Source organism: Adiantum capillus-veneris, chromosome 22, assembly GCF_014529385.1.
Source record: "Adiantum capillus-veneris isolate H3 chromosome 22, ASM1452938v2, whole genome shotgun sequence".
Taxonomy (NCBI): domain Eukaryota; kingdom Viridiplantae; phylum Streptophyta; class Polypodiopsida; order Polypodiales; family Pteridaceae; genus Adiantum; species Adiantum capillus-veneris.
In genome coordinates, this window is record NC_140952.1 from 84,036,036 (window position 1) to 84,108,124 (window position 72,089).

The window sequence follows — 72,089 nt, forward strand, 5'->3', positions numbered from 1 at the left end:
GGTGAGTGGGGGGTTGGTCAAATCATTCCCCTAGCTTTGGGGCTCGCCCCCTCCTTTGTAGGGCACTTTTTGACTCAAGCTCCTCAAGCACCTCCCGCCCCCAAGCATGGGAAGCTTCTCAAGCACCTTAGTCATCAAGTACAAGCTTAGCAAGAGTATGGGGTCTCTCTCACTCATGCCCCTAGCTTCAAGGGCTCGCCCCCCTCCTTGTAGGGATTGATTTGACTTTTCAAGCTCATGCCTAGATTAAGCATGCACCTTAGCTATCAAGCATCTCGTGCATTTTTAATCATCAAGCACCTGAGAGATAGGCCTAGCTTTAACCTAAGGTCTAAGAATTTTACACTAACCATTGGCGGTCTTTAATGAAGCTAACCCTAAGGTATTTAAGCTCCATTACTAGCCTTGCTCTTTGACCGACCATCTCTCATTTGGACCCCTTTAATCTTGGCCCCGTGTTGAGATAGATCCATAAGCACATGTCTATATTCTAACCCTTGTTCCCGTTTATTCTCCCACATTAAATGATCAATTGAATATGAGAAGATCATTTGGGTTGGTTAGAGATTAGATTTTATGACACATTGACTCGCATTCCGGCCCCTGTTCACACACACCCGACGAGAGAGAGAGAGAGAGAGAGAGAGAGAGAGATTACCACACACACTGTGTGTGGGCTTCTTCGTCATCGAGCATTCTGACACCAACACGCATAGTGTGTGCATGCATCCGGTCTTTTCGGCGTCAATGACTACTCTTGGTGTTCATCCCGACACCGCACATTTATGCGTGGATTTTCGACATCCGACCATGACATCGGCGATTTTCTCAAGCATTTTCACCCGACATCGGCGTTCCTATGAACGATCGATTTCCCGTGGATGACATCGCTCATGCTATCCTAAAGAAGTGACACCCGACATCGGCATTGAGCACAGCAATTACGCTTTACGGCATAGCTTCGGCTTTGAGCATTTTGGCGACTATTCGACTAGCGCATTTCCGTTTGACGGTAAAAATCAGCATCGACTTCCATACTCTGCATCGACATGCATGATTGCAAAGGGGTTTTTGAGCCCACATACACTCTATCTTTTTAGGTTTTCAGACACGCATAGGTACACTATTAGGAAATAAGACGTAGCTAAATAGATATTTGAGTAGATTACTTAATGGAGAGAGATAGATTTCACACACAAGAGATTATAGAGTAGATGGAGAGAGAGAGAGTACACACGATATACGTGGTTCACCCAATGTGGGCTACGTCCACGGGAAAGCAGCCACTCAATGGCTTTAGTACTTCAAAACAAGGAGTAGTTTACAAAGGGATTATACCCTTAATGGAGCTCCCGCCTTGCTTCACTCTCACCACCTCACACTCACCTTGTTGCATCAACTTCACACACTATGAAATGTATGTAGAAATGGCCTCCTTTTATAGGCCAAAAGGGCTGCCCTCTCTCATGAGAGGCAGCCATGTGTAGCCGCCCCTGTGTAGATAAGTCCAAATCGGACCCTCCAATCCGCCCATGTGTGGCCGCCCTTGAGAAGACAAGTCCGCTTTTGAATTCGGCCACCGGCCATTGACTTCCGACCACCGGCCACCGGCCAACTGACGGTTGTTTTCCGACCACTTTCCGGCCGCCGCCGGCCATAATATTCCGGCGAAAAGGAATATCGGGGGCTTCCGCCCCCAAGGCCCCCAAAGTTGCCCCTGATTTTTGGCCGTGAAAATTTTGGTTTCCGGCGAGTGATTTTCCTTCACGCACGATGGCTTCTCCTCATAATGGGGGCCTTACAAATGTGCGCTTTTACCACAGAAAATTACAAGGGTAAATCAGGCTCCATACTTAACAATCTCCCACTTGGAGACTGATCTCCAAACCAAACCTGTGAGATTGCTTTCCATTCTGGCTTCTTATCCTTGAATGCCGATTGAAGATGAGCAAAAGCTCAACTTCTCCTTGTTGACCACCTTTGTAAACATGTTTGCAAGATTTTCACTTGTATGCACCTTTCCTAGCTTTAGTTGTCCCTCTTCCAAAAGAGTGCGTATGAAGTGATATCTCACCTGAATGTGCTTTGTCCTTGAATGAAAGGCTGAGTTCTTCGCAAGATGGATAGCGCTTTGGCTATCACTGTACAAGACACAATTGTCTTGTTTGAATCCAAGCTCTTCTAAGAATCTGTGAAGCCATAGAATTTCTTTGCTTGCCTCCGTCATTGCTACGTACTCTGCTTCCATGGTAGAAAGTGAAACCACTTTCTGCAGCTTTGAAGCCCAGCTTACTGCTGTGCCTCCAATCATGAACACATAGCCAATAGTGCTCCTTCAAGTATCTTTGTCACCTGCCATATCTGCATCAGCATACCCTTCTAGAAAAATATCAGTTCCTCCAAAATACAAAGCATTTATCCCTTTTAGATACCTAAGTATCCACTTCACAGCTTGCCAATGCTCTTTACTTGGGTTGTCCATGAACCTACTCACAACTCCCACTGCATGTGCAATGTCTGGCCTTGTCCAGACCATAGCATACATTAGAGAACCTACCGCTACAGCATATGGAACTTTAGACATATAAGCTATCTAGGCTCTTGTGTCTTTGGACACATATCCTTCGTTAGTTTAAAATGACCAGCCAAAGGTGTAGAAATTGGTTTTTCATTTTGCATTGCAAACCTTTCTAGTACCTTCTTGATGTAATCTTCTTGAGATAGCTTTATTGTCTTCTTCGTCCTGTCCCTTGATATTTTCATACCAAGTATCCTCTTTGCAGCACCTAAATCTTTCATTGAAAAAGATTTAGACAGCTCCTCTTTTAGGTCTTTGATGTCCTGCATGTTAGCACTTGCAATGTCATCAACATACAACATTAGGATGATGAATTTCCCATCTCCCAAATTCTTCATGTAGACGCAGTGATCCGAGTTGCATCTTGTGAATCCATGATCCAACATCAATCGATCAAACTTCAAGTACCATTGTCTTGATGCTTGCTTTAAACCATACAAGCTCTTCTTTAATCTGCAAACCATTTTCTCCTTACCTTTTACTTCATACCCCTTTGGTTGAAGCATGTAGATTTCCTCCTCTAAGTCACCGTGAGGGAATGCCGTATTTACATCCATTTGCTCGAGATTTAGATCATGAGCAGCCACAAGGCTTAAGACAAGCCTAATTGAGTTCATTTTTACAACAGGAGAAAATATTTCATTGAAGTCGATACCTTTCTTTTGAGAAAACCCTTTTACCACAAGCCTAGACTTGTACCTTTTCTTCCCACCTTCTTCTTCCTTCAACTTGTACACCCATTTGTTTTGAAGTGCCCGCTTACCTTTAGGCAACTCAACCAACTCCCATGTTTGGTTGCGATGTAGTGAGTCCATCTCCACTTGCATGCTCTCCGTCCATTCTTCTTTGGATTCATGTTGCATAGCTTCTTCGTATGATTCTGGCTCTCCAGAATCTGAGATCAAGAGATGGTTGAAGGAAGGAACAAACCTTTCTGGAGGTCTACTTGCTCTTGTAGATCTTCGAGGAATAGGTTGAGGCTCCTCATTTGGTTGACGTTGTTGCACATTGTCACCGTTTGCAGTCCTTGAGTCTTCACCGTCCTCAAGCTCTATGTACTCATCACCTGTTTCTTTTGTTTGTTTTCTTTCCAAGTAATCTTTGTACATATTTTGTTCGTTAAAAATTACATCCCTACTCCTTAAGATTTCACCATCTTCAGGATTCCATAGGCGATACCCAAAGTCACCTTCTCCATAGCCAATGAAGAAACACTTTTTGGACTTTGCATCTAGCTTTGATCTTAGGCTTCTATCTATGTGCATGAAAGCCTCACACCCAAACACTTTGAGAAATGCATAATTCACCGGTTTACCTGTCCATGCCTCTTCTGGAACTCCCCCATCCAATGCCGTTGAGGGTGACCAATTGATTAAGTACACAGACGTACTTACAACTTCCTCCCAAAGCTCAAGTGGTAGGCCTGCATGTAGCCGAATGCTTCGTGCTCGCTCCACGATTGTCCTGTTCATCCTTTCTGAAATCCCATTTTGTTGAGGTGTCCTTGGGGTTGTCCTTTGCCTCCGAATGCCATTGCTAGCACAAAAGCTTTCAAAAGCTTGGCTGCAATATTCACCTCCATTGTCGCATCTGAGGCATTTAACCTTGGTACCTGTTTCATTCTCCACAAAGGCTTTCCACCTTTGAAATATGGAAAATACATCGGATTTATTCTTCATGACATAAACCCATGTTTTTCTAGTCGCATCGTCTATGAATGTTACATAGTACAATGAGCCACCAAGTGATGGTATACTTGCAAGACCCTAAACATCAGAATGAACCAACTCAAGTTTTTATTTTTTCTTTCATTTCCTGATTTTTGAAATTTTACCCTCTTTTGTTTACCATAAACACAATCTTCACAAAACTTCTTTCAAACCTGGTAGAAGCTTCTTTGTTTGAAGGATTTGCATTCCTTTGGCACTCATATGCCCAAGCCGATAGTGCCACACCTCACTGTCAACTTCTGTAGTTGCTGCACAAGCTGAAGGTTGTGTACTCATAGTACACAAGTAAAGTGTACCGATCTTTTCTCCCTTGGCAACCACCAAAGATCCCTTTGAGATCTTCCACCGTTTGTTTCCGAATGCAATGTTGTGACCTTCATCATCCAATTGTCCTGTAGAGATCAAATTTTTCCAAAGAGAAGGAACATGCCTAACATCTTTAAGCTTCCATTCATTTCCGTTAGCAGTTTTGACAGAAACTGTACCTTTGCCGACAATCTCACAAGCTTCATCATCTCCCAAGTATACATACCCAAAATTACCTTTGGTGTAGTCTTGGAAATGTTGCTTGTGTGGTGTCGCATGGAATGAAGCCCCAGAATCTACTATCCAGGAATTAGACACATTGTCTAATGAGAGAATTAGAGCATCTTGCTCTACTTTACCTGCCACATTGGCCTCCGATGTTGGCTTGTTGTCTTGAGACTCTGTCTCTTTCTTCTTCTTGGACCAGCGATCCTTCTTGATGTGGCCCTTCTTGCCGCAGTTCCAACATTCAAGAACTGACTTTGTGCATGACTTGCTCCGTCTTGAGCGATCACAACCCTTTTGGGTTTTGAATCTCTCCTTAGGCCTTCCTCTTGTTTCCACTGACAGTGCAGCACTTGATGATTCTCCTGTGCTTCTCCTTCGCATTTCCCCGCTTAGGAGAACACCCACAACATCATCAAACTTAAGAGTATTTGTACCAGAGATAGAATTACTTACAGCCATCACAAGGCTGTCCCAACTATCCGGTAGAGATGATAGTATAAGGAGAGCTCGCACTTCGTCATCGAAATTGATTTTCACCGATCGAAGTTGACTTATGTTTGTGTTAAAGTCATTTAGGTGTTCTGCAGCTGAACCATTCTCTGCCATCTTTAGATTGAACAAGCACTTCATAAGAAATACCTTATTGGATGCCGACGGTTTCTCGTAGAAATCATCAAGTGACTTCATCAAGTCCTCCGTGGTCTTCATCTCCGAAACATTGAAGGCCACTATTGATGCCAAGCTTAACCGGATTGTTCCTAGTGCCTTTCGATCAAGGACAATCCATGCTTCATTTGCCATTGTTGCGGGCTTCTTCGCAAGACCACCTAGTGCCAAATAGAGGTCCTTCTGGTAGAGATAGTCTTCAATATGCATCTTCCAATGTTGGTAGTTTTTGCCGTTGAACTTCTCAATCTTGAGCTTCCCTTCCTCCGCCATAACTCCCACTCAATTCAAGGAATCCTTTCCTTGAGATAATTTAGCTACGAGCAAACCTTGCTCTGATACCAGTTGTTAGGAAATAAGACGTAGCTAAATAGATATTTGAGTAGATTACTTAATGGAGAGAGATAGATTTCACACACAAGAGATTATAGAGTAGAGGGAGAGAGAGAGAGAGAGAGAGTACACACGATATACGTGGTTCACCCAATGTGGGCTACGTCCACGGGAAAGCAGCCACTCAATGGCTTTAGTACTTCAAAACAAGGAGTAGTTTACAAAGGGATTATACCCTTAATGGAGCTCCCGCCTTGCTTCACTCTCACCACCTCACACTCACCTTGTTGCATCAACTTCACACACTATGAAATGTGTGTAGAAATGGCCTCCTTTTATAGGCCAAAAGGGCTGCCCTCTCTCATGAGAGGCAGCCATGTGTAGCCGCCCTTGTGTAGATAAGTCCAAATCAGACCCTCCAATCCGCCCATGTGTGGCCGCCCTTGAGAAGACAAGTCCGCTTTTGAATTCGACCACCGGCCATTGACTTCCGACCACCGGCCACCGGTCAACTGACGGTTGTTTTCCGACCACTTTCGGGCCGCCGTCTGGCCATAATATTCTGACGAAAAGGAATATTCCGGCGAGGAAAAAAAAGTCTCGAGGGCTTCTGCCCCCAAGGCCCCTAAAGTTGCCCCTGATTTTTGGCCGTGAAAATTTTGGTTTCCGGCGAGTGATTTTCCTTCACGCAAGATGGCTTCTCCTCATAATGGGGGCCTTACAAATGTGCACTTTTACCATAGAAGATTACAAGGGTAAATCAGGCTCCATACTTAACATACACTACCTTCACAGGCACTCTTAGCAGCCATTCGGGCGGCAATTTCTCTGCAAATGGTCATGCTTTGACACATGTATACTTTTCTTGAGCTCACACAGTACCATTGAGCTCAGATATCCCTACAAGGATTTGTCTATTGCATGAAACAGTTTTTTGGCGTCTGTTTGTGCGCGATTTTTCATGTACGTTGAGTTGCGGCTACTACCTATTGTACTTCTAGTGGAGCCATTTTTGGCGATTTTGGTAGTTTTTCTCGATCGGTTTTGAGCCTCAAATTGGAAGAGCCTTCTGAGACCGTGGCTAGTTTTGAGTTTGCTTTAGCCTTTGAAGGGTCGTGTGTGTGAGGTTTTCTTGATCTGGGGTATTCTTGAATGTTGAGACGTTGTTAGTGATGCAGGTTGCTGGAATACCCCTCTTTCGATATCCTCGTCATAGGCCATGTATCTGGACGGACACTTTTGCTTTTGACGTTGAGTTGTTGGTCACATGATAGCTTATTACGTCAGTTTTATGCGCAGTGGTTACTTTGGTCAGTTAATGCGTTGAATTTGTACTTTTGGGTTTGAGATTTTGCTCCTCGTATAGTGGAGAAACTGCCAAATTTTTCCCACAAGTGAAACACATGTGTTCTTGGCACACTTGTGTGCCTATATAACTAGGGATTGTACTGTATTTTGCCTTGAGTTTTTGAAGATCCACTATGTGGTGAGTGCAAGAGAGGGAAGGAGAGAAGGGGAAGGGGATGCAGGAAACACACATCTTTTGGGTGGAGCATTAGAGAGTGGACTCTCTTCTCCTTATTCTTCATTATAACCAAACAATAGAAGTAAAGATGGGTGGTCGGCCATTGCCTGGCAGCCACTTGGCCTAAAACCCAACGATCTCCCGCTTGAAGGCCAACGTGGCCCAAGTGGCTAAAGAATGTAGGGGCTGTTATGTACAAATGTACGAAACGTGAAGCATGAGTGTAGCTTCACCCTATGCCCATAATCTCTATGCAATGTGCAAACCGCTCTAAGGCTAAGCTCTTTGTTAGAACATCCACTGGGTTTTCATCCGTGTGAACTTTGACTAACTCAATGCATTTGCTAGAAAAATATCCCGTACCACATGATACCTGACCTCTATGTGTTTTGACTTGGAGTGAAACACGAGGTTCTTTGCTAACGCAATCGCACTCTGGCTGTCACAATGTAGCACTGGAGTCTAGTGTATACCAAGGTCTCCCACTAGACAAGGCAACATACTCTGCCTCAGTGGTGGAAGACAAAGTGCAATTCTGGATACATGATCTCCAAGAAACTGCCGCTCCAACAAACAAGAAAACATAACCAGATGTGGATCGTCTAATGTCCACACAGCTCGCATAATCCAAATCAATGTATCCAGGAATGGATGCATCACTATTCCCAAAGCGTAAGCACTTGCCAGTTGAGCCCTTGATGTATCTAAAGATGTGCTTCACTACTTCCCAATGCTTTTTGCTTGGATTTTTCGTAAACCTGTTGACCACTCCCACTGCATATGTAATGTCTGGCCATGTGCTAACCATGGCGAACATAAGACTGCCAACTACCAAAGAATACGACACCTTTGCCATCTTTGCCTTTTCAGCATCTGAATTGGGATAATCATGCTTACTAAGTTTTTTGTGTGCATCCATTGGGGTACTCAATGCTTTCCCTCCTTGCATATTAAAACGTTGCAAAACCTTGTAAATATATTTTTCCTACGAAAGTTCAAGTATACCACATTTGTGATCTCTCTTGATACGCATACCAAGAAAATGATGTGCATCACCCAAATCTTTCATAACAAACTGCTTGCTTAAGGCATCCTTGAGAAGTGCAATCTCATCTTTTGACTTCCCGGCTATGAGCATATCATCCACGTACAAAATCAGAATGATGAGGGAACCATCATTCAACCACTTTGTGTACAAGCAGTGATCCTCTTGGCTTCGTACATAACCCTGAAATTGAATGTACATATCATACTTGATGTACCATTGCCGTGAGCCTTGCTTTAATCCATACAAAGATTTCTTGAGTCTACACACTAGTTCTACCCATGTTGGCTTCTCAAGATTTATTGCAAAACCTTCTGGTTGTTTCATGTAGACATCCTCTTCAAGATCCCCATGAAGAAATGTTGTCTTCACATCCATTTGGACCAATTATAAGTCCTTGATGGCTACTAGACCAAGCACAAGATGCAATGTAGTCATCTTGACCACTAGAGAAAAAATTTCATCGAAATCCATGTCTTTCATTTGCTTGAGCCCTTTAGCAACCAACCTAACCATATATTTATGCTCGGGATCTTCTATGATATACTTCTTTTTATACACCCATTTGCATGGCAATGCCTATTTACCCGCAAGTAACTCTGTCGGTTCCCAACTTTCATTTGCTAAGATCGAGTTATATTCAGATTGCATAGCCTCCTCCCACTTCACTCTATCATCCATTTGAGTGGCCTCTTTGTAGCAGGTGGGTTCACCGCAATCAGTGACAAGCAAGTAGTCCAATCCTGGGTCAAAACGCTCATGTACATGAGATGTACGAGTAGATCTTCAAAGTGCCTGACTGCAGGATTCCTCTCTCTCTGGAGCAACATGCGTGTGTGTACTAGTGGAAGGTGCAACACTAGCACGTCCAACATTTTGTGTAACTGGCGGTGAGGAAACATCCTCAAACCATACTTTGCAATACTCAATGTCTTTCACTAGATTTCTATGCATCTTAGACTCGTTGACTATCACTCGTGAGTTGTATATGATCTTCTTAGATTCCGGGTGCCAAAGACGATATCCCATCTCTCCGTCCACACCATCCAATGAAGATGCACTTGTGTGATTTGGGATCGAATTTTTGTCTAAGCGCTTTTGGCACATGTGAGAATGCCTCACACCCAAATATACGTAACCTATCATGATTGGGCTCTTTGCCCATCCACATCTCTTGCGGAACGTTGTACTTTAGTGGTATACTACGTGATCGATTGATCAAATAAGCAGCCATCTTGTAATAGCTTCTCTCCAAAATTCTTGAGGTAAGTTTTCCGTAGACAACATAGAAGTGACTCGTTCCTGAATGGTTCTATTCATTCTCTCAACCACACCATTTTGGGTGGGTGTGTAAGGCGTGGTAAATTATCTTATAATGCCTCTTTTACTGCAAAAGTCCTTGAACTTAGTGGAGATGTACTCGCCTCCATTGTCATTGTGCAAAGCTTTAAGCTTTCTACCCAATTTGTTCTCTACCTATGCTAAGAACTTCTAAAAGACATTAAAGACATTGCTCTTTTGCTTCAAGAGATAAACCCATACCTTTCTAGTAGAGTCATCTATGAATGTCAGGAAGTATAATGCTCCCCCTAGAGACTTGATTGGCATAGGTCCACACAAGTCACTATGAACAAGATTTAAAGGTCTCCCTAACTCCTTGTCCAAAGACACTGATGTCAACCTACTTTGTTTTCCATAGATGCAATGCTCGCATAAAGAGAAGTTAGAGTAATCTAACATAGGGATATAACCAGAACACTGCAAGACTTTCATTCCCTTTTGACTCATATGTCCTAGCCGGTTATGCCACAACTTTATAGACGGCAGCTCGGCTACACAAATGGAATTCTCTTTCATAGAAGATACATAAAGTGAGTACAATGAGCCAGATTTCTAGCTTTTAAGCACAACAAGGTTTTCCTTCTTGATAACCCAAGAACCATGAACAAATATGGTAGTGTAACCCAAATTATCCAAATGTCCACAAACTCTTTGTCAATTTGGGTACATGTGTGACATTGTGCAGCATAAACTCAGTGCCATTACACATAGAAAACTTGATGATGTCCACACCGCATATATCAAGCTCATAAGAATCACCTGGCTTCACCATGCCATGTGTGGCAGTGTATGTAGAAAACCACTCCTTGTGAGGAGTCACGTGAAAGCTAGCACTTGAGTCCACAATCCAATTCGGTGTATAACACTCGTCGAGAGCTAACAATGCATCAGGACTCAAATCTGATGTGAAAATTGACACATCATTTGGTACGTCGAAAACTGTCTCAATGGCTGGAGACTCGACCACATTAAGTTCTTCAACTTTTATGTTGCTTTTGGGTTTGTCAGACTTCGCTTTCTATTTGCCCTTATCACATTGCATTGTCTGGAAATCTTTCTTCAAGTGTCCCTTTTTATGGCAATAGTAACACTGAATTTTGCATGTCTTTGCCGTGACTCTTGCTACGACCTTACCTGCGATCCTGTGGATGACCGCAGCTACAACCACACTACCTTTGCTTGTCACGATTGCCACTAGCCACATATGCATCACCATGCCCACTCGCATCAAGAGATTGACGTCGAATCTCCTCTGTGAGCAATGCACCATCAACATCGTTGAAAACTAGCTTGCCGTTGGGTGCATAATTGCTTATGGCTGTGTTGAAAGTATCCCATGACGCTGGTAGCGAGCATAGCAAGAAAATGGCCTTCATTTCATCATCAAAATTGAGACCTTTTGAAGTAAGCTGTGAATATAGGTCGTTGAACCGTTCAAGTGAGAACTAACATTACTGCCTTCTTTCATGGTCATGCACATCAATTTCTTCATCAAGAAAACCTTGTTCGAGGCATTGTTGCCATCCCAAGCCTGACATAGAGCATCCCATAAATCTTTGGCATTGGTCTTATCCATTATGGTAAAGTAGACGGATTCACCAAGGTGTAGGCAAATGGTCACCATAGCACGCTCATTCAAGTCATCTCACTCATCATTAGTGTACACATTCTCTCTTTTGGCACGCAAGGGTGCTATCAAACCTTTGTTGATCAAAACATCTTGCATACGCTATCGCCAAATGACAAAGTTTGAGCCATAAAACTTCTTGATATAGTATTCTTCTCTTTCGAAAGCACTAATCACAACCATGACTCAAGAGAATGTAGCCAAAAACTTTATGGCAAATTACGTGGGATAATTTTGGCATACTTTTCCCTAGAATCGGAGCGGAAACTCAAACAAAAGTAGTGAAATCACTGTGTAAGAACAGCTAGAAGTGCCAAGAACACATAAAACGCATAGTCTCCTTTGTATGAGGAGTCAAAACTCAATTCAAAAAACACATAAACTGCTCCAAAGAACCACTGGATATCAACTGCTTAAAACCACTGCGTGTGATCGCCAACTCGGCGTTAAAAGCACAAAAAACCGCATAAAGATACATATCCTAAGGCGAGGGTATCGTAAGAAGGAAACTCTAGCTACCTGTATCATTGAAGATATCTCAACATTCAAGAATACTCCAGCTCAAAGAACCCTCATGCTATTGACCCTCCAAAGGCTAAAGTAGACACAAATGGCTAGCCACATTCTCAAAAGGGCTCTTATGGCCTGCGTCGCAAAAACGACCGGGGAAACTACCAAAATAGAACAAAATGGCTCCACACGTAGTACAATGGGTAGTGTTTGCAACTCAACGCACATGAATGACTGCGCTCAAACAGGTGCCAATAATTGTTGAACATGCAGTAAAAGTGATCCCTGCGGGAATATCTGCTCTCAAAAGAGCTCAATAGCACTATGGTGTGCTAAAGCAAACATACATCTGTCAAAGCATCTAACCATAGAGAAAACCATTGTCGAAAGAACTGCCAAAATTATTGGAAAAACACTGTGTCTGTATATGTCTAGGAACCTGGAGAAACTGGTGTAGGTGGGCTCGAAAACCCCCCTGTGTACATACATGTAGCTGTAGATATGTGCCGATTTTTGCCGCCATGCAAAAATGCATTAGTTGAATAACCATCAAAGGTTCTCTAAGTCAAAAAAGTATTGTAGAGCATGATCGGTGCGCTCGATGCCAATGTTGGGTGTCACTCCTTTGTGGTAGAGGCACCTCACCCGTGCGCATTGCAAGCACAACCGTCCACGAGAAGATAGTCGTCCATGAGAACACTGGCGTCAGGGTCGAATGTCTAAAATCCGCAATGTAAGTGCAAGAATGGTGTCATGGTCATCGAGGGAGTCTTCTTCGTGAAAGGACCATCGATGCCAAACTGATGCAAATCTGCGCAAAACTTTGAATTCGATGTCAAAACGGCTCTAATCGTCGATGTCGAGAAGTCAATGTTGAGGTTGCCAAAAACCTACTCGCTCTCTCTCTCTCTCTCTCTCTCTCTCTCTCTCTCTCTCTCTCTCTCTCTCTCTCTCTCTCTCTCTCTCTCTCTCTCTCTCTCTCTCTCTCTCGCTCTCTTCTTTCTTTCAAGATTTCTATCTCTCAAGTTCTCAAGCACACACTCTCTCTTAGTTGCTGTATCTCAAGCTCGGGGTGTGTGAGAGCGGGGTCGAGGGTATGGTGGGGGGTGGGGGGGTTTCTCAAGGGCTTGGTAGGAGTCGGGGGCCAGAGGTCAAAGTCATCGGTGGGAGCGGTACCTTGCACACAAAGTGTGAAAGGCATAGTTTAATTTTAAAAAAAAACTTTCGATGCTCTCTATCGAAAGCCTGTAGGATCTGACGAGCAACTGAAAATGGGTGTGTGTGTGTGCATGCTTGATGCCTTGGTCCAAGGTTTGCTCCATCTACTAGCCTTGCTCACGGTGCTCCATTACGCCCCAAATCTGCCACCACTATACGGCCTAATTTGTTTCAATTCAAGCTCATCTGCTGCCTGTCCCTACCATCTCGCTGTCAAATGGTTTTGCTACCTGCTCTCGGTGCCTGCACTGTCAATTTCTGCTCTGATTTGTTGCCTTCCAAGGCTTTCCTTGCTCACTAGCGATTCCAAACTCGTCTTTGCTTTGTTGCCCTCCCACTCTCCCCCTAATTTTGCTCTCCTGCCCGAGCCAGAGTCCAACACTCTCCTCGATTATGCAATGCTTGCCTGCTGCTTTGATTCTTGCAGATTAGAAGTTTAAAAAAAGTCTTTCTTCACCTATTGCACCCTATCTGCTCGAATCCTTGTAGAGCTTCAAGCTCCCAATCCCTTGCTCGACTGGGGTCGCTCCGCACGTTGGTAGCCGGTGCTCGGGAGCTGTGCTCTTGGGCTCTGATACCCTTGAAGATCTGATGTGCGGTGAGTGCCAGAGAGGGAAGGAGAGAAGGGGAAGGGGATGCAGGAGACACACAGCTTTTGGGTGGAGCATTAGAGAGTGGACTCTTTTCTCCTTATTCTTCATTACAACCAAACAATAGAAGTAAAGATGGGGTGCCTGGTGGCCACTTGGCCTAAAACCCAACAATTTTTGCTCCTATCTTAGAGAAAAGTCAAAATTCTCCCAACACTTTTTGCCATAAACGTTTTGTTATTTTTCCTTCAGTTATGGCTGCTAGTAGTGCTTTCAAAAAGGGAAGACTACTACATAAAGAAGTTCGACGGCACCAATTTCACGATTTGGAAGCAACGTATGCTTGATGTCTTGGTCAATAAAGGCCTAGCAATGCCATTGAAAGAGCATAAAGAGAATGCTTGACTAATGATCAGTGGGAAGAGCTAGATGCCTGTGCTATGGCCACAATTAGATCTTGACGAGACCATATTCTTCGCTATTATGGAGAAGACTACAACACGAGATCTTTGGGAGTCTTTATGTGCAGCTTGGGATGGAAAGAGTGCTTCTAACAAAGTTTTCTTGATGAAGAAACTTATGCGTTTGAATATGAAGGAAGGTAGCAGTGTTAGTGCACACTTGAATGAGTTCAATAGCACATGTTCTCAGCTGATAGTAAAAGGGTTGGGTTTTGATGATGAAATGAAGGCCATTTTCTTGTTATGCTCTTTGCCTTCTTCTTGGGATACATTCAATATTGCGATTAGTAACTCCGCACCAAGTGGTAAACTAAAGTTCAGTGATGTTACTCGTGCATTGCTCATTGAAGAGATTGGGTGTCAATCTCAAGGTAGTGGAGATGCATATATGACATGTGGCCATAATTTCCATAGGCAAAGAGGTGGATGTAGTTGCAGCGACGATTGTTCACAGTATCGTAAGGACCGTCACAATCATAGCAAGAGTTGAGGCTGTGACTTGACAAATGTAGAATGCTATCATTGTAGTAAGAAAGGCCATTTAAAGAAAGATTTTCGTCTTTTTTAGCAAAAAAAGGGCAAAGCAATTGTGAAGTCTGATGCTCCAAAGAGTAGTGTAAGGATAAAGGAGATCGGTGTTGTTGAATCTCCACCTTCAAAGGTTGTTCTTGACGTGCAACAGTGATCAGATGTACTTGTTTTTACTTCCAGTTTGACTCCAGATGTGTTACTGGCTCTTGACGAGTGTTATGCGCAAAATTGGATCATCGATTCAGGTGTAATTTTTACTTTCTACAGGGAATGGTTCTCCACATATATTGTTATGCATGGTTCAATCAAGCTTGGAGATTCCTATCAGCTTGATATATGAGGTATGGGAGATGTCAAGTTATGCATGACCAATGGCACTGGATTTATGCTTCGTGGAGTCAGATATGTTCCTAAACTGACTAAGAGTTTGATGTTAGTTGGTCAGCTTGATGCTCTAGGCTATACTATTATTTTTGGAAATGGTTCTTGGATGGTGTGTAAGGCAAATTCAATTGTCATAAGAGGTCACAAATCTAGATCATTGTACTCTTTATATGTCTCTTCAGTCAAAGAGATTTCTACTATGTAGCCGAGCAGCCTTCTACTGAGTTGTGGCATAGTCGATTAGGCCATATGAGCCAGAAAGTAATGAAAATCCTTCAATTTTTGGGCTACTTATTTGTGTTAAACTATTCTAATTTCAGTTTATGTGAGCATTGTATCTATGGCAAGCAAACTAGGAAAACTTCCTCGCCATTACATCGAAAGTTGGGAAACCCTTTGGACTTGGTTCATAGCGATTTATGTGGGCCTATGCCGCACAAATCTCTAGGGAGAGCACTGTATTTCCTGACACTCATGGACAACTATATTCAAAAGGTGTACCTCTTGAAGGGGAAAGACGAAGTGTTTGTGCTACATTTCTGATATTCTTAGAATGGTCGAGAAGAAAGCTCAAAGCTTTTCGAACGGACAATGGTGAAGAGTATGTCTCCACAAAGTTCAAGAATTTTTGTAGTAAACAAAGGATTCGACGATAGCTTACTACACCGTACACACCTCCTCAAAAGCATATGAATGGCACGATTCAAGAAAAACTCACAACCATGTTATCTATGGAGAGTTTACCTCTTGACTTTTGGGGAGAGGCTGTTATGAAGCTATACACATCATCAAGTGATCGCCTAGTACTCTATTGAATTTCAAGATTTCGCAGGAGATGTGGACTGGCAAGAAGCCAGCTTATGATAGATTACGTGTGTTTGGGTGTGAAGCATTCTCACAAGATCCCAAATCACACAAGTGCATCTTCATTGGTTATGATGCAGATGGAGAGAGGGGATATAGTCTTTGGCACCCGGAATCTAGAAAGGTTATTCGCATCTCACAAGTGATATTCAATGAGTCTAACATGTATAGACAACATGTTAAAGAGGCTGAATATCAAAAAAGTCATATTTGAGTATGTAGCCTCCACAAATTTGGGAAAATCAACTCAGTCTGCTGGTGAAGTTCCTACCACTAGTAGTGCTCCAAAGAGATCAGAATTCAGCAGTCAAGCCGTGAGGAGATCTATGCGTGTATTTCGTGCACCTGAGCGTTTTGAGCTAGGATTGGACTACATGCTAGTTACTAATTGCAATGAGCCCACTTGTTACAATGAAGCTATTCAAAAGGATGATAGTGTGAAGTGGGAGCAAGCTATGCAATCTGAGTATAACTCGATTGTGAACAATGACACATGGGACTTGGTTGAATTGCCAGAAGGCAAGCATGCCTTACCTTGCAGATGGATTTACAAGAAGAAGGAAGAAGTTTACATCTGATGATCCTAAGCCTAAGTACAAGGCTAGATTGGTTCCTAAGGGATTCAAGTAGCAAAAGGGAGTTAATTTTGATGAAATCTTCTCGCCAATGGTCAAGATGACTACATTGCGTAGAGTGCTTGGCTTACTAGCCATAGAGGACGTGGAGCTTGTCCAAATAGATATGAAGATAACTTTTCTTCACGGGGATCTAGAAGAGGATGTTACATGAAGCAACCGGAAGGTTTTGAATAGCCTAACAAGGAGGAGCTTGTATGCAAACTCAAGAAAGCACTTTATGGCTTAAAATAGGGTTCTATGCAGTGGTTTCAAAAATTTGATGCGTTTATGCGGTCCTAGGGTTTTAGAAGGAGTCAAGAGGATCACTGCTTGTATACAAAGAAACCCAATAATGGTTTTTTGGTCATTCTCATTTTATATATAGATGACATGCTCATTGCAGGAAAGTCCACTAAGGAGATTGCAAAATTGAAGCAAATGTTGAGCAAAAACTTTGCTATGAAAGATTTGGGCGAAGCAAATTATTTTCTTGGTATGCGTAGAAAAAGAGGCATTCTTGAGTTATCCCAGGAATTCTATATCGACAAAGTCTCGTAGTGTTTCAATATGCAGGGGGGGAAGGAAGTGAGTACCCCACTAACGTCATATTTGAAAGTTAGCAAGGAAGATTCTCCTAAGTCAGATGTTGAGAGAGAAAAAATGGCAAATGTGCCATACTCTTCGGCTATAGGCAGTCTTATGTATGCTATGGTAGCTACGAGGCTTAGACATTGCATTTGCAGTGGGAGTGGTTAGTTGGTATATGGCTAATCTTGGCAAGCAGTATTGGATAGTGGCGGTGAAACATATCCTAAGATACTTGAAGGGTACAATAAGCAATTGTTTACGCTTCAGCAATAATGATGCATCTATTGTTGGTTACACAGATGCAAATTATGCAGGTTGCAGAGATAGTAGGAGATCTACGTTTGGCTACATTTTCATCTTTGCAGGAAGAGCCATTTCTTGGAGATCATCTCTCCAAGATTGTACGTCTTCTTCCACTACAAAGGCTAAGTATGGTGCATAGATCCCAACAAGGAAGCTATATGGTTGGCACGTTCAGTGGGAGATCTAGACCTCCATTAGGCTCCACTTTTGCATTGTGTAGTTAGAGTGCCATTGCTTTGGCAAGTAATCCCGTGTTTCATTCCAAGTCAAAACACATTGAGGTGAGGTATCATCTCATTCAGGACGCATTGGCGGATAAGTGCTCGAAGCTTGTCAAGGTCCACACTGATGACAATCCAGCAAATGCTCCTATAAAGCGGTTTGCACATTGCATTGAGTTAATGGGTGTAGGTTGAGAAGTTTTGTACAAGGATGAAGCTGTCGTGCTTTACGGTTGTACATACTAGATATAGTCGCCACTTACGGCCACATTGGCCTTTAAGTGAGAGATTGTTGGGTAAAGGCCATACGGCCGGGGGGCCATGTGAACCTATACTAACCCTTTTATTTGATATATACACAAATAATAAAGAGACACAAGCTCTATGACTTGAGCTGTGTGTTTCCCTCAAACTCTCTTCCTCTTCTTCTCCTTTCCTCTTCCTTGCCCGCACGCGCATGGGGCTATCAAGCCCTTCACATATAATATGAGGTTGCATGTGCCCGAAGTCTCCACGTGTCGCGTGCTTTCTTGTAGGGGGCTATCAAAATCAACGTTCCCCATCACAACATGCAACTTCATGCGAGCCTTAACTTAAGGCCTCAACCCTATAAACAAGAGCGAAGATCTTGGCAGTCCACATGGACGGACCACATAGAAGTATCCCCAAGCACACTCCCCTCTAAGATCAGTTATTAGCAAGCCAAGAACTATCTTCAAAGAAGAAAAAAGTAGAGGTGATGCTAAGGCTTCTTCTCTTGTGTTGGAAAAAACATGAAGGCCACTAAGTATCGAGGTGACTACATTAACAATGTTCACCAAAAATATACTCACAAGCTCGTGAGAGAAAACTAATTCTTAGGGGTTTTCTCAATTTTGGTGTCAAAGGGTTTGCCAATTGTTAAAGTGAAGTTAACTGTTTTTTTAAAGCTAAGTGCTAAGCTTGAAATTCAACACAGATTTTAAAATTTAAGTTGACATTAACAACAGAACGTATCGGGTTTTTCTGAATGATCATCGATCGATGGTAAGACTTGCTTGTGGGTAGACCTAAGGCAAGCTTGCCCTTGGGCACACACATCATACTTGCATTTTCACTAAGGTGGGTGATAAGTAGGTGACCACGCCAATGGGGTAACGACATACCAAGGTGGAGGGCAATGAGGAAGCCCAACCAATAGAAACTGGAGTTTGCATGGTTTTGCAATGCCAAAATTTGCAGTCTTATTAGCAACATTGGCATTGTCGTCCCCTCTCGCTGCAGGCTCGCTTCAAAGCAGTCTCACGCCTCTCTTTCACACACACCCTCGTCGCACACAGACACACGTACACGAAGCTTGCTAGGGTTTCGGCAGGATCCGTTTCCATGGCTTCCTCTCTTTGCAACATGCACGTTGCTGTAGCTGCAGGCTCCTCCTCTCGCAAGCTCGGCAATGCTGCCTTTGCTTCCACATCACCTCAGCTCCGAGCCTCAGTCCGCTTTGGAAGTCCCTCCTTCTTTGGCTCGGATCTCTCCAAGCTCCTCAGCTGCGGCTCAAAGACCCTTCACACCACTTCTATCAGACAAACTGCTGTCCTGCCCTCTGCATCCGCAAATGGGACAGCAAACACCCAGGGCCTCGCCATTGATCTCAGAGGTAGGCTCCTCTTAATCCTTTAAATTTTGCTTCATCACTTCACGCCATGCAGTCACCTCGGCAAAATTTTGTGCTTACGGCAGTCCAGCAGTCAAATATTAGCTTTTAGCAAGCGTTATTTGTTTCATGCCAAAGATATCAAGTTGAAGTTAGCCGTGTCAGATTAGAAATATTGTCATACTGAAACGAATCGTGGGACTCTTCAGGCCAAGTTGTTGGCTAGAGGATGTGCTAGGGAATGGAATTATGACAAACTGCAAAAATGGTTTTGCAAAGTAAAGTTTTTTACACGAAAACCCTGTCGTTCTGAGTCGTGGTTGTGCATTTAATTTTTTTGCAGTTCTCCTCATTCACATCAATCTGATCTTAAGCAGCAAGTTTTTACCTACCCTAATCCCCCCCCCCAAACAAAAAAACCCCAGACCCCAATCCCATCTCTCTTCCCTTTTTTCAGTGGGACAGTCAGGAAAAGGGTGACAGAGATCGCTTTTAGCCTTCTTCTTTAGCATTTGACAAATGTGTCGATGTACACTCACTAGATTCTCAATTGTATGTTTTGTGGGTGTTAAGTCTGTCAAGTGTCGATGTTAAGCACAGCCTGGCAAGGGTGAATTGTCATCAGTGCTAAAGTTTTGGTTACACGTCTAATTGTATCTTTAGCTGCTTTTTCATGCAGGCAAGAGAGCCTTTATTGCTGGAGTAGCAGATGATCAAGGTTATGGTTGGGCAATAGCTAAACAATTAGCTGCTGCTGGGGCTGAGATTCTTGTGGGAACTTGGGTTCCTGTAAGTATCTGTCCACAATTCTCGATATGAGGCATAATGTCAATTTTCTTAACAATGATTTTTTGGCATCTACAGGCCCTAAATATTTTTGAAACAAGCCTTAGAAGGGGAAAATTTGATGCATCCCGAAAGTAAGGGCAATCAAGATTACCACATGCTATGGGACATCGAGGAATAATGCGTTTAACGCGTGACTTACTTTTATTTTTGCAGGCTTCCAAATGGATCTCTCATGGAGATTGCCAAGGTTTATCCACTTGATGCTGTATTTGACAATTTAGATGATGCCCCTGAAGATGTAAGTTTCACAAGGTTCATGTATTGTCATGTTACACGTGAATGTCATGTATGATATGTTTCTTTTACTGGTTTTGTTCAGATTAAAACAAATAAGAGATATGCTGGACACACTAAATGGACTGTGGAGGTATGATCTAGGTCTGCTTGGGTCCCATATCTGCGCTCTGCAAAATGAGATTGTTTGGTAATAAGACTATATATGGGCTCCTGTTTTCTCTGAAGGAAGTAGCTGAAAGTGTAAAGCAAGATTACGGCAGCATAGATATTTTGGTTCATTCTTTGGCGAATGGACCTGAGGTAAAATTGCTTATAAGTCTATATCTCGAGCTATATCTTTCGTTTATATATTGCTGGCAGGAAATCAGTGGACGACTTTAACTTCCATGCTTTGCCAGAGGGCTGATAGTTTGTTTTTATCTTGATACTGTTTTGCCTATGTTTTTGCATCTCAGGTGACCAAACCTCTACTAGAAACTTCAAGGCGTGGCTATCTCGCTGCTATTTCAGCATCAAGCTACTCTTATGTGTCCCTATTGAAGAATTTTGCACCTTTGATGAATGCTGGTATGCTTCAAAAGTTTAGAATTAAGGACCCTAAGTTAATAATTTTTACTAGCATCATGATCATTGGTCTTTGTTGCAGGGGGATCATGTCTTTCACTTACATATATTGCTTCAGAGAAGATTATTCCGGGGTAAGCTCTCAATTTTTTTCTCTGCATTGATAGTATTCTTCCAATAATAGTTTGCACCCACATACTCTCAGTGTTGCTTTGAGAAGCATTCTCTGTGTTGTAAATGATTTGCATTGTGAAGACCATGCGGTTCATCAAAGGGGGCTCAATCAAACTTGGAGGCTGGTGATGAATCATGGATGTTGTGATGATCTCATTTGAAGTTGCGACATTTCTAGATGGCTTTGTTGGACATATCAAAGTGATTACCTATCAGCCAGCAAGGGAGTCAGAAAGGGTGGGCTCCTTATAAGGGGCGCTGGAGTGTTTTCATTATCGCTTTCTAGGAGAATGAGATAGTATTGCATAAATCTGTCCGGGAGAATCCGAGGCTCTAAGCATTGCAATGCCCATAAACATGGTACCGGGCAGCTTGTGACAACATCCTCTCGGGCACTCTCCGGACTGACTAGTGGACATTGAGATAGCATAGCTGGAGCGAGTCCTCCATCCCCCACCCAAAAAGAGCGGTTTGTATTGACTAATCTCAAATACTCCAAGTGATAAACATGTCTTGTGTTTGGAGTATGATCTACATCCAATGTATAAGATCTCTTCGTGGAATCCCAAAATAGGAAGCAGTGTTGCAAAACCAGACCGATAAAGTCTCTAAAGTAGGCATACCCTCCTCTTGTACAAACACGAAGGAAAAGTACCGCGATGACCGTATCTCTCAGACCCCTTGGTATCCTCAATCTTGCCTATCACCAAACTGCGAAGATAATCATACTACTACATAGTCCATGACACCCTGAGTTGTCTCTCATGTTTGAACATCCAATAGTCAAAGCATCGATAATGGAAGAGCCAAATTTGATAATGTAGTGTCTTGGAATCTTTAATGTCTCATAGGTGACCACTCTGGCCATGAAAGATAGGATCATGTCTCTTTGAATATAGCATGGGGAACACTTCAATGCACAATGGTATACATTGTGATTGGACGGAACCTCAAGGCCAAGGTACTTAAAGCTCTCAACAACTTCAAGTGTCTCATTGTTGTACACAGTGCATGGCTTCTCCTTATGGTTGGTTTTCACAAGCATAACCTTTGTTTTGGATTCATTCACAATGAGCCCACTACGCAAGCAAAAGTTCTCAAGGACAACCATAAGCTTTTGTGCATCTTCTAAAGTGTGTGCTAGAAGCACTACACTATGATTATCGCATTGCAAATAGCGATCTCTTCAATGCCTTCTTCTTGCATAAAGTCAAGTACCATTTGTTCCAATTGATCGATGCATAGACCAAAGAGAGTTGGTGACAACGGACATCCTTGTTTAATCCCAATAGTGCTTACAATTTTTTTTGAAATTCCTCTTCCCATGCGCGATTGACACATCACCTTCTTATAGATTCGAGAAACCGCAAGCATAAACTCACTTGGCACTTTGAGTTCTTCCATCCTTCTCCATAAATTGTTACGTGGAATCATATCAAAGGCTTTCTTAACGTCCACAAAACAACAATACAATCACTTGCCTTTCAACCGACTTTCCTCCATGAGAAGAGAGAGAGAGAGAGAGAGAGAGAGAGAGAGAGGATGTTACAACCTTAGCTCGCTCACCTTGCTCCTTGCCTGCCGCCCAACCCATGCCGCTCCTGCGTGCCCTTCACCCATCCTTCCTGGCGACACCTTGCGCGTTGTAGGCTGCCCGTGTAGTTCCAACATTCGCTTGTCTGTTGCCCTCGCCATCGCCGTAGCCTCTCGTACCCCTGTCTACTACCCGCCGCCCCTGTCTAGAGCCTTGCCTTGACTCTCTTGCCCCCTTATCCTAGCCTCAACCCTCGACCTTGACTTGTTGCGGCTTGCCCTTAGCGTTGCTTGTTCCTTGTTGTGTGTGTTTGCGTGGGCTTGGGAGTCTTTGTGTGCGTGCGCGCTTTCGTGTTGTGCATGCACGTGTTTTTCTTTTCTGTTTGGTTCTAGTTCAGGTTTCGTGCATGGGTTTTTGTATGTGTTTGCTTGTGTCGGTGTCTTTGAGTTTGTGTTGAGAATGTATGTTTGTGTGTGTGTGTGTGTGTTTACGTGCTATGTTTGTGTTGTGCTTGCATGCATGACTTCGTTGTGCGCTCTTGCTTCTTCTACAAGTTGAGAATCCCCAAGCTATTCATTCCTCCAACAATATGAGTGATTGGTAGAGTGCTTATAGGACTTGGCCTCCCCGACATTGTCGCCTGTTCCTCCAACTCGTTACTAGTTGTTTGATAGCAGCCCTTGCCAAGCAATTTGCATTCTTCTCTATACCTTGACCTATCTTCGACGTGTGGTATTGTAGCAACTCTCTCAGATGTCTACCGCCGATGCTTCTCCCCACCCATCCTCCTTCCTGCGGGTTCAGTATAGCTGCCCCCTTATCACCCACTTGGAGGACTCTTCGCTCGATAGCTACGAGGTGCCTATCTTCCAGAGGCATCTGTGGATACCTTCTTCTCCCCGCTCTCCACCTAGTTCCTAGGACACTCTCACCCTCACTAGGAGGGGTTTTTCCCTTGGTTTGTTTTCAGTTAAATTGTTGTTCTAGCCTACGGGTGTTATGTTTCAATTTTTCAGTTCTTGATGGGCCTCAACTATTTATAGGTTCTATGTCTTCTGGCAACATTGTTCTTTGCCTTCGGGCGGTTGTTTCAAGTTTACTTCCCTATAGCTAGGCACTTTTGGGCGTCTACAGGAGGTGTTATAATCAAAGGTATGGTCGAAGGTTCCTCTCACTATGGATGGCACACCACAAGGGTAGCAAATTGCAGAGTCTTCCTTACTGGAGGAAGGCTTTAAGTATTTTGTTTTTGTTTTTTTCTTAAAGAAGCACATCGCTAATTATCTATTACTTTGAACTTAAGAGAGTTGGACTCTGCCATGAACCCTTGATTGCTTCTAAGGTTGTTGGTCCAAGTCTAACGCCTTTAATCCCATTGTATGGGCTTTTTCCCGTTTGGAGGTCTATCAAGAGAATGCTCCTCCATGGACTACTCTCTTTATCCCTTCTCTAAGGAAGGGGCTTGTCTTTGTCCACCTTGTTGTGTATTGGCCACCACTCCTAGATTTCTACTGAAAGTGTTTAAAGATTTAGCAGTACTCCGTACAAACACAAGGGTCACTTTACTTCACTTGCAAGAGAAACTGAACTGAACTGAATGAAAGAGAGACGCAAAGAGAGAGAGAGAAAGAGACGACACCGCATGCTGAGTCCCAACCACCCTCAAGGGCCCCCTTGCTCTGTTGCTAGAGCAAGTACTTGCTTTATTTCTTGAACAATACTGATACAATGATGCTAAATGCGGAGATGCTAATATTGATGAGGTACTGGCTAGGGATGCTGAGGGGTACTGCGGTACGTGCTAGGTACTTGAGAGGCTAAGTGCTGGGGATTGATGCTAATGCTAATGGGTTGTGCAATCAGAGGGTATGCAACCACTCTTAAGTGCCTGGACATGCACGTCCTGAGTACAGGCTCACAAGGTTGCCATAACACTTCTTAGGCTGTCCTAAATCCTAGAAATAGGAGTTACAGCTTGTCCATATGCACATAGGGTTATATGTGCACGTGACATCCCCCTCTTTTCAAGGTGAGGTACCGAGCTGCATGGCTTCCATATAGTCTGCCAACAACTCTTGGGAGTTTGCGAAGAACTCTTTACCGGCCCACTCAGCAGAGTGGGTCCCGCGATACTTGAACTTCAAGAAGGTCTGTAATACTTGCTTCTTTGGGCCGCGTCGAAAGCGATGCAGAATAATCTGCTTCGGCTCCATGTCTTCAACTTCGTCTACGATCTCGGGTTCATCTTCTTCAAGAATCTCCTTTGGGGGATTTCCTTGAAACCACTTCGAACACAATATTAGAGACACATCTGTAACTGGTCGAGTGATTGGAAAAAGACTATGCTTCCTAAATGACTGCGGATGGAATGCAGATGAAAAATGTGACGGAGTACCAAACCTCTCACCAAGTACATACCAAGAATGCGATCCAAACTTGACTTTCCGACCTACTATCAACTGTGGCAAACCACAACGGAAATGCCAATGCTTGATGGACAATCGTGCTAGTGCTTTTGCTGTGATTGTGTCTTGCCAAGGAATGAGCATGCAAAACCGACTGACATGATGTACAATCATGAAACATTGTGGATTCCTTGAATGCAAACTCTCTCTCTTTTCTAGAGTGATCTTCATGCATCTGTGAGTGAATCATGTGCATTGTGCAATGTGGCTCTCTTATGAAAAGGTAACACATAAAGACGGTGACGAAAATACAAGAGACCGTCACGAATGAGAGACTTGAACAATGTATACTGACTAATCATGCGAACAAAAGATACTTCCTGAATGGATACTGTGGACCTCGACCCAATTGTAGATATCATTAGTCATGTAGGACTGATCTTGGCTCTCGAGTGGCTCCCTTGCTCTATTGCCAGAGCAAGTACTTGCTTTATTTCTTGCACAACGCTGATACAATGATGCTAAATGCTGAGATGCTAATACTGATGAGGTACTGGCTAGGGTTGTTGAGGGGTACTGTGGTAGGTGCCGGGTACTGATGCTAATGCTAATGGGTTGTGCAACCAGAGGGTATGCAGCTACTCTAATTCCCTGGACATGCACGTCCTGAGTACAGGCTCACAAGGTTGCCAAAACACTTCCTAGGCTGTCCTAAACCCTAGAAGTAGGAGTTACAACTTGTCCACATGCACATAGGGTTAGATGTGCACGTGACATGTGAGGCATTGGTTTGATTTTTTTGTGACCACAATCCTTTGTGAAGAGATAATTCTTCCACTCTAAAGTTAATGGTCCACGCAAACTCCGTGGAGGGGACTACCGCCACTTGATAGATCGATGGATGTCTTGAGTTGCAAAGAACATATGAAAGGCACGCCAAAGATAGAACCCATTTGTTCTATATAACTAGGTACTCTAAAACTTTGCCCGCAACTGAGGAAAAGCAACCTTCATGGGATACCTGTGAATCTTACATCTTTCTTCAAAGCAAGCAATGTCAAAATTTGAATGCCACCGGAGCATGAAGAACAACTCGTTGTGACTAGGAAGAGGAGGGGTGCTACCAAGGCAGAGACACTTTCTCTAGAAGGTAAGACCAATAAAAGTGCCTCTACCCCACTCACTCCTAATTGGTATCCTAGTGAGGGCTTTAAACGAATTCCATGAGGGACGCCAATGTGATACTTGGGTTGCGAGGTTTGCCTTGACTTGACTTACGTCCTCTTGAGCATTCGGAAGAAGCTTTTACTCTCAAGCTCGGCTCGACTCTCACTCTGAGGAAGGACTCTCACTTTGAGGAATGATTGTGGTGGCCAACGAGGTGTTTTTGGCGATGATGTGGTACATCACTTGTGAGTTCGTGCATAGACCTGGTTCTGCCCCTGGTTGGCAGGGATTGAAAATCTGCCTGTGTCAAGGTGGACCGTGGCCTGGATGGTCATCACCTTACCCACTTCGCAGGGTGGTCTTGGGCTCATGGCTTGTGGGACCCTGAGACTCGTTGGATCTTCACAGAGATGTGCAAGGTGGTTCGAGCGGTGATTTGGAGGATAGATTTTCTATGAGTTTGTTGAGAGCTTGGGGGAGTCTATGACAAGGCTCGTTTAAATGGAGACTTTTGTCCATGGAGGAGAGAACTTTGCAAGCCCATTGATTTGGAAGCGCTTGCTACACAACGAGAATGGCCATTTGTTACCCTACAGGAAAACAGTATTCATAGGTTGAGCCTTTGTGCGTTTTGCATAACGTGGATCCTATGAGTGAGCGCTCCTGAGGTATCGGACTTCCTCTTGCCTGACTGTTGTCCTGAGCCTGTGTGCGCGCGCGCGTCACACCAGGAGGACTGCCCTCGTCACCATCTCCTGGTGTGCTGACTCCTCATCATCAGTTTCCTCTTTCACATACTCATATTCTTCATCAAAGTTGTGAGGTGCTGCATCCATGCTCTGCTGCTGCAAAAATCGGATAGGATTCTTTGTGGAAGAACCAACTGGTGCCCTGATACCACCTATAACGGCAAGTCACCTGCCAAGGTGGTAAGACAAACAACACCACCTGAATACAGAAAATACTTGAATTAAAGAGAACTGAACACCGTAGACAAGACACAATGGGGCGGGTTCCTCACTCAGATGCACCGGTTCCTAAGGTAGGTGCCCCTTGCTCGTTTGAGTCACGAGTCCCAAGGTGAGCCAACTCTGCAACTACAAGCTAGTTTGGCTTCCCGAAGGCCCCTTCCTGAAGGCCGGCATTGAGGCATAGTTACCCGGAACTGGAAATCGGAACGGCAACCGGTATGAAATGCCATTCCCTGTTTCGGACACTCACATCTGGAACATGGAATGGGGATTCGGAACGGGAAGCTAGATTGGGAACGGGGAACGGTGACCTAAAAATGGCCATTCCCTGTAATTATGCATTGAGGCCCTGTTTTTACAAGGTGCCGGAAAGCATTTGGTATCAGAGTTGGCGCCCAAAAGCCCTGAGAGTCAACGCTTCCAATAACTGGCCAAAAAGCTACAGCCTGCAGCCCTGCACATCATCAGGTCTATATGGCACCATGTCAGCACGTCCATACATGCAAACATCAGCAGCCGAGACATGGCATTCACTTGACATTACCCTAGGAACTTGGGGGGGGGGGGGGGGGGGGGGGGGGGGGTCTCAAGTGTTTTTTACTGAGAATTATGAGCGGAAGGTTTACTGCTGTCTGAGTTTTTTAATTTATTGCCTCACTTTTCTCAAGTAATGAATGCACCATTCTGGCTTTTTTTTATTAGCTATGGTGGCGGGATGAGTTCTGCTAAAGCGGCACTTGAAAGTGACACACGGGTATGTTACCTGATTTTGGTAAACAAATGACTGTCTGGCTGTAAGGTGATTCTACTGAGATGTCTTATTTCTTATCCTGATTCTTAAATACAGGTTCTTGCATATGAGGCTGGTAGAAAACACAGCATACGAGTAAACACGATCTCTGCAGGTTATTGAAGCTCAAGCTTCGTTCTTGTTGTTGGTTACAAGATAATTAAACTCCATAAATGTTTTATGGTTGTCGTGACTCGTGCAATGTGAGTTTGGTGCTTAAGGGTAACGGTGTACACAAAAATGCAGTTATTCATGGTAGAGAGAGCTACTCCCTCATACCTGTATTAGAATCAGTTTTTTTACTACAATGAACAGCTTCCACATTATGTGCAGAAACATTTGACATGTTAGGAGGCATGTGATAGGAAACAGTTACTGCTATGAATGTTAACAGGTTATGGTTGTCTTCTGCTGGGGGGGATGACAATCAAACGTCTATGACTCGCCCCTTCCTTTATGGTTGAATATTACGCTTTTCATGAGTTCATGAATTATGATCAGAAATTGATGAGTTTGAATCTGAAAATGACCAGGTCCATTGAGAAGTAGGGCTGCAAAAGCTATTGGGTTCATCGATGACATGATCAACTACTCCTTAGCAAATGCTCCATTGCAGAAGGAATTGGAAGCGGGTCTCTCTCTCTCTCTCTCTCTCTCTCACATACATACATATATATACGTGTATATATATGTGTGTGTGTGTGTGTGTGTGTGTGTGTGTGTGTGTGTGTGTGTGTATACACGTATGTGGGTATGTATGTAAAGATAAATTGCCTTAATTGTTGGTCTCAAGTTGGATGTTTATGTTTACCTCAAGCTGGATGCTTATGTATGTGTGTATGATTTATGGTTTGTAGCTAATCTGATAATGGTGGGTGCAGAGGATGTTGGAAATGCAGCAGCATTTTTGTCTTCGCCCCTAGCAGCATCAATCACAGGGTCTGTTGTATATGTCGACAATGGTTTGCATTCAATGGGGCTGGCAACTGACAGCCCAGCTCTCTCTCAGGCTGTAGGATCGCCAGAAAAGGTTGCAGCCTGATTGCGATGTCGTGCTATCTGAGCAAAAGTAGTGTAACTCAACATCCAACTCTAGGAGCACAGTTTTGCCCCAGCTTCCTTGTTTAGAACAATTCCCATTATAGATCGGCTCCGTAATGACTTCAACGAAAGAGTCCCTCTGTGTATTCCTCTCAGCAAATGTGCTGGTTTTCAGTGAACAAAATATGCAGTTTCCTTTTGGAAGGTATCATCGAGGAAATAGTTTACTCTTCATGATTGAACTCTGAAAATAACTTCCATGTGATCGGTTTCTTCCATATATTAACAATGTATCTTAGTCGTATCAGGTTATGTATGCATATACCTATACATACACATATGCTCACGGCCATTTTTGCATTCTAGAAATGTGCAATTGGTTCTTAAGATACCCAAGCTGCAACAAGGCTCGTTTGACATCTAGTAAGTACCGAGTTTTAATACATTGTGAGTATGTCCCTACGATTTAAAAAAAAGGAAAACGAGACCGAATCTGGGCAGATGCGGAAGTAGGAAGGAGGTGCAGGTGGTGACCAATGAGGAAGGGGGAAAGCAGCGAAGGCCAGAAAGCGTAGGGGGAGGGAAGGCGAGGGCCGCGAGAGGGGGAAACCGGCCGAAGGCCAGAGAGCGTAGGCTGAAGACGGAAATTTTCCCCCTCTTTAAACGATGGCGCTGGTGCTGGCACTGGCATACAGCAATCATGCTCGATTGGTTAGCTTGCTGACTTGTGAAGTATGTTCCCTTTTGGGTCGAGTTCGAAATCTGAGTCCAATCTTTTGAAGGATAGCAAATATCAAGGTCTGGCCCATGCCTCGGGAGGAACCTTCAGAAGTAATGAATAAATAGCGAGTCGTACCAGTATGTACCTATGATTGAGAGATGTAGGGTTTAATATTTTCTTGTTGAACAGAAATTGGCAGCACCAGTTGTCAACAGCGTATGATTGAAAGGGTGCTTCGGTTCAAGAATTGAAATTTCACCAAGGTCCTCTTAATAGTGAGTCATTCCAAAAATCCTGTAAGGGGGGTTTGTTTCTCATGATCTAATTAATATCCCAAGATAATCACTGACATTTAAACAAAGATTGACATAAGTTCTACTCTTGCAACATCTAATCCACAAGCATTGCAGGAAGTTGAAGATTCACCAAAAGATGCCCAAAATTTTAGCAGCGAATGTGGCAACTTTGGCAACCTTATGAAAATATCGGAGTGAGTGATTGGTGAAAGTTTCGAATCCAAGGTGCTCAAATTTTTTGGATGTTGGTGTGTTTCAAAGTAGTACAGATTGGAAACATGTCTCAAGTGGCATGTTATAGGAAGCACAATTTCAAGTTGGAAAATATTGTTTAGCACTTTAGGTCTCTCACATAGGGCAAAACACCCATGCTAGCCATTTTTGGTGATAATAACACCTGGCACCTTCAATATAGGCAAGCATACAATTCAACACGGAGTTGACCGTTGAATGTTTACCAACAAAGCTTTCCTTAAAGTACAACTTCTATGTTTTTTGATGAAAACATTTTTCTCCCAACTTTTTGATGCTACACTTAGTGTCATGAGGAAGAGAATGGGGTCTAGGAGGGACTTTTCTATTTGGCGATTCAAGGAATCAAACTTGTGGTAACTTTTTCATTTCAAAGGGGAAAAAATAACTAGTGAATTTTAATTCAAAAACTTTCTTTAAAATTTTATTTTTAAATCGAGCGAGAGACTATACCATGGAAGATATCTATTGAAAGAACTCGGCATGTAGATTCTAAATCCATAATTTTTGCAGAAAGAAGAATGTGTATGTAGAAGTTATGAAATGCTGAAAATCATAAAAGTGTTTGCCTTTTTTTTGGGGGGAAAAGTGCATGTATTGATCTCTTTTACATACCATACCCAACCTATATTTGCTAAAAGTTTAATCACCTCCATGATTACAATTTATAACAAATATAGGTTTACTCTTATTTTAATCCATGGAATTGAGCAAGTCTTCACCTCCGCATACCATTTCCGTATTAATGGCTTCTTGGTGTGTGTCAATCACACCCTCAAGTTGCATTCTACAATCAACCCTAGGATACCTATATTTAACTCTCAAACCAAAATATTTCATGCCCTCTATGGTCATAACCCTTATATCCTTCTTGACCTCAAAACCTTACAAATCCATCTAGTTCAACAAGATGGTTAAACAATAGCATCTTTTGGGTTTACCATGTACTAAGTTTAGTAGAGAAGCAGGGAGTGTGGCCATACATGGCACACCAAAGGTTGCTTTGGGTTGAGGCCTTGATAGAGGTATCGTAGGCATGGATGTCACAAGGAAGGGTTTCATCTCAATGTTGATCTAGGGGATCAATTTATGCGACAATTGTGTGCTTAAGGGTGTGATTGAGGTACTCCATCAAGCTGTCAGTTTGGAAATGGTGTGGGAAGGTGAATACTTTCCGACATACACTATGTGGATATTTGGAGAGAATTTATTTCTAGTTTGTGAACCTTGGTCATATGAGCCAATGAGAACATAGTTACTGGTTCCGAATGCCCTTTCTTTTAACCTAGTTTTTCAAAGTTAGGCATTGAAGACACTATTTATGTTGAATGATATGTTACATTGCCTTTGTGGGGTGACCACTAGCCTATGTTGGTTAATATTATGAAGTACCTTATGAAAACTTAGGAATTAAAAGTGAAAGTATCTGCTAAAATGATCATGCAATAGCTATCAAGGACATAGATGCAAGTTGGACGACCAATGACTGAAGCATAGTTTAATAGATTGTTGTTAGGTTGTGAAGCATTGGGATTTTGACTAAGGGATGTCCCCACAAGGAGACACATAGCTTTGATGACTAATATTCCCAAGGATACAAAAAATTATCATGGAAAATGTTCTTGAAATTATGGTTGTGATTGAGATTGTGGTTGCTCCTCTATTGATACCTTCATTGAGACTTCATGTTGATGCCTTGATGGTTGCAAATTTTGTACCCTATGGACTTTGCTTTGTCTTTATAGCTCTCTTTGCTCCTACTACTTGTTGGATAACTTTAACTCACTTGTTGGCTTGTCCTTGAACCCTCAATTTCAACTTCTTGTCCAACTCCTTAGCTCTATGTACCTTTATGATATCGTTGACTATCCCCGAGCTTATTTGAAGCCAATGATTAGCGAAGGTCCTGCCACGAGTTCATTGATGGAGGTTTTCCAATAACTAAATCTAGATGTTGTAAAATTTCCCACTGGAGAATGGATTTCACACACACACACACACACACACACACACACACACACACACACACACACACACACACACACACACACACACACACACACACACTCTATAACTACAAGGTGGATAGACACAAAAAAGGTGAGGTTAGTTTTGGAAGTGGAGGTGGGCAAACCAAAGAAGGTGGGTGTTTTGCATGGTAATGGGAAGGGGAAAGCAAAGAAGGTGGGTGTGTTGCACAGAATCAAACTCATGGAAACTCAATTTGTGTGTGCTACTAGTGGTAAACTCAAAGCAAAAAGGATAGAGTGGGCAATCAAGGGTAGCGATGGTCATTAGGGGTAAATAAAAAGGAAGTTGATGGTTAGAGAGTACAATAAAATGTAGACATGACCATCAATTATTATGGACAAAGCATTTTTTTAAAAAGATGTGTGGATAAGTAGCTTGTATAGTACGACCGTACCACTCAAGGTCAAGAAGTCCTGGTAGGAGTGTGAAAATCCACTAGTTATGGAGAAATAATTATTACGATCAAGACTCCTACCACTGAATTTTTGCCTACGTTGGCAAAAAGAGAATACTTGCTAAAGCAGTTCAATTTAGGTATTTGACATGATGTGGTGTGATTTAAGGGGGCGTGTACTAAGCATCAAATTTTAGTGTGAGTCATGATAGAGCTAACTCTCTCTCTCTCTCTCTCTCTCTCTCTCTCTATTATTCCTATGACATTATTTCATTCAGGATGGTAAGTTCGGTCTGAAGTGTAGCAAAACAATATCTCTACTCATGGCGACCCGTAAACACATTGTTGCACATACAAAACAACAACATGATAGACTATCATTCACGACTTACTGTCACTCATTCACTCAATGAAGCTCATGGAAGTTTTCAAAAACCATTAAGGCAAGAGCAGAAAGGGCTTTGGTTAAGGTTAGAGCCTTCATGAGGCAAATAGTTTCATTGTGATTGCTTAAGGTTGGGCTATGGGTCCCCATGTAGAGGGGTTTTGATTTATAAGTTGGGGCCCTCATGAGACAAAGAGAGGGTTGTTGTGCAAGCTTGAGCTTTTGATTTCCACATAGAGGGACTTTGGCCCTCATCTATAAATGACACAAGCAGTAAGTGAAGGGATCCATGGTTAGGGGCACCCAGGATGGGAGCATCTTGGGCATTAAATCGCTGCACCAAGGGGGCTTGGAGTTATTACATTCTGGAGGCACATCTATTTCATGGTGTTTGTGATAGGTGATTTAGAAAGATGGTTGGCCTTGAAGTGGGAAGGTGGGGGCTTGTAAGGTATGGGCTTTGTCCTAGAGTCACTAGAGTGTGAGTGAATGAGAGAAGAGGTGGAATTATCCCACATGTAAAGGTGTAAGGCTATAGAGCTCCTTAAAGCTCCTTTCATGAATAAAAAAATCCATTCCAAGTTTGCATTACATATCTCTTGTCTATGGTGAGCTTGTGATGGGTTAGCAAACTACTCAAGTTTGTGTTTATGAGTCCAAGTTAATCTATCTTGGACACACTCACACGCGCACACAATGTTTGTCTATCACCCACCTCAGCTAGCATGATCCCATTCCCATCAGGGCTCAAGCCCGTGTAGACGGCTGGATAGTTTACTATGTGGGAACGTTTTCTTAGGAGATGGGCAACGAATTACTTAGTAGTTACTATGGTAATTACTATAGTAAACCCAAAGTGTATAAATAGGGCCCATTACATTGTAATCGGGTTGGCAATTGTTATCATTTGGGTTAGCGCCTTGGCTATACTTGTACTTGAGAATCATTGGTAGCATTGTCGACTGTACTCGCTGTTTGTAAATCATATTCGCTGTAATCTTGATCTGTAATTCCAGTCATGACATATATTCCAGTTATACTTACTTCTTGTCCAGTCTTCTGAATCTCAATCTGAACCTTATTTCAAGTACATAAGTCTGATTCTTATTTCAGTATCCAAATTCCAGTCTAGTTTCTGATTCCCGTCCAGTCAACTGTCTGAAATCTTCCTACACTAGTAGTTGAAATCTTCTAACACTGGAATTAGCTGTCTCAAGAGATCAGCTACAATTCCATTTTGGCGATCACGGTGGCTCGAGCTGAAGCTCGTTGATTGAAAGACTCTTCTCCCAGTTGGAAGTTTTTAGCAATGGCACCAAAATCCAGTCATGGCCGGAAATCCACCATTCGTGTTGATCCCATTCCTAAGGAGTCAGGAAGAGAGTCTGACCCCAAGCAAGAGAAGATGACTGACACTGAGGCTCAGAAGGAGCATAGTCACGCTGGAGACGCAGGACTCACAACACTCCAGTCATTCTCGACACCGACGGGCAGAACGGGAAGCACGGAAGGCCAAGAGTTCCAAGAGTTCTCGGTCCCGGCAGAGAGATGAGGATACCAAGGGAAGTAAAGGTAGTCACCGGACTTCTAGCCGACAAACCAAAGAAGAAACTGACACTGAGACAGAGACAGAGATTGATTGGGATGGTGACACTGACAATTGCAAGAAGACTCCCAAGCGTCATTCTGAATCAAAGAAGAGAAGTGGCAGGATCAGTAGTAATCGGAATGATTACACAGCTTCCCTGAAGATTTCTTTTCCAATATTCAAGGGAGGGAAGAAGGATGATCCAGACGTTCACATACAGGCTTTCGAGCAGTATGCTGAACTGAGAAATATTGATGAAGATGATTGGGGGGAATATTTTTCACAAACCTTGAAGGAGGCAGCGAGGAAATGGTATTACCATTACCCTGCCTACCAGCTCAGATCATACAACAAATTGCTTAAAGCCTTCAGGTTTGAATATTCCGACAATAGAGGGGACGAAGATATTCTCTGTGAATTAGATAAGATCAAACAGAGAAATTTATCAGTCCGTAGTTATGTGGAAAAGATCAAGGAGCTAACCAGACAGTTACAGGAACCGCCATCTGAGAAGAGGTGGAGGGCATGGTTCCTGAATGGGTTCAGAAGCAAAAAGCTTAGGGAACAAGAGGTACTAGCCCCTACCAAGAAATTCAATGATCTGGTCCAAAGGGCATTAAAGCTGGAACAACAGGTCTAAAAGGAAAAGAGCCACAAGAAGCGAAGGACAGTAGCAGTAGCTCTGCTACTGAAAGTTCTGATTCCAGTGAGATGTCCAGTAGCTCCGAGAGTAGCTCTAATGAACGAGAAAAGGAGAGATCAAAGAAGGGATCCTGGACCAAGAAAGTTGAAGAAATGGCTAGACAGATTGCCGAAATTAGCCACACAAGATAGCCAGTTCGGAAGATGGAGACTTGGTGTTCGAAATGCAAATCCAAGGACCATATCTCTACTGAATGTCCACAATGTACTACTGTAAGGCTTTTGGTCATCTATGGAACAATTGTGGCATCAGAATCCACCACTTTAAAAAAGGCAAAGATCTGTCAGTGGTTGCCTACAATGAACCAGTGAAGGTATAACCAGTCAAAGTAGTTCAAGAGGAGAGACCAGGTACCATTGGTACTGGTCAGGGACGTGGCCGATTCCAACCAGGTATGGGTAGAGGCAGAGGACGAGGCAACTTCCAGAACAGGAGCATGAATTGCTACACTTGTGGGAAGTATGGCCATTTTGCAGCCCAATGTCCAGATGCAAGAAAATCGAGGACTAAGGAGGTTGCAAAGCAAATCAGCAAGGCAAGGTGTGTGTTGGCCAAGCAGCCCTATTGTGTGAGCAAATGCAGGGAAATCAAGGCTTGGAATTGAGCCTCGAGCATCAAAAAAGGTTTGACAATCGAATTAAAACATCTTTAAGCTTGAAAATTTTGCATGCAGAGTCGAGGACCCAATTTGTTGGCAGAATCCAGGACCAAAGAGAGTTGAAAGCAAGCTCGTGTGTGACTTGCACACACAGTCGGCAAGCTTGGGGGACTGTTGGAATCCAAGCATTTGGTTGCAAATCAAGCAAAGCAAAGCAGGTCTGCAGCGTTGGAGTCGTAGAGGCCAGAACAGTGGACCTGACGGCCGTCTGAGATGAAGTTCCACTTATTCAGGTGGACTACAAGGTTAGGAAGCAGTGGGAACCTCTCTCAAGTGTTATCCTGGATGGAGGAGCAGGAGTCAACATAATGGGAGCCCATCTTCAGCAAATAATAGGTATCACTAATATGAAACCAACACCATTCAAAGTAAGAATGGCAGATCGATCATAGAGTCGTACAGGCGACGGGTATGATTGAAAATATGCAGATAAGAGTTGGGAGGGAGAAACTCAAAACCAGTTTCCTAGTACTGGATGTGCAAGGGGCATATGGGATGCTACTGGGGCGCCCATGGTTGAGAACATCACATGCTGTTCATGACTATGCAAATCCAACATTAACCATAGAAGGGGCCAGTGCCAGAATCCAAATCCAGACAAACAATACCAGGAGCTGGAGGAAGGAACTGAGGCCGAAGGAGTTATGTCATAAGTACAAGGCCAAGAAGATCGAGCGAATGCTAGCGGCCATGAACATATTCCCTTTGGCAGAGATTGACTTGAATGCAGTCTTGCTGAATAAAGAGCAGGCTGACAAGCAGAAGAGACAATTCCCTGATCAGTTTACTAAAGTCAATACAGGGGAAAGAACAGTTCAACTAACTGGAAGGATGGTGGAGTCAGCTGATACTGGTATAATAGAGGAACCAGTATGTTCTGAAGAGTACCCAGTGGATCAGGTATACTGATACAAAAATGAATGGACCATCCTAGGATTACGCTAAAGAATCGACCAAACAAAAAGGAGGCGGGCCAAACTGGTTGCTTCCAGACGACCAAGAAGTGGAAGAGTGGAACCTAGGATCGGAGGATAATCCTAGGATGATCAAGGTTAACAAGCACCTCAACCCAGCAATGAAGGAAAAGGCACGGAAAATGTTCCAGAGCTATAAAGATGTGTTTGCCTGGGAACATACAGATATGAAGGGAGTAGATCCTAAAGTATGTCAGCACCGAATACCGCTGAAACCAGATACTAGGCCAGTACGATTGCAAAGATGCCGGATGAACCCCAACTATGCAAAGAAGGTCAAGGAAGAGATTGATAATCTTCTCAAGGCTGGGTTCATCATAGAAGTGGCAAGCAGCGATTGGCTATTTCCCATAGTCGTCGTTCCCAAGAAGAATGGAACATTGAGAGTTTGTGTCGACTATAGGAAACTAAACGCCCAAACTATTAAGGATCCATTTCCCTTGTCTTTTACTGACATGTTGCTTGATGAGATCGCAGGATATGAAATGTATAGCTTCATGGATGGTTATAGAGGCTATAACCAGTTACAGATCGCTCCTGAAGATAGAGCCAAGACCACTTTCATCACTGAGTGGGGAGCTTTCATGTATCTGGTGATGCCTTTTGGACTGTGTAATGCACCAGCTACCTTTCAACGGTGTATGATGGAGATGTTTAATGAATTTCTTCATCGGTTCCTCGCCATTTTCATGGATGACTTTACAGTCTATTCAGATGAGGAACATCACCTCCTATTCCTAGAAATGGTTTTCAAACGCTGTCAGGAGAAGCGGATTTGTTTGAATCCATTCAATTCTGTTTTTTTAGTCTGGAAGGGACAACTACTGGGACATGTGGTTTCCCGCAATGGAATAGAGATGGCCAATGACAAAATTCAGTGTGTTCAGCAAGCTAAAGCACCCAGAACTGCTTCAGAGTTGAGCTCTTTCTTGGGCTATGTGAATTTTTATAGAAGATTTGTACATAAATTTGCTTCTCAAGCAGTATCACTATACGAGCTAACAAAGAAGACCAGTAAGTTCAACTGGACTGATGAATGCGAGGAGAGCTTCCAGAATCTGAAAAAAGCCATTACCAGTAAACCAGTCCTTAGGCAGCCAAATTGGGATATTATTTTTCACGTACATGTAGATGCCTCGGGATTGGCAATGGGGGCAATATTAGCTCAGCCAGATGGAAGAACCGATTATCTAGTTTATCGACCAGTCTCGCAGATTCAGTCAGGCTGAACAAGGCTATACAACTACTGAGAGAGAAGCCCTTGAATGGTTTTCAGTGCTACAAAGTTCAGGCATTACCTGTTGGGAAAGTTATTCCATTTTTATGTGGACCATCAGGCTCTTCTGTTTCTGATTAATAAAGTCATTATTCAAGGCAGGCTGATAAGATGGATGATGCTCCTAATGGAGTTTGAATTCAAAATTTTCCATAAGCCTGACAGAAACCATTGTGGAGTTGATTTTCTCTCAAGAAGTACAGAAGGATATTCAGAATCACCCTTGAGAGATGAACCAGTGGATGCTGATTTATTTCAGCTAGAGGCAGAAGAATCGTTGATCCTTGTTGAAAGGACGCCCTTTCAACAACGTTTCCATAAAGATTCCATTAAAGATTCCTCAAATATTCTGTAAAGATTCCACATGAAGATGGTGATGAAGTAATGAAGATAAAGATGGATGCTGCAACATGAAGATACGAGTTCATGGACGTCATCGAATATCCCGTTATTATTATTCTGAGCCATTACGGCCACTTTTGTAATGTTTACGGGAACCTCACATTTTAAGTCGGCACTTGTATTTTGGCCAAAGATGCTTGTATAATGAGTAAAGCCAACTCAGTTTCTTGTAATTAAGCTCTGTAGAAGCCTAGGGACAATTCAGGTCATTTGGCCGGACATTAGGTTTGAAGGCTTGGTATATAAGCTAAAACCTAAGGCTTTGTAAAGGACATTACGTTATCTCAATTGATATACAGTCGTGGGTTCTGCAGCACACAGTAGTGAGCTTCACGCACACACACCATCGCGCACATTAATCACATTGCAGATATGAGAGTAGGAGCGTGTTAGCATCGAGGAGCTCTCCGCGTCGACGGAAGCAATGCAAGCCGAGGACCACATCGCGAGCCCGCCTGCTACGACCTATATTTGGTCGTAAGTACCTCAAAGGATATCCGATTTGAATGATCAAGTAGTCGTTAGAATCAGGGCGAGAAGCTCTTTGTGTTGATGTCTTTGTAGATCAGTTCCGGACACTTTGGAAATTGCTGTTTTGAGTCTATCACGACAACGATTAGAGGTCTTACAGTTATGGTTTTCAGGGTTTAGGTGTTTGGCCATATAGGATATGTCCTTGTGAGTCTTGTCCTCCGATTTCGAGTCATTCCGATATGATTTGAGACTGTTTCGAGCTTGTAGTGTTTCGTAGGATGCGTTGTCTGTTTCTTTGCTTTATGGTAGTGTTGTGGTAGGATCAGTGACTGTAGAGTGTTGTTCGTGTCTAGCTCAGGGTTGAAAACCCAGAGATTTCCTCCATGCCCTAGTCGGGTCAGCTACGTCCTCGGATTGACAGTTTGTTGGTCTGTGTTCTCGCTGTGCTCCATCGTTCGTCGCGGCGTAACCGCTAACATTGGCGCCGTTGCCGGGGACGAAGCGCCTAAACTAGCGTAGACCACATCACTCGTGTTTGACAGTATAGCGTTTCTCTAGAGTTTTCTAGAGTGTTGTCGCCATTTGCCTTCTTAGTGGGAAGTTAGAGAGCGGATCTCTTGACTGAGGGATAGCCAGGGAGCCTGCGTCTCACCGAGGTGGTCCACCATGAGGTTGAGGTATGGTTATATTATTTTGTTGTGTGTTTAGATTAGGTTTTACGGTTAGTGTGTTTGGTTGTGACTTATGGTTGTGAGGAACTTGAAAGAGAAAAAAACGCAAAGAAAAATGCAAAAGGTAAGCAGGAGGCTGTTGCTTGCCAGAAAGCAAAAACAACCATTCAACCATCCAAAGTAGGACTTTAGGTAGTGTAGGACATGTGATGTTGATCTAGAGCAATTTTGACATGAAAATGTGCTTGAAAACACAAAAGGCGGAATTGTGCTGATTATGGTAAAAGTGCTCTAAAATGGTCGTTTGAAAGCCGATTTGAGTGCTTATTTTTGCATTGGAGACCTTAAGGTAGGGGGAAAACACAGATTTGCTCCAATCCAAAAAAAAAAGAAGAAAAAACTCTAAAAACAAAAAAAAACAAAACTGAAACCAAATCTGCAATTTTCAAAAAAAAAAAAGGAGGGTTTGACCTCAAGACCTTGTTTTGCATATGCTCTAGAGCTTGTATGTGAAATTTCAAAGCATTTGCATCAGTGCTTGTGCATCTAAGTGGGAATTTTCTTTTTCTGAGTGTAAGGAGTATTTGGGTGAAATGCTTGAATCCAAAGGAAAAGAAGTCCAAATTGAATGAAAGTTTGGGGATAAGCTTCTAAGGGCATTGGGAACCAAACTGTCCAAAAACAGAAAAAAAATCACTTTCCAGTGGCTCTCTGCTCAGTCTATCGCGATAGACTGATGAATTGGAGATAGACTCACAATCAGGCAAAACCCCTCATGCCACAGGTAAAACACATCAATACAAGTCTGCTCCCAAAAAATGAGTGTACTTGGACACCTGCTTGACCACCAAACCTCAAGTCTGGTGTTTAGAGTCTAAGTTCAGAGACACAGTGGTAAAAAGACCTTGACCAATAGTCCAAACATTGCACAACTTTGTGTATTCACTATACAGAGGATAAGGAAACTAGTTGTGAAGAGAACTTTGTAAAAAGACCAAAACTGGGAAACTTTATGAGCCTATTGCGATAGGTTGGGGATATTTAGCTGTGGACCTTATTTTACAAATCCCTCCTAGGGATAGCTTAAGCAGAGCCTACATAGCATACACACCAAATTTCAAGGTGTTTGGATCACTAGAAGTGAATCTAAAGCCCAGATAGAGATTCAGGTTCTGACAAAACACTAAAAATGGCCCAAAACACAAACCAAGTGTCCAAATTGCATGAAATTTGAGGGATAGACACAAGAGAGTAAGGGGAATCTAAAAGTGAAGTCACAATTTTGAGTTGACTTTTCCTGCACAATCTGTTGTGCCTATCGCGATAGACTCTATGACATTTTGAGTGGGACAGTTTTTGGAAATTGTGACTAGATAGCTTGAATCCACTCCTCACCTAGACCTTAACCATCATTTCAAATTTGAAATTGGACATCAAGAAGACCACCAAAGCACTTGTCTGGTGTTTAGAGTCAGACTTCAGAGACAAATTGGGTAAAGGGACTTGACCAAATTTCCAAACCTTGTGAAACTTGGTATACATGATCTACAGAGGGTAGGGAACACATCTGTGAAGAGAAAATTTGAAAAAAGTGTCATGTTAGCATACTTGGTGAGTCTATCGCGATAGACTAAGAACCCAGTGATAGAAGCTGAATTTTTCAAAAACCTGTGTGGCATAGCTTGGAAAGGTGCTATCAAGGACACATAAAAATTTTGAAGTCATTTGGACATCAGAAGGTGGGTCTAAGACCATTTGAGAGGATTCAGCTTGTAGAAAACGCCAGATCTGGTCTAACTGACAAAGTAAAAGTCCAAACCACTTGAAAATTGGTAGGAGGACTAAGGAGAGGTGGTGGAACATAGTGGTATAGTCAAAGTTCAAGTTTCACCTATAAAAGGGGTACTTGCTGAGTCTATCACGATAGACTCAAAGCAGGGCCAAAGAAATTGAAATTTTCAAAACCCTCTGAAGCATAGCTCGTTTAGCCTCTCAGGAGGTTACACACAAAATTTGGTGGATTTTGGACATTGGGAAGTCATCCTAAGTCTATTTTCTAGTGATCAGATAGACTCAGAATTCTAGAGTTGGAGTTAGAGACCTAAGAAAAACTCCAAAACAAGTGAAAATTGGTGAGCAAGGTGTATAGAGCATAGGGAGCACAATGGTGAAGAGAAAGTACAATGGCATGATGTTGTGAGCCTATGGTTAAAATTTGAGTAAATTTGGAGTATTGTAAGTGCATCTAAGAGGATTACTTCATAAGATCAGAAAAGAGACTCTTGTTTGATGCAAGTTACAAAGGAAAAGTATTCCAAATTGGTTGAAACTTGGTGAGTAGTATCTCAAGAGAAGGGGGAACTCAAATCTGTAAAAACAGTTAAAAAACTGTATCCCAGTAACACTCTGGTGAGTCTATCGCGATAGACTTAGGAATTCACTGTAGAAAATTCAAAATTCAAATCTGACTTCATATTTGGGTTCAGAAGGCCCATTATAACGTGTACACAAAGTTTGAGTGCATTTGGACATCTGCAAGGGGTACTTGGTGAGTCTATCGCGATAGACAACTGATGAAAAAATTTTGAGAAAATTTTTGAAACCAAGTATACCATTGGGTTTATCATTGCCTAAGGAGTGCACACACCAATTTTGGGCTCAAACTGATCACTTGCAAACACATCAGATAGAGCAACTTTCCAAATTACATCTCACTGTTTTGGTCATAACTTTCACATACGGACTCCGATTCCAAAACTTTTTTTATCAAAACGTAGCTTGAGAGCAGCACTACAGATCTAAAAGTAAATTGACCCATTATTTACCATTTTGGTTAGTTTTGAAAAAAATGCTGTTTAAGGCCTCAAAATGCATCTGGAAGTCAGGGGTGTCTAAAACCGACAATTTGAGAGAATTGTGAGAAAACGCTCACGGTTTTGGACATAGTTTTGGATTTTCCTTGACCAAAACACTTGAACACACTGAGAGAGGTATTACTACAACAATCTAGAGCTATTAAGCTTAGAAGTCATGTCTACATCAAACTCAGACTCAACCCGCCCAGAATAGATCTTCCAAACCTATAGTACATAAAGACCAATTTTGTGGAGAGAGTTTGGACGTATAACCATGAAAGTGAAGGACTATATAGGTATATTAATGGAAATCAATTCAACCCTTACAGTTGCTTAGAGCCTTACCCAGAAGAGCTGACAGAATACAAGCTCTTATATGTCTATACATACGAGGTCGATCGACAATGGACATCTTTATTTGTTGACAAGTATGGACGAGAATATAGAGCTGTAGAAAGCACAAATCCGCGAACCAAATTAGAGATGAGTGGATATTTGGTCAATGAAGGACCTCAGATACATCCACCAAACACAAGAACCTCTAAGAGAATTCAGAAGAGGGGACCACCACCTGGATTTCCTCCTAGAGCGATAACGAGAGATGAAACGATACCAGAGAGGATTATGGTTCCATACTTTGCACCCCAAAGTATAAGACCATCTCAGCTAAGAAAATGGGTAAATAGAAAGTACAATGGCATAGGAGACCCATACGTCCATGTCTCGGCTTTCAAGCAAGTCCTACGAGCAGAACAAGTAGAGGACTTCCACACGTAGTATGAGGGTTTTGGACTTACATTGGAGGACAATGCACAAGCATGGTTTGAACTATTGAACCGGAGAGAGTTCACAACCATTGAGAAAATGTTGGATGAATTTGTTCAAGAATTCACCAAGAGGGGCATAAAACATAACACCCTTCCTAAGATTCAGGAATTTAAACAAGGCGAAACAGAAACATTGCGACATGCAATATTGCGTTTCAAGCAATATGTTGCTAGATGTCCTACCCAAGAGTTACCCACACTAGAACGTCAGATCCTATGCTTCATCAGAGGGCTTAGGAATGAGAATCTCCAAAAGGACCTATACATGAAAAGATACCAAATCCTGGAAGAGGTGACCAAAGTGGCAGTTGACCTAGTTGACAATTGCAAATTCTATGAAGAGGGTCAGAAGAAGATGAATGATGCGAGTGAGGAAAATAAAACCGTTGATCTTGAGGATCAAAGAGGGAATCTAGGACAAAACCAAGTAAATGTTGAGGAGAAAATCATAGAGAATGTGATGGAACACATCAACCACTCTGACAGAGTACCAACATATAGAATTCCTCAATGACGAAGGTGCATGACATGTGGAGGGGACCATCTGACGCAACATTGTCCTGACTATAGACCTAAGACTCCACCGGGGTTTGAGCATGTTATGTCTCAACCACATAGATATCATCATGTAGCGGAACAAGTGTTCTTAAGTGAAAGACCCATAGTTGCTAGAAATGCATATGAGAGTCATGAGCTTCAAATAGAAAGAAATGTGGTAGATCAGAGGCCACTTCAAGGTCAATATCAAGTATTTCCACAACAACCAATACGTCCATGTGACAGATGTGGTAGTAGTGATCACTTGATTAAGGATTGTCCACACCATGATATCATGATAAATGTATATTGTAATGAGTGTGCAGTCACACATATGATTTTGGATTGTCCTAAGAATCCAAGAAAGAAAGGTAAAATGCAACCACATGTTACCTTTCCTTCTACCAGCAAATCAGAGAAAGAACTAGCCGCAACAAAAGGAGAGACGACAACAACAACAGAGCAAGAAACCATTGCAAAAGAACAGGTGCTTAAACAACAAGAAGATGAAAGTAAGCAAGTTGCTCCAGTAAACGTTGTCACAAGAGCACAAGCAAAAGTGCAAGAGCAGAAGCCTACAAATGGAGAGACTAGTAAGAGTTCCAAAAGCCGTAGAAACTCTAGACGAGCAAGAAGGACTAGAATGAAAGCGAGACTAGAAAGGGAAAAAGGAGAAGAAAAGGCTGTTACAGCTGAGTTGGAAACAACTCAAGAGCAACAGACACAACAAAGGGAAGTTGAAACCCTTAAACCAGCCGAAGCACCCAAGAGTGCTAGTTCAGGAGGATCTGTCCTAGTGGACAAAGTGAATGAGCCTTTAGATGCAATTTTAAAGGCTTATGAGGCTAGATTGGCAAATAGACAGACCTTAGAACAAAGATGGATGACCCATCCTTATCCCAAACTAGAGAAGCAGAGGCTAGAAATGTGTAAGCAGCTCATTAAAACTGCTCAAGCATTGCTAGAACCACCTCCACCAGAATTGAAGGATAGGATAGTCACCCCAGTGCACAAAGATGAGAGCATTAAAGTAGACGAATTGCCTAGAGAAGAGGTGGATCATAGAGAAGAACCACTGCCAAGGTCGCAAGACTCGAGGGTAGTCCAAAATACAAAAGATAAATCAATGAGGAATTTCCCACCCTATGTTCCTATAGTTGAGGAGCAGTGGCCAGAGGAGTTATGGAAGGCTGTCCGAGATGCCCAAAAAAGAGAAGAGGATGCTGGACCAGCACCATTCCCTGAAATCACATTAGATAGACCACAAATGAGTGTTAATGCGAAGTCATATCATGGTGACATAGGATCGATAGCCTCCGAAGACAGTAGACCTGCATCGTTAAGAACTTTGCCACAGTACATGGGAGATTTTGAGGCAAAGTCTGAGATTGTGACAGTTCCATCACAGAGGCTAGGAGGGACAAAAGAATTGGACACAGAAATTTTGACTGACTTGCTATCCACGCCAGTGAAGTGCACAATTACGTTGGCAGAACTTTTGAAAATCAGGCCAAGTACGTGGACGGATATAGGAAAATGCTTGGAAAAAATTGGGATCAAAACCCCGTTAAGGTTCCTGGAAAAAGAGCTAGATGAGATCGAGAAGCCTAGATCAAATGTAAGACCGGTACCTCTGAAAAAAGTAGGAGAGTACTGTGAAGGAGAAGATGGTAATGCCACTTTGCGTGTCGAGTACAATCGGATTGAAACAAAAGCTATACTTGACAGCGGAGCAGGAATTGCCATAGCAACAAAACGAATATGGGAGAAATGGGGTAGGCCCGCCTTTAGAACAACTAGAATAAAATTACAGTTAGCTGATGGGCATGTGGAAAGATCCATGGGATTGCTAGAAGCGATTGTGGTGTCTTCTTGTGGTATAGAGTATGCACATACTTTTGCCATAGTTGACTTTGGCAAGAAAAATAACTATGAAATCATCCTTGGAAGACCATTCATGAGGCAACTCAAGATGGTACAAGATTGGGGTTATGATTATCTATACTTGAGACATGCTGAAACCACAACACGTGTAAATATGAGAAATCATAGTTATCAAGATGTAACTAGAACGCCCGTGGAAGATTTTGATTCTGCAACACAAAGTGGATCAACAGGCCATCCGTGGATGGGCAAAAAGAAAGAAATCTGGATGTGCGGAGCATCAGAGTGTAGTGACTTTGGGAGAAATGAGAATGCCTTAGAGAGGGTCTTAGAAGATGATGCTTACATAAGAGAACCTTTTCCGAAAGAGGTGTTTTAGGGCTTAACTACTCCCTTGTTCATACTCACGAGCACGACACAGACAACATACTTATCATCCGATGACACGACTAACCCGTAGGTGCACGTAGGCAATCTCGTTAGCTTGTCAGGCTGAGACCAATCTACACATACGCACTTTTATGATGCATCAATCACTAACCCTGGTAGAATGCAACCCACCCTATCCCTTAACTCTCACAACACAGTTTACACGTCCAATGAACTCAGAATCGCATCAAACTTACTAGGCACCATCCTCTCACTAGGACATACTTACCTATAAGTCTAATCTCACCAGATTTGAACCCTAGCTATCTCGAATGCTGTCGCGATAGACCAATAGGTCATAATCCAAAAGTGGAGGAAACTTAAGTTTATCAGTATCTATGTGTAGCTAATCTCTTTCTCATTCCATGAAGCACTTGATTATTGAAAACAGACACCGTTTGTGCTACTTACAAGCAAAACAAACTCGAGGAAGAATCAATCGCGATCAACTCGAAACGGCGAATGCGTGGCATGGGCGCGTAGCTCTCGGAGAGACTATCACGGTGGTGTGGTCACGTCGTGAATCCGGTGAGGGAGAAGCGCGTAGCGAAGAGGATAAGACACACTCACTCTCTCTCTCTCTCTCTCAGACTCGTACGACACAGGATTAATTCAAATGTTATTCAAAAAATGGTTCTAAGGTGACTTTTATACTTTAGTCACCTTAGCTCAAAAAATGTACATGGGGTTCTCTTGCTCATGATTACAAAAGTGGGAATAAATCTGAGTCCTGACTAACTGACTAATATTTACATAATCCAGACGAATGGATCAAACTGATAAGACGTCTTTGACATAAAAAATGGAATTTGATATGCTTTACAAATGGGCTCATTACAACAGTTGGACCAATGGGGCTCCAACACTCCCCCCCTCCTAGTTCATGTCTACCACGACATGATCGTCTTTGTCTTTATTGTCGTTGTCGCCTTTCTTGAGTGATTTGTTGTAGAAACGTATCATAGCGTATAGAGTCACTTGCCATTAATGGGCCAAATTTTTTTGACTTATGTATGAAGAAGCCCGTGTAAAATGCTTCTTCAAATGTTTGGAGATGGTAGCTTGGCAGAAACATTAGTCGTTTGAAATAAGCATACAATACTGGCTCTGTCGGTGGCCCACTTAGATCGTATGACAATTCTGAGATGCTTCTTTCAGTATTTATATACTCTGATGTCCAGCTTTCTGAGAAGGTTGTGAGATAGGCCAAAAATGTGCGAGCTATTTTACATAGCATCTTGCAGGATAGGTTAGGAGAGCCTCCGAATTCTGCTATGGTGCCCTGCAGGGTTTTCACCATGTAAGAACCGGATATTCTCTCTCCCTCTGTTGGCCCTGGCATTACTGGATAATTCAGCCATGTCTGATTTCTGCTCTGTAGTGCTTTATGTTGGCTGTAGGTGTATGTTCGGGGAGTTGGGCAAAACGTTCTGTCATTCCTCAGCTCAGGCGGTGCGTTGACTAAGTGGATCAAGTTATGAGGATGGTCCAATAGCCATTGACGCCTCCACTTTGGTTGGCTGTCCACTATTCTGTTTTGCCGTTACCTATCTTGTACTTCTCCTTCAAATGCTGGCACTTGTTCTTCTTTTTCGAGCTGCCGTTGATGTGTTAGAGTCTCATACTTCAGCAGAGCATAAGGTAACATAGGCGCATTCCATTCTTGCCGTAGCTCTGCTACTATTCTGCCCGATTTGGAAAGCCCTTGTAGCAACTCCTTTTCGAGTTGCATAGCCTTGTACCATATCATTTCTGTTTGCTTTTCCATCTGCTTGGCTAGCCTCTGCTCTTCCATCTTCGTGACTGAATCTTCTTCTGTCTCTTGGTCTTTGGAGCCGGTTTGATCAGTCTGCGTATGTGCCTCCTGTTCATCTGAATCTTCGTCGTACTCATCTTGACTCCCATAAACTTCGGCGAGTCCAGCCAAATTCGTTGTTACTGGCTCTATGTGCACTCGTCCCTGTCCTTGGTGCTGCCCTGCACTTTGTAGACTTGCGATTTGTGCGGTCATTGTTCTACTATTGATTTGTAGAGCTTGAAATTCCATGTCTTTTTTAGTGGCCGACTCCTCTAACTGTTTTATCCTAATGTGCAGGTTTTCATTTTCTTCCCTGAGTGATTTGGAAACAATGCTTTCCATTTCACTGTCAGGAGGTGGTCCTTGTTGTTGTTCACTTTGCAAATCTGAAATTTGTCTTTGTAGTTCACCTTCTGCTCTAAGCGCACTTTCAACAATCATTAAACACTGTTTTCTTTCTAACTCCAGCTCCCTCTTTAGTGCAACCACTTCTTCTTCTGGATGGACTACTGGTGTTGTTGGTAGCGACGTTTTTTTGCTTTTTAGCGCGTTCGATTTCTCTTGCTTGGATATCTGTTACTGCTCTTAAATCTTTGACTTCAATTTGTAAGTCATCGATGACGACTTGCAAACTTGTGATGGCCTCTAGCGCATCTTGGTTTTCCTTTTCCAACTGTTGGATGTGTTCGTCTCTTTCACTGACATCTTCAAGGAACACGTTTATTGTATCTTCACATATGGCATTGAAGTCTTCGGATTCCTATAAATTGTCCTTAAGAAGATTTACTGTGCCTTTGAGCCCCAATATTTCAGTATCTCTGATGCTAATCAGCTTTAGAGTGTCTTCCCTTTGCTCTTGCAGTCTCTGAACTTCCTCATCAGTTTTTTGTAGCTTCATTTTGCTGGACCGGTTCTGATCAGCTAACCATTGACTGTGCACTCTTGTTTGGTTTAGTATTGTCGCCATTGACTGCAAATCTTCATCTATAGTAGCTTCCACCTCAATTTCTTGAGAGGAGGAAGCTTTATCTTTAGACTGATCCACCACCTTTTGCTTGCCTTTATCACTTTGTGATATGGTTCCAGTGTTTTGGCGTCTATCTGTTCCTTCTTCTTCTTCCTGTTGATTGGGCGGTGTGTGAACTCTGTCATCTCGATGTGAGCTTTCTGAATGCGAAGTAGATTCAACAGGTGGGCTAGATTGCCTCTCACTTGTATCTGGCCTTCGAGATGGCGGCGGTGTCTCCCGATCACGTGAAGTCGGCCTCAGCTGATCTCTCAAAGTTTGGAGATCCTCCTCTTCTAGTAGCAGTTTTGGCTCATCCCTCGCATTTCTTTCTTGGATGTATTTCTCGAACCAGTCCAGCTCAAAAGCTGGGTTGTTTCTATTCTTCGTTCTCAATGTGAAAGTGCTACTAGACGGTTTCCAAGTGGCGCCTACATCGCCTCGTAGAGATCTTTCTAGAGCAAACCCTTCTAGCATCCTTTCCATCTTTGCTATCTTCTGCAACCTGGTGTTGTTTTCCATTTCCGCTTTTCGCTTCTTTAGTCGGGCTTCTTCCTCTTCAGTTCTTTTTTCTTCAGCCATCTTTTCTTGTGTACTTCTTGTCACTCTTTCCAGCTTGCGTCCTCCAATGGTATTAATAGATACCGGTACTTTCCTTTGTGATCCGTCTTCGCTATTTTCCCTTAATACTAGCCAGTCCTTCTGATGAGGGGCAGGTGGCAACTGATCTGCCGCGCCTATGGCATGGTATATTAATCTGGTTAGGACTTCTCCTCCTGCAATGTAATTGGGTATGTCTTGCCTTAGCTTTGTCATTTCTTCAAACAGATATGACGCGCGATTGATGTAGAACTCACGGGTCATTCCCATAGCCCATGTCAATGTGGTTGAGATGCTCCCGTGCGGTGTAGTGTATCTTGGCGGCCTTTTGCTGTAGCTCAACAAACACTGACTGTAGATTTGTGTCAGCTCTCTTACTTCTGGGTTTGCTATGAGTTCGAAAGAAGGTAGTTTGGACTTTTGCAAGTAAACTGTGAGATTTTTCCTTCTTTCTCTCATGTTTGCTCCTTGATCTGATAGTTTCAATGCCTCTTTGATGATCTCTTTGGTGATCTGGATCTCCATCACTTCATTATCCATGCCTGCCACTCTGCAAGTTCCATCTTCTTGGATAGTCTCTATTAGATGCTGTACCCTCTTGAAATCTATCCCTACTGGTGGTAGTGACACAAAGTTCCACAAGCCGACTTTTTTGAGCCATGACCTTTGCTGTGATCTTTTCAAGTAATTCTCTGCCTCCTTGGGAATCATCACCGTATCCACTAAGTTTCTTTTGTCATCCACTATGAACCTTGATATATCTGAAAGGCCGCTGCTTGCTGCACATCTACAGGTATCCATGTGGCTGCTGGCTTTAAAGAATTGGGTAGAAGTGCATAGGGTGCTGCACCTTCCGTTGCCAGGTTCTTGCCTTTTCTTTTTCCCTGAGAAGCCTCCATAGATCCTGTCATCACAATTATCAGTTAATGCACAAACATAGTACTACTCTCCTAAATTGATTACCACTTAATCATGCATCTAGATGAGCCTTCTTAATCCCAAGATTAGTTAAGATAAAATGTTAGCAGATAGACAAGTTCTTCCATTGTGCGACTTTGGCGGCTTTAAATTGATGTTGATGGTGAAGGAGAACAAGTCCAAATGCCTTGAAACTTTGTGTGGTGTATTCTCTCATGGCATGTAAGGTCACTCCATAAGCCAAAGCTCAAAATCTGTCCCTTTGCTACTTTTTCTTAGTCTATCGCGATAGACTGTCATTTTTTTGATCTGGGTCCTTTTTTGTAGTTGTGACTCCACCACTTGGTTTCCCATATCTTGTACATGGTCTGATCCCCTTTTCACCTCAAATGAATGTCAAGTGACCCCTTTTTGGATCAACTCCCAATTTTCCAGATTCCCTTCAAAGAGATGTTGGTCTATCTCCTTCATTTTGTGTTGTTTTGGGATCAAACTTAGTGGGTGGTCATCTTGCATCATGTTGAAGACAGCTGCTAATTCAGATTTTTGATAAGATGGTCGAGTATCCCTCTGCTTGCTCTATCGCGATAGACTGGGACTTAGTGCCAGTTTGTCATTTTCTGGCTTTGTGACCATCTGTCTGCCTTCTACGAGTTGATGCAAGGTTTCTTGACCCCTTACATGTAAATTTTACCTGTCTGCCCTTGATAATTTCTGTTCTGACTCTCAGTTGTCTGCATGTCTTTCTCAGCTTGCTATATGAGTCCATCATGGCACCAAATTTGGTGTACTGCCTTCATTTGCTTCCCCAAGTCTAGCTTATAAAAATTTGAAAAGTCTTTCCCCCCAAAAATTGTTGCAGCAAGTCTATCGTGATAGACTGAGCTTTTTGGCCAAAATAGATTTTTCTGGCACTTTGACTTGATATTGGTGGTTAACATTCCTTGTTAGCACCCCTCATGAGGCCAAAGTCAAAGTTTCCCTTATCTAAGTGCAAGTTCAAGTCTATCACGATAGACTGGGCACTGTCATTTTTACCAGTTTTTTGATGTTAGTTGACATTCATGGTGTTAATAGGCCCTCCTAGACACACACATCAAGTTTTAATCAATTTAGCAGAATGTACTCTCTATTTGCAGCACTTAGCTGGTCCTGAAGTCGAAGTAGACCACTTAGGTGATAGTCGCGGTTCCTTTTGGTCTTTGTATGATTCCGGCTGTCTTCTATTTCCTTTTGACCTTCCATCCAAGCAGTCGGTTGTTGTTTTGGTGTTTGAAACACCAAGAACGACCATTTGGACGTCTTTTTGGACTGTTGCCGGCATTTGCCCTAGTGGAAGAACTTTTTTTCCTGAGTGGACACATTCCATCTCGTAGTTGACCTCCTTTGGATGTTCCTTGTTGAATTTGGTGTAATTTTGTCACTTGGTCGGCCCGTTAGAGTATCGTGACGCTTTGTGCGGTTTTTGTCAGATAGGGACTTTAGGCTCCGTTTTGACAAACTTTTTCATAATCTAACCCTTCAGTCGGTTTGTCGAGGTCATTGGCTTGCTGTCTATGAATTTTGGCTCATTTTCGATCACCTTGGTTTTGTCGCCCATTTGCAGGTCCTGCTAAATTAGGGTTTTCTGAGCGGCTTCCTTCACGCTTATTGAGGTTATAGGCTCGATCCCTAAGCTATTAGCATTGTGCCTTTCACTTTTGGTCCCATTTGGTGGCCTCTAGGTCTCCCTAACAACCATTCTACCGTATGTGTGCACAGGTTGTGATTGTGATGCCGGCTAGGTTTTGCGACTAACTGAAGTAAACAACACTTAGAGTCAATGTTGACGAGCATACCTCTCATATCTGATGTCGATCTGGCGACCGTGCGTGATGGATGAGCTCCTGGAATTCTCAACTGCTGTAGGGAGCTCCTCTCTCTCTCTCTCTCTCTCTCTCTAGAAAATGACTCAAATGAGGGATTTCTAGCCTAGTCTCTCTCTATATGTAATCGAGACTCCGACACCAAATTTTCCCATCTTTTACCTGTCGCCATAACTTTTTGCGAGATGCGGTTTAGGCTCGCAAATTTCCTGATTTGGACTTCGGTTGCTCCAATTTTACCATTTTTGTAGATTTCTCCTTTTGGAGGTCCCTTCATGACGGTGGTCATTTTGCTCTGTCACCTTTGCAGTCCTTATTTTTTTTGTGTCTTCTTTACCTTGCTTTGATCAGGCGTCTCTTCTTTTGTGTTTCCATCTAGATTGCGGATTTTTTTCTATAATTTTTGCTAGAAAATGGCTAAAATAAAGCAAATAAATCCCAAAATAACCCAAAAATAGCAATTCTAACCTAGAAAAATACCAATGAGAAGCAAAACACTTTGTGGCTCACTTTTCTCTCGTCTATGTACAATCTCGCTCACTATTGTCAACCTTGGCCTATTTTTTGCTGTTTTTAGACAGTTTTTGGCCAGATTTGACTCTCTTTATAGTCTATACACATCCCTAGGGGCTCATGAATGATGATTTGGTCCCCGATTATGATTAATTACAAGGGCATATTCTTTTTCCAAAAATCACACAATAAAACGCAAAAAATGGTTGAAAAATTGCTCGCAAACATTGCCCTCTAGTATATGACATGATGAGTCCGCATTTGGAATGCCTCCCCCCCTCCTAGTCAGAGTCCTCTCGGACGACAGGGTATCGTCAAGGGTATGTGTTGTGCATGGGTTTGAACTCGTGCTAATGCAGGCCTTGTAATATAGCCCTATATGCATGTACGGTCAATGCATGTAGAAAGAATGTATGCAGTGCAAGAGGAAGGTATAAGCGATTCGCTTATTGGCATTTGTCATCGAGGTTTCCTGTGGTATCTTGAATTGGCTGGTAGATTTTCTTTGCAAGTAGTAGTTGTAACTCCGCCGCCCGTTGTTTGATTGTTTTCCACTGGTTTTGAATTGGCGTATGTGGTTCATTTGAAATCGCTATTGTCGTATCTGGTGGAACATTCTCTCTTGCTGCCTTGATGATTTGTGTCTGATACATCCTTGTAGTTTTTGTTGTTGATTCTGTTTGTTTCCTCGTGCTGTTTGTATGATGTTGCTTGACCTTGACGGTTGTAGATAGCTGCACGATTGTCATCTTTGTCCGCCCTTCTTTTGTTGTTGGCTCGTTTTGAATTGGCACGTTTGGCCTCCATACCAATATAGTCCGTTGCGTATTTGACAGATTGACTATGTTTCTCTGTAGATTTGCTGGCTTTCGGTGTTGTGTCTGTTCTTGAAACTCCTCTTTTATAGGAATTAGGCCATCGCGCCTTATCCACACTTTGTATTGCCGCTTTTGATGTAATTGTGCCTCGGTCAGCTCTGTACGCCGTACCCAAACTTGCCTGGTTCCCTGCATGGTTGTTGATTTTTGATAAGACGTTGCTGGACTTGTAAACTTTGTTTGTTGTTGGACAGATTTTTGTGGTTGTATTGACTTTTGTTTCCTCCTTGATATGAATTGGTTATATGTTAAGAAGGGTTCTGAAAAGTTTTCCTTTCTGAACAGTGCCTCATTCGTATCCAAATCAATGAATACCCTGTTAGCTTTCATCCATGACACTGTTAAGATACATGGAGTTGCTGACCTACTTGGTGGCAGTACATGGAATTTTGTAGTGTACAGGTGCGCCTGCACTGTGATTGGTATTATAATAGACCACATCGTGGTCACCTCATCACCCGACGCTACTTTCAACCTATGTGTCTCTGGAATCGTCTTCATTGGTCCAAGTTTCTGAAAGAGCTCAAAGTTGATGACATTCATTTTTGCTCCAGTGTCAAGCAATGCATAGATTTCAACTTGTTTTGTGCCTGCATAAGCTTTTATGTAAGGACTACACCATGTATCTTCCAAGTCGTTGATGATGCTATCGTCCTGAGCCCTAAGGTATGTCATGGTATTTTCTAATTCGTCGCTTTGTATATCCGCTTTGATTGTTTGGGATGTTGAAAGAGGATATTCGTCAGTCATCATTGGGGTGACCATGTTTATTGTCCTGAGAAACTGCTTTCGTTTAGCAATCCGTTCCTTTGCTTCTTGTTGTGCCTGGTCTTGAATTCGTTGTTGTTCGTGTCTATATGTTTTTCCATAATGCAGTTGAAACAACATTTTCGGTGTTAAAGGGAGATGATATTTTTTTAAACAACACCCACTAATCTAGTTCGGCATTTCTTTTCCATCTAGTGTCGACAGTTTTACTGCTCGGCTGGACGATATTTCTTGGATTAAATAAGGTCCCATGCCCCTTTTCTTTATCTTTTTGGCATGCTGTTTAAGGGTGTATACTAAGACATAGTCGCCCGTTTTAAAGTCCTTGTTCTTGACATGTTTGTCAAAAAACTATTTATGTTGTCTTTTTTTTGCATAGATGGCCGCTACAGCGTTGAGTCGTAACTCATCTAATTTTTCAAGGTCCTCTAACCGCTCTGAAAGTTCATGCACCGTCTAGTCCAACTGTTTTGCTACCCTTAGTGTGGGGATCAAAAAGTCAATAGGAAATATTGCATTTAACCCATATACCATATTAAATGGTGTAGCATTGAGTGTTGTTTTATATGCAACTCGATAAGCCCACAATGCCGAATAGAGCATCTGATCCCAATCTGTTCTTGTTTCACTAACCAGTTTCGTGAGAACCGTGCACAATACTTTGTTGGTTGCTTCCGCTTGGCCATTGGCTTGTGGATGATAGGGTGCAGATTTGCGATGAATTACCATAAACTCATTTAAGAGATGTTGGATAACTTCATTTACAAAGTGTGTCCCTCTATCACTTACCAGCTCGATTGGAAGGCCATAATGTGTAAACACATATTCATATAAGAATTGTGCCGTGGTTCTAGCGTCTGCTTTCGTTGTGGCTTTTGCTTCCACCCATTTGGTCATGTAGTCCGTGGCCACTATGATATATTGTGCTTGTGAACGATACACTGGTGGAGTGATAGGACCAACAAAGTCCAATCCCCATTTAGCGAATGCTCGAGCACTCATCATTGGTCTTAAAGGCATTTCGTCTCTTTTAAATGGTACCTTAGTGCGTTGACATTCATCACACCTTTTCACGAATTCTGCTGCGTCTTGAATCATGGTCGGCCACCAAATCCCTGCAACCATAATGATTTTTACGGTTCTCTCTGGTGAAAAATGACCACCTGCTATGTCTGCATGAGCCTGTTCCAATAATGGAAAGTAGTCATTTTCATGAGGAACTAACCTCAGCTAGTCATCAGTTCCTCTTTTATACAATTGGTCACTAATGATGGTATACCTATTCGCTTCGATTTGTAAAGCCTTTTGTCTGGCTTTAGACCAATCTCCTGGCAGCTCGTTATTAGTCAAATAATCCACAATAGCATGACTCCATGAGGGTGCTACTGTCACTTGGTATAATGTGGCATAATCCACAGTGGTATTGGATGTGCAAAAGTCGCATGTCTTGATGTAATTGGCTACATCGCCTGCCATTCCTGACCAATACACTCCAAGTCTTCTTAATTGTGCATACATCATTTGATTTCCTCTATGGAATCCCCCTGTTTGTGTGTGGGCCTCCTCTAGATACGCTTCGTACTCCTCTGGGCCTATACACAATCTTAGAATCCCATCGTTTCCATGATGGTACATTCTTCCCGCAAGCATTGTGTAATTTCGTGCTTGTCTAATGTCTTCCACCGTGTGTTTGTCGTCAAGATTCATTCCATATGTCAGCAACGGAATAATTTGCTCTGACCATTTTGGTACCATCTCTATATTAAACAGGTATGCGTCTAGGAGATCATCATCTACTCCGGTAGCTTTTTCGCCATGTAGTAATCGAGAAAGGTGGTCTGCTCTTTGATGAGTTTTTCCTTTCTTAACCACTACTGTAAAATCAAACTCCAGCAACACAATGAACCATCTTACAATTCGTCCCGTGTTGCAAGGTTTGTTTACGAAGTATAAGAGTGCCTGATGATCCACAAAGAATGTGAATTTGTTCGCGAGTAAGTAATGCCGAAATTTCTTTACGGCATATATCATACCCAATCCTTCTCTTTCAGTGGTAGTATAATTCTTTTCTGCACTGTTGAGTTGTCTACTAGCATAATTGATTGGAAAATCCGTCTTTCCCTCATCTGGTTGTGCTAGTATACAGCCTATTGCAAATGCCAAAGCATCTACATGTACATGGAAGATCTTTGACCAATCTGGTGCTTTTAGAATTGGTGCAGATACCAATGCATCTTTTAATTTCTGGAATGACTCCTCACATTCATTTGTCCAAATGAAGAGCGTGATTAGACTATACAAGGGTTTTGCTATTACAGCGTACATGTAGATAAAACGTCGATAGTATCCACAATGTCCCATAAATGATTATACCTCTCGTACAGTGTTTGGTCTTGGCAATTCTATGATCACCTTCACCTTGTCTTCATCAGTGGTAATTCCATTAGCCAACACTATGTGGCCTAAGATTTTACCTTGTCGTACCATGAATACACATTTTTCTGGGTTGAGGCAAATCTTATACGTTCTGCATTTTTCGAATACCTTTCTCAGATGATCTATATGGTCTTCTCTCAATAGCGAATAGACACACAAGTCGTCCATGTAAATATCCAAGAATTTTCGCAAGTATTCTTTAAAAGCGTGTGTCATTAATCTCTAACATGTGGCTGGAGCATTGGTCAAGCCAAATGGCATTACCCTAAACGCATATATGCCCCATTCTATTGCAAATGCTGTTTTGTATTGATCTTCTAGTTTGACCCCCAATTGGTTATAACCAGAGAATCATCCATAAAGCTATAGGCTTGCTTGCCAGCCACTTGTTCCAGGACGTGTTCAGTGATAGGTAGAGGGTAGTTGTCTCTTATAGTTGCTGCGTTTACCTTCTTGACATTTACACGCACTCGTAATTTTCCGTTTTTCTTAGGTACCACCACTATCGGGGACACCCAGTCCGTGTGTTCTATCTCATAAATAAATTCAGCCTCCATAAGTTTGTCTATCTCCTCTTTTATCCTTTTGGCGAATGTCTCATTGTACGTGTATGGACGTTGTTTGCTTGGCTTTGCATCAGACTTCAGAGGGATTGATTGTTCACAAATGTTAGGATCCACTCCCTTCAAATCTCTGTACGACCAGGCAAATACATCTCGAAATTCCTTAAGTGTTTTGATCAGTAAGTCCTCCTCTTCTCGACCTAGATCTGTGGCAATGTAAGCAGGTCGAGGATTTTCTCCTGGCTCTGCTAAGTCTATTTTCTTGGCGTTCTCTGGCCCGTCGTAGGACTCGTTTGATTTAGGCTCCCTCATTGATTGCTGAACCACCAATCTTCTTTCCTGAATGGTGTACTTACAATAGTGAGGAGGTACATCTATCTTTTTACTCCCATCACTAGCGTTCGTTCCATCGCTACTTTCCATTTCAGTTGTCCATACATTTTTAATTTTTTGTTTCCACTCATTGTATCTCGTTTTCCGTTCAATTTTTGTCATAATTGGACTACCATAGACATTCAGTTTTTCTATTGGAACTCTTTTTTTTGGTTTGCTGGTTTTCTTAGGTTTCAACAGTCTGGACTTAAATCCTGAGTCTTTAGCAACCTTAAGAAATCTTCCTAACACTTTATCCTTAGCACAATCAACAGCATGAATCTTCATAAGGAAATGTGTCTTACCCTCAAACTCCGGCATGGGTCTCAACCTGGTTGGTGTACTAATGTGGTGTCGTTTACTCTTGTATCTTTTTTGACGTCTCTCATTTTGGTTTGGGAAATTGTAGAAGACGTCATTGTCTTGATCTTGATTGTCGTCTCCCTCTGTATTTTCCGACTTCTCGTCATCCGCGTTATCCTTGTTTTAACTTTGATCAGAAGAATCATAAAATTCTTCTCCTTCCTGCTTGATTTCTTTAGTGGGGATGTCCACATAGCCCACTATCTTAATCTCAAGTTTCGTTTCTGTTTTATGGATCCTCGTATTCTCAGTATCTACCTCGTCCTCGTCCTCCTCCACAATTTTGCTCAACATGTAGTATGGTATGATATCGTAGCCATTCTCATCACAAAATTTGGTGGGAGTGACTTCATTGACGCATACATCCAATGTAGCTAAAATTTGAGACCATTCTAGGGGTTCGAGCTTCTCTTTAGGAAAAGGCTCTCATATATAGGCATCGTCTTCCAAGACCCTCTCTAGTGTCCTTTCATCGTGGTCAAATTCACTACATTGAGATGCCCCGCACATCCATATCTCTTTTTTCTTACAAAGCCACGCTGGGACTTCTGATCCACTAATGGTGGTTGAGTCAAATTCTTCCACTGGGGTTCTCGTGACATCATGGTAGCTATGATTTTTCATGTTTACGCGTGTAGTAGTTTCAGCATGTCTTAGATACAAATAATCATACCCCCAGTCCTACACCATTTTGAGTTGCCTCATGAACGGCCTACCAAGGATAATTTCATAGTTGTTCTTCTTGCCGAAATATACTATGGCAAAGGTGTGTTCATACTCTATGCCACAGGAAGATACCACGATTGCCTCAAGCAATCCTATAGGCCTTTCTATGTGCCCATCCACCAGTTGCAATTTCATTCTAGTTGTTCGTATTGCTGGTTTTCCCCATTTTTCCCATAGCAATTTGGTCGCAATGGCAATGCCAGCTCCACTATCAAGTATTGCCTTAGTTTCTATGCCATTATAATCAACTGGTAGGGTCGTGTTGCCGTCTTCACCCTCACAATACTCTCCTACCTTGTTGAGTGGCACTGGTCTAGTGTTGACTTTCTTCGGTTCTGTGTCATTAAGCTCGGTTTCGAAGAACTTAAGAGGCGTCCTTATGCCAAATTTTTCAAGACATTTTCCCACTTCCGTCCACATGCTTGGCCTAATTTTTAACAAATCTGCCAATGTGATTGTACACTTGACCGGAGTGGTCAACAAGTCTGTCAGGATTTTAGTGTCCAATTGATTTGAACCGCCTATTCTCTGAGAAGGTACTCTTCGAATTTCTGATCTTGCCTCATAGTCCCCCATATATGATGGCAAAGTTCTGAGAGATTGTGGTATGCTATCTTCGGATGCAACTGAACCATTATCCCCTTGAAATGATTTAACGTCCAAATCCCATGGAGTCTTATTCAAGTTCAACTCCGAGAAAGGCCCTGACTCGATTGTTTTTGTCTCATATTTTTCTTGAGCTTTTCGCACCGTTTCCCATAGCTCTTCAGACCAATTTTCTTCCACAATAGGCGAATATGGTGGAAAATATTTCAGTGATTCATCAGTGCTATTAGGTACGTCTTTTGCATCCTCTACGTCCGGCAAGGATTTAATGTTTTCTATCTTGTCGGGTATCCTTTGTTCGGTTTTGTGAGGTGTTTCATGGTTTGGTGGTTTGATTACTCTATCTCCCGCTTCCATAGGTGGAGGCTCCAGTAAAGCTTGTGCAGTTTCAATCAGCTGTTTGCACATCTCTAGTCTCTGTTTTTCTATCTCTGGATATGGATATGCCATCCACCTTTGCTCTAGGGTCTGTCTGTTCTTCAATCTTGCTTCATATGCTTGCAAGATTTCATCTAAGGGTTCATTGATCTTATCTACCAATACTGACCCTCCTGAGCTTGCACTCTTTGGTCCTTCCGTTGATTTTAGAGAGTCGGACTCTCTTTGCTGTTTAAGTTGTTCTCGAGCTATCGTTAGCTCAGCTTCTACATCTTTTTGTTTTCGCTCACGTCTAGCTTTCATTTTCGCTCTTCGTTCTTTCCAAGGATTATCACGACTGACACTAGACTTGTCAGTCTTGATTTCTTCTTGATTTTCATCGTTACTCTTGGGCTGATTGTCATTTTTCCTTGCTTGGGCTCTCGTCAAGACCTTAACAGGAATCGGAGTTTCGTTTTCTGACCCTCCACTAGACGGTAGCGCTCCCAGCATATTCAAGGTAGTTTTTGCTCCTTTGCTCGGGTTTTTAGGGCAATCAGGGATCAAGTGAGTAATTCCACACTCCGTGCAATATGCGTTGACCCTAATGATTTCGTCATGAGGGCAATCCCTCAGCCAATGGTCTCCTCCACACTTGTAGCATGGTCCTTTAGGCTGTTCAGGTGCTCCCGGAGCTCCTCTTTGTTGGTGCGCAATTCTTTGCCCACTCGTGCCTCTGTTGGCTATGAACAACAGTGTTCTTTCATCCAGGCTATATCGTCCTTCTCCCGCTGCCTGTGCAGCAGTTGGTGGTCCTGTATTTCCTATCATGCTCCATGGTTCTGGTGTAGAGGGTTCGTCTTGTGGATAATAGACAGAGTTTGCCGCATATCCATTGGGCTCGTCGTAGTATGCATGCATAGGTACCAAAGCTTTCTCGTCCGACTCAGTTACTGTGGGTGTGTATCTTATGCCGACTGGTCGTAATCCTCGTAGGGGTGGTTGTTGTCCCAACACTGGTTGTGGTCTTTTTGCACCTACAGGTCCTGGTAGGTTGCCAGTCTGATATCTAGGCATTGGTTGGACTTGAGGAGATGTCGCCTGAGCTTGTGGAGCATATGGTCGTTCTCTCACATATCCCTTGTTATAATAACACTCCTCCGTTCCATGGTTTTTCCATTTTTGTTCAATCGCACACCATTTTGGTTGTTTAGCTTGTGGTTTGGAATACAAGTTAATCTTTTTAAGCACTTCCTCTACAAGCTGCTCTTGGCTTACCACTACTTCCCCCTTCAGTGTTGTCTTAGCAGACTTGCTCCCGCTTTGTTGTGAGGAAGAATCATCGTCAAGATCCTTGAACTCACCCTCTTTGTAGACCGCACAATTGTCCACAAGGTATAGCGCTTCCTTGGTCAAATCATTCAACGTAGTGCTCCTTTTCATATGTAAGTCCTTTTGAAGATGTGAATTCCTTAGTCCTTGTATAAATATAAGCATAAGTCTGGACTGAGTTGGCAGTTCTTCCACAGGACAGAACTTAACATATCTTTTTAATCGGAGGGCGGCCTTTCACATGGACTGTCCATCTTTATGTTTGAATTTATGGATTTGCGAGACGGTATTATGAGCTATCCGCCTTTGTGAGAATTCCTCGATAAACTCGTCAAACACTTCCTCCATAGACTCAAAGTCTCTTCGCTCCACCGAGTCAAACCATGTAGCCGCATCATCCTCTAAGGTTAAACCGAATCCTCTTCAGCTCTAATTACACGCACAAAGGCTGCTACATGATCTCTTGGATCCTTGCTTCCCGTATATTTCTTGTTTATCCATTTTTGCACTTGAGAAGGTCTAATTCTACGATGGTTTCCAAATATCATCATGGGATCTCCCCGTCCTAGTTGATATACCTCCTCTGGTCTTCTGTAGTGGCCATGTTCTTCTCCCAATGGTTCTCCTAATCCATAATTTCTAACAGCTCTCGGGAGAGATGGTTCATCTCTTCGAACTCGTTCTCGGGGTGTTCTTTCAAGCTCAGTTGACCCCTGAGTCTTTGGCTTACTCTCTCCTTGATACTGTGCATAGAGTGGTGGTTGTTGTAAATACCTTAACCCTCGTGTGGTTTGATAACCCTCTCGGGTTCGGTCTTGTTCTAATGTAGCACTCTATCGAAGCCATGCTTGCAGTGATGGCTGAGTAGCTGGTTGGTCCTGGTAGTTGGTTGTCGGTGGTCGGGTAGAATGTGAGGTAGCATCATACTCTTCTGAAAAGGGATTAGTCGACTTTCTAGGGGAGTAGGTGGCTCTTGGTACCTCGTCGGGGCCATAGGTCGATGCTCCCGGAACTGTTGCCTTTTCAACCTCTTCTGGGAGAATACGTTTGTATTCTTGCCCGTATTTGTCAACAAAAACAATATCCTTCCCCATAGCAATTTCATAAGAAAATAAGTAAAGAACCTTGTCTTTGCTTAATTCATTTGGGTAGGGTTCCTTGCATTGAAAGTAAGAGACTATTCCTTCGCTTTCATGCTTGTAAATCCCTACATTCTCATTATAGGTTGGGACTCTGGTTGTTTTCTTATCATACATAAAAAGCGCTCCAGGTCGATCAATGTTAGGAGGCGGTTCTTGGGTTTCTGAAACCATTTTCCCTTTGGCCACGTTATTCTCATATCTGTTGTAATCCTTAGGGTTACTTACTATCATATAGTGGTTTCCCTTTTTGTCTCTGAATCTGTCTCCATCATCGTAGATTCGAATTATCTCTAGTCTCTGAGCCGGTCTTTCTTCAATATAGATACACTTGCGTCCCCGATAGTCAGAATAGACTAGGGCTCCCCTCGAGTTAGTTCCTTCCAAGAATATTATAGTGAACTTGGTTTCATTTAAAGGATGTAGGGAGGTGCTCCCCCTTGGCATTGGTCCTTCACTGTTGAAACCTACTGGCTGTTGACTCCCCATCATGAAGAAGGAATTTTCTGACGAAGTGTCAGTATCACTTCCCTCTTCAATGATTGGTGCCAATGGGTCTAGTCTCGTCTGAGTTACACTCTCTTCTGTGGACGTGGTGCTAACTTGACTTTTGACACTTTTAGCTCCCGACTTAACAAAGGCTCCTGACCTCAAATACATAAGAATGAAAGTTTTGTTGCAAACTTAAAGCTTACCTGGACTCCTTCTTCCTGTATAGCTTTGTGATGACCTCCTTCTGGGATCTACACAAGGATGGTTAGTCTGTTCACAAGTGTTTTCCCTGAATTACCAAAAAATCTTTCAAGTATATACAGCAACCACTTAGTCAGTCTTCTGGTGGTCCAATTTCGATGATGAAATGATGGCTGGGATCTATATAGAGAGTATGTTCTAGCAGTATAGTCACAAAATGCAAAAAATGTCTGACTCACTACTTCCTTAGTCTATCGCGATAGACTGACAATTTGCTCAGCACAAGTCAGTTCAAAATTGTGACTTTACCCTTGGGTTCCAGTTACCCTCTATAGCCTATTCCTTAAGTTTTGTGAAGTTTGGACACTTGGGTTGGGTTTTGGTCCCCTTTTAGTATTTCAGTCAGAGCTTGATTCTCTATCTGACCCTCAGATTGACCTTTAGTGATCTAAATGCCTTGAATTTTGGTGTGTCTGCTATTTAGGCCCTGATAAAGCTCTCCCTAGGAAAAATTTGAAAGAAAAGTTCCCCAGCAGAAAGTTCCTTGGTCTATCGCGATAGACTGAGATCTTTCTTCATTTTCAGCTTTTTTTCCAAAGTTTTCCCCACAGTTAGTTTAGTCTCCCCTTGTGTAGTGCATTGACCAATTTTGGCACTGTTTGGACATCTGGTCAAAGACTTCTTGCCCTTGTCTCTGAATCCAGACTCCAAACACAAGTTTTGAAGTTTTGGGGTCAAAATTGGTGTTCAAATTCACTCAATTTTTGTGAGTACCCTTGTATTGATGTGTTAAGCTTGTGGTGTAAGGGTTTTTTGCTTGTTGCTAGACAAACACCACCTTCACCAGTCTATAGCGATAGACTAGGCAGTGAGCAATAGGGACTCAAAATTTTTTGTCTATTTTTGCATAGTCTTGTTCCCTGTGCCCATACAAGTCTATCCCCCAAGTTTTGTGAAGTTTGGACTTATTTTGACCTCAAACTCAAGCACTTCAAAAATTTCACTTTTCTCTGACAATTCACAACTCCATTGCACTTGAAGTGATGCAAATTTGATGACACTGCATCTTAAACTTGTGCACATCAGTCATACCTCATGACACAGTCAGTTTACCCTTGGCTAATGGTTATATCTCATCTTGGCCTCTTTTAGGTTCACTTACTGTTTCCTTATGACAATTTTTTTTTTCTTTTGTTGGTTTTGGTCACAGTTTTTATGTTTTCTCGAGTGTTGAATCATAAATTTCAATGTCGACTCTTTTCACCCCTTTCAAGGGTATATGAGGTGGGTTTTGCTTTCAAGGCAAGCAAACAGCCTTATTGTTTCTTCTTTTTGTTTGTTTTTTGTGGTTTTACATCGTTTTTCTACTCTATTTCTTCACAAGTATAACAAGCACTCAAAACCAAAAACCAAAAACCATAACTCCTCATTATCCTATTTAACTAAATCTAACTAGTCGCAGACCCTCGGCAAGACACAAGCTTCCTGGCTATCCACTAGACCTCAAGATACTCTATCGTGGATCTTGTTCTAAAAGTTTAAGCTCTCTCTAGTCAAAACTAAAGTAAGCTAACCATCACACGAGTGACGTAGATCTCCCTACTTAAGGTCTTGTGTCCCCGGCAACGGCGCCAATGTTTTAGGACTTAACTACTCCCCTGTTCATACTCACGAGCACGACATAGACAACATACTTATCATCCGATGACACGACTAACCCGTAGGTGCACGTAGGCAATCTCGTTAGCTTGTCAGGCTGAGACCAATCTACACATACGCACTTTTATGATGCATCAATCACTAACCCTGGTAGAATGCAACCCACCCTATCCCTTAACTCTCACAACACAGTTTACACGTCCAATGAACTCAGAATCGCATCAAACTTACTAGGCACCATCCTCTCACTAGGACATACTTACCTATAAGTCTAATCTCACCAGATTTGAACCCTAGCTATCTCGAATGCTGTCGCGATAGACCAAGAGGTCATAATCCAAAAGTGGACAAACCTTAAGTTTATCAGTATCTATGTGTAGCTAATCTCTTTCTCATTCCATGAAGCACTTGATTATTGAAAACAGACACCGTTTGTGCTACTTACAAGCAAAACAAACTCGAGGAAGAATCGATCGCGATCAACTCGAAACGGCGAATGCGTGGCGTGGGCGCGTAGCTCTCGGAGAGACTATCACGGTGGTGTGGTCGTGTCGTGAATCCGGTGAGGGAGAAGCACGTAGCGAAGAGGATAAGACACACTCACTCTCTCTCTCTCTCTCTCTCAGACTCGTACGACACAGGATTAATTCAAATGTTATTCAAAAAATGGTTCTAAGGTGACTTTTATACTTTAGTCACCTTAGCTCAAAAAATGTACATGGGGTTCTCTTGCTCATGATTACAAAAGTGGGAATAAATCTGAGTCTTGACTAACTGACTAATATTTACATAATCCAGACGAATGGATCAAACTGATAAGACGTCTTTGACATAAAAAATGGAATTTGATATGCTTTACAAATGGGCTCATTACAATAGTGGGACCAATGGGGCTCCAACAAGAGGCGTTAGAACCGCTAGAGTGGACTCAGATATTGGCTACTTTGGATGTCTGTGTTAATGAGACCACACCAACAAAATTTTTCAATGAGAATGGGTATGAGATAGTCCCCTACTACATGCTAAGGGTTATGTGTGAGACAGATGAAGAATCTGAGTATGAGTTCGAAACGGGGTAATCAGCTATGGGGATAGCACAAAACCAGATAGCTAGCCCGAATGCTGGTCATATACAAATAGGTGCTCTTTGCGATCAGTGTGCAATAACACACTTGATTACAAACTGTCCAACTCGAATGCATAGTACAAAGGAGGAGCCGCAAGTCAAAAAAGAAAAGTTGCAAGAAGAAGGGCTAAGATCCAAAGAAGATGCTTCACGTCGAGCGCCTACAAACGAGCAATATGAAGACTTGGAATCAATCAAAGAAGAGGTGCAGCAAGTGACAGGAAGTTCAGACACTATTGGTGACATTTCAACAACTGAAGTCGAGGAAGAAGAGCCTATGACTCTACAGGAACCAAATGCTGATTTTGTCTCTCCAAAAGACATATCAGAGGAAATGGTGGTCAAGCAGGAGCTAGAACACACAGATAAACTCAGAAGTGTGAACAATGAAGAAGAAGACGACAAGGAGTCCAGGCCAAAGATTGCTCAAGTCACTCAAGAGAACGCAGGCAATCTAGTACCAAAGAAGATCCACTTTTTGCTAAGTGCACAAGACGGAGTCAAGATGAATTTTATGGCAGAAATTGATACAAATTCCACGACTAATGTCATGTCATATGGCATGTGGTTACTTCTAGGTAAGCCAAAGCTTTATGATATTCAGATAAAGGTAAATCTCTCACCTGAAGTAGATGTTATAAGTATGGGGATTGTAGAAGCTACTCTCCAACTACACTCGCAGAATGTCAAAGAAAAATTCTTGGTGGTAGATTCTCGACAAATGGGAACACACTTGATTTTGTCCAAGCCATGGGCACAAGTCTTTGAAAACGAGCGTGAATCTTCAACAATGGTCATCACGACAAGCTATCAAGTGGCAACAGAGGTCAAGCCTACAACAGTTCAAAGATTCTTGGCTATTGAAAAAGGCAAAGCTAAAGTAAGCCCACAGTCTCTAGCCCAGCCAATGCAAGTGCAAGACAAAGCCTCTACATCAAAAGCCAAACCATCAACAAAACAATGGAAACCCAAGCAAAAAGTCTATCAACTGAAGTTTCCATCACCCGAAAGTCTCCAAAGGAAGTCAAAACAGGTCAACCAAGTGCTAGTATCCAAGGCACAAATTAAAGTTAATGATCCAATTTGGATACAATCACAGGAACAACCTCAACAAGCAAAGGTAACAGGATGGATCACATCAAGCGAGTCAATTATTGCACAAGGCTACAAGAAAGGAAATTCAGATGTTTGGGTCAACAAGCCCAAGATAACAGCCTGGCGATATCCATCCCATGACAACTACTCAGTCAAGAATCAACAAAGCCGTCAACGTCAATCACATAACTCAACCAAGAGAAAGGACATGTACAAAAAGCAAAAGAGAAGGCCTTACATTGGACAAACCATACGACAAGTCTGGGTAATGCAATCAGAATTCTACCAGACTACCCAACAAAGTAAAGTGAAGATCACCTCCAAGCAAGTCCAAATATTCATTCCAGTCGAGTTACTCGAAGCACAAGGATTCTATGAGGGTAACTTTCAAATCTGGTTACCTAAGGTAGTAGCTTATCAAGGAATCACCCAAGAACAACAAGAAACCTCAAGAAATCAAGAGCAACCACTCGCTACACCCAAGAGTACTACAACCTATCGATGGACCCCTCGTCAATTACTACAAGAGCAAGGCTTTTACAAAAGTAACAGCCATATTTGGAAATTAAAGACAAGGTACCATCAAGTCAAAGAAGAAACAAGGCAAGTGGCAAAGGACATCACACCAGGCCCAAGAACAATGTGGGTTCCAAAATCCACGATTGAGGCTCAACAACAAGAAAGATACACAACTCCTTTACAGCCTCTTAACAACAAAAAGAAAGCAACGGTAAATGAGGAGGTCACAGTTTTGAAGAACAATATCTGGAAGAAGAAGACTTCATCAACCATTTCTTCAACATCAATACCTGTCTCATCAAGCAACCACAATTTGCTACCAAGGAATGAAGAGCAGATATATGCCAATGTATTGGACAACATGGCATCTCAAACAGAAACTAACGAGAAAGGCCTAAACATCAAAAGCATATGGAATTGGATTTTAGGCCGTGATCAGGTAAGTCCAAGTCGCCATTAAACTTACATGGCATAAGAGTCTAGAGTCGGGCAGCTAAGCCACTAAATGAGCAAAGTGTCAGACCCAAGCTTCAAGTTAATATTTTTCTGTGGTCTATGAGTCTAGCTAATAGGTATAAGCTCAAGCTGGAGAGTTGAGCATACATAAAGTCATGTCGCTCATGCTGGAAGAGGTGAGCATAAGAGTCAAAGTCCATATAATATATAAGGTGGAGAAGGCGGAGTAGTCAAAACAAAACACTCACGCACTTGACACAGTGAGGAAGAGTGAAAAACCTCGACAACGAAAACCCTTCTTGTGAGTAGTGAAAGCTTTTGAAGCACTCATGCTATATGTTTTGATCGCTACACTAACTCCATGAAGAACCCATCAATACTCTTCTCTCGCACCGCATCTTGTTTAACATGCATAACTCTGTGCAAGCATATAGATGTCCCATCATTGGTCATATGCATTAGGCACTCTTTTTTATTCCACCCATGCACATACACAAACAAATGATGACGATGACCAAGTGGAAATAGGTTTTATGAGCCTTTGCTCAACAACAATGACTCTGACTTCAAGATACTAACACTTATCCATGTATATCAAGCCCATACTAGTAGCCATATAGCCATATGTACTTTAACTCAGCATAACTCTATAACATCAGAACCTAAGTACATATAGCCTCACATTTAATTATGACTAAATACATTTTTTCCCATTGGGTTTTTCCCTTTAGTCTTCTCCAGGCATCTAAGACCTTCATTTAGTATATACGCTACATTTTACTTTTACTCTTTTATTTTTTATAACAACAAAAACAAGAAGAACCACGATATCCCCACACTACTAATTGCAAATCTACTGACAAGTCAAAAGGGAGGATCAAAAAACAGCTTGACAAAGCTTCAAGTCAACTTACAGGTACGGCTTCCATATAACAACCACAGGAAAAGCATAGTAGAGCTACAATGACAACGAACTGCTGCACCAACAAGTAGATACAACCTCATGCAATTCAAGATACAACAACCAATCGGAGGGGGAGAGTTCCACGCTTCAGATACACTACAGCTACAACTTCAAGGCAGCTTTAACATCACGCAAAGCAACCAACTGCAGAAGAGGCTGCCACAACAACTTCAACCAACACCAAGACATCAAGAACTCGTCAAGGCCAGCAAAGACATAGGGTCTTGTCGGGGATGACAAGAGTTTGGAGGGGGAGAGTGTTGAAAGGACGCCCTTTCAACAACGTTTCCATAAAGATTCCACATGAAGATGGTGATGAAGTAATGAAGATGAAGATGGATGCTGCAACATGAAGATATGACTTCATGGACGTCATCGAATATCCCGTTATTATTATTCTGAGCCATTACAGCCACTTTTGTAATGTTTACGGGAACCTCACATTTTAAGTCGGCACTTGTATTTTGGCCATAGATGCTGGTATAATGAGTAAAGCCAACTCAGTTTCTCGTAATTAAGCTCTGTAGAAGCCTAGGGACAATTCAGGTCATTTGGCCGGACATTAGGTTTGAAGGCTTGGTTTATAAGCTAAAACCTAAGGCTTTGTAAAGGACATTACGTTATCTCAATTAATATACAGTCGTGGGTTTTGCAACACACAGTAGTGAGCTTCACGCACACACACCGTCGCGCACACTAATCACATTGCAGATATGAAAGTAGGAGCGTGTTAGCATCGAGGAGCTCTCCCCGTCGATGCAAGCAATGCAAGCCGAGGACCACATCGCGAGCCCGCCTGCTATGAGTTATATTTGGTCGTAAGTACCTCAAACGATATCCGATTTGAATGATCAAGTAGTCGTTAGAATCATGGCGAGAAGCTCTTCGTGTTGATGTCTTTGTAGATCAGTTCCGGACACTTTGGAAATTGCTGTTTTGAGTCTATCACGACAGCGATTAGAGGTCTTACAGTTATGGTTTTCAGGGTTTAGGTGTTTGGCCATATAGGATATGTCCTTGTGAGTCTTGCCCTCCGATTTTGAGTCATTCCGATATGATTTGAGACTGTTTCAAGCTTGTAGTGTTTCGTAGGATGCGTTGTCTGTTTCTTTGCTTTATGGTAGTGTTGTGGTAGGATCAGTGACTGTAGAGTGTTGTTCGTGTCTAGCTCAGGGTTGACAACCCAGAGATTTCCTCCATGTCCTAGTCGGGTCAGCTATGTCCTCGGATTGACAGTTTGTTGGTCTGTGTTCTCGCTGTGCTCCATCGTCCGTCTCGGCGTACCCGCTAACAATCCTGAATGGTATGATATTTATCAATTTCTTTCCCAAGGTGCCTTCTCAGAGGATTGGAAGCAGAATCAGAAGAAAGCTCTGATCATAAAAAGCCCGAAATTTACTATCATAGGAGGATTACTGTATCGACTGGGTGTTGATGGTATACTCCGACGATGTGTCCCTATGGAAGGAAGAATGCAAGTAATTTCAGAAGCGCACAATGGTGAATCTCGTGGACACTTTTCCAAGGAAGTAACCTACAAGAAGATTCTGCAAGCTGGTCTGTGGTGACAAACACTGATTACTGATGTCATAAGTTTTTGTAAAACTTGTGACATATGCCAAAGAATGGGTCGACCAACAGCTGCAGATATGTCTCCCTTGATGCCAGTACAACCACTGGGAGTGTTCATGAAATGGGGACTAGATTTTATGGGACCTTTTAAAAAGGTTACCCCCAGGAAGAACAAGTACATAGTACTGGCTGCTTGTTATGTAACCAAGTGGGTTGAAGCTAAAGCTCTTCCTGACAACACAGCCAAGTCAACTGCATGGTTTCTGTTTGAGAATATTGTCTGCCTATATGGATGTCTAGTAGAGATTGTGACCGACCAAGGAACCCATTTTATCAATGACACTATGGAAATCCTATTGGATATGCTTTCAGTCAAGCATCGAAAATCTACTCCTTACTATCCCAGATGCAATGGACAGGCTGAAAGTAGCAACAAGACAATAAAGACTATTCTCACTAAGGTGGTGCAAAAGAAACCAGACTAGTGGGATTTGAAACTTCAGACTGCTCTATTGGCTTATAGGACAGCTTATAAGGTAACTACTGGAATGACACCATTCAGAATGGTGTATGGCATTGAAGCTGTGATTCCTATGGAGTTTGTAATCCCAAGTCTGAGAATGGCTATGAAGTATGGCTTAGATTTCAACCATAATCTTAAAAAACGGCTAGATGAATTGATGCAATTAGATGAACTCAGGCAATGGGCTATGTTGGAACAAGAAATTGTTCAACAACGAAGGAAGAACTGGCATGTTCGCCGAATTAAAGTTCAGGAATTTCAGAAAGGAGATTTGGTGTTTCTATATCAGTCTACACTGGGTCTAAAGAAGACAAACCTGAAGATTGCCTGGGCAGGACTATTTGAGGTAGACCGGGTCTTCTTCAATGGCACAGTCAGACTGAAAGATTTATCTGGATTACTGTTTTCAGGAGTATATAATGGGGCAAAGATCAAGCTTTATTATTCAGAGGCCAGAGAAACTGGGCAAGAAAAAGGTACTAAGGAACTGGAACTTGCTGATCTAGAGATACCAGAATCAAACATTTTGGACTTTTTCATGTGCAACCAGTTCCAATTTTAGACCAGTATCAGAAGAACCAGATCAGGCTGACCTTAGAATTAGTACCAGTATGGTCGAGCCAGACTGGAAATCAGTCCAGTATCAGTGGAGGCACAATTTTCAATTTTTTAAGCGCCCAACGGTCAGATAGCACGCCAGTAGTAATTATTTCAAGGATGGGTCACAGTCTTGTCCAATGCATGTCTGCCACGACAGCAGCAATGCACACAAGTCTAGGGCCGACGAGTGGTGGAGCTTTTATGGCGCGAACACATATAATAGTCAGGAGAGTTAGCATTTTTTCTCATAAATC

General features: G+C 42.5%; 1 protein-coding gene across 1 annotated transcript; it reads left to right on the forward strand.

Annotated features, from left to right (window-relative positions):
• Positions 1-18,830: 18,830 nt before the first annotated feature.
• Positions 18,831-29,265, forward strand: MOD1 (NAD(P)-binding Rossmann-fold superfamily protein). The gene is made up of 12 exons (XM_086495949.1): positions 18,831-19,302; positions 19,979-20,088; positions 20,164-20,219; positions 20,302-20,386; positions 20,468-20,515; positions 20,611-20,685; positions 20,841-20,952; positions 21,032-21,083; positions 27,903-27,954; positions 28,048-28,105; positions 28,524-28,622; positions 28,872-29,265. The coding sequence occupies exons 1-12, from the start codon at positions 19,032-19,034 to the stop codon at positions 29,030-29,032; spliced, it is 1,179 nt and encodes a 392-aa protein (XP_086352075.1). The 5' UTR covers positions 18,831-19,031; the 3' UTR covers positions 29,033-29,265.
• The last annotated feature ends 42,824 nt before the right edge of the window (positions 29,266-72,089 follow it).

What these genes read in the sequence shown, in the direction of transcription:
- MOD1 (XM_086495949.1), top strand. Translation starts at nt 19,032, where the DNA reads ATGGCTTCCTCTCTTTGCAACATGCACGTTGCTGTAGCTGCAGGCTCC. An exon ending in TAGATGATGCCCCTGAAGAT is followed by an intron (nt 20,387 to 20,467) that starts GTAAGTTTCACA and finishes GGTTTTGTTCAG; the next exon opens with ATTAAAACAAATAAGAGATA. An exon ending in GCAGAAGGAATTGGAAGCGG is followed by an intron (nt 28,623 to 28,871) that starts GTCTCTCTCTCT and finishes TGGTGGGTGCAG; the next exon opens with AGGATGTTGGAAATGCAGCA.